Source organism: Argentina anserina, chromosome 5 (genome assembly GCF_933775445.1).
Source record: "Argentina anserina chromosome 5, drPotAnse1.1, whole genome shotgun sequence".
In the NCBI taxonomy this organism is placed as follows: Eukaryota; Viridiplantae; Streptophyta; class Magnoliopsida; order Rosales; family Rosaceae; genus Argentina; species Argentina anserina.
In genome coordinates, this window is record NC_065876.1 from 22,422,922 (window position 1) to 22,495,010 (window position 72,089).

General features: G+C 39.4%; 5 protein-coding genes, 1 long non-coding RNA gene and 1 other non-coding gene across 7 annotated transcripts; 3 read left to right on the plus strand and 4 right to left on the minus strand.

Annotated features, from left to right (window-relative positions):
* Window positions 1-13,990: 13,990 nt before the first annotated feature.
* LOC126794868 (chlorophyll a-b binding protein CP24 10A, chloroplastic) lies at window positions 13,991-15,083 on the plus strand. The gene is made up of 2 exons (XM_050521660.1): window positions 13,991-14,326; window positions 14,437-15,083. Exons 1-2 carry the CDS (start codon window positions 14,103-14,105, stop codon window positions 14,984-14,986), a joined length of 774 nt encoding a protein of 257 aa, XP_050377617.1. The 5' UTR covers window positions 13,991-14,102; the 3' UTR covers window positions 14,987-15,083.
* A 4,947-nt stretch (window positions 15,084-20,030) lies between these two features.
* On the plus strand, window positions 20,031-25,353 carry LOC126793466 (receptor homology region, transmembrane domain- and RING domain-containing protein 2). The gene is made up of 4 exons (XM_050520000.1): window positions 20,031-20,435; window positions 20,621-20,851; window positions 22,407-22,811; window positions 24,346-25,353. Exons 1-4 carry the CDS (start codon window positions 20,306-20,308, stop codon window positions 24,918-24,920), a joined length of 1,341 nt encoding a protein of 446 aa, XP_050375957.1. The 5' UTR covers window positions 20,031-20,305; the 3' UTR covers window positions 24,921-25,353.
* Window positions 25,354-26,170: 817 nt separating this feature from the next.
* On the minus strand, window positions 26,171-30,857 carry LOC126793755 (protein disulfide-isomerase 5-2). The gene is made up of 5 exons (XM_050520373.1): window positions 30,609-30,857; window positions 30,376-30,479; window positions 29,905-30,275; window positions 28,840-29,147; window positions 26,171-26,694 (listed from the first exon to the last, which is right to left on the minus strand). The coding sequence occupies exons 1-5, from the start codon at window positions 30,828-30,830 to the stop codon at window positions 26,386-26,388; spliced, it is 1,314 nt and encodes a 437-aa protein (XP_050376330.1). The 5' UTR covers window positions 30,831-30,857; the 3' UTR covers window positions 26,171-26,385.
* A 1,526-nt stretch (window positions 30,858-32,383) lies between these two features.
* Window positions 32,384-33,753, plus strand: LOC126795747 (glutamate--tRNA ligase, cytoplasmic-like). The gene is given in 4 exon segments (XM_050522514.1): window positions 32,384-32,540; window positions 32,543-32,679; window positions 32,682-33,314; window positions 33,316-33,753. Coding segments are annotated over 4 exon segments (1,365 nt in total).
* A 609-nt stretch (window positions 33,754-34,362) lies between these two features.
* On the minus strand, window positions 34,363-35,428 carry LOC126795939 (uncharacterized). Its single transcript, XR_007672271.1, has 3 exons — window positions 35,348-35,428; window positions 35,019-35,134; window positions 34,363-34,796 (listed from the first exon to the last, which is right to left on the minus strand). It is a non-coding gene; the product is annotated as an uncharacterized LOC126795939 (long non-coding RNA).
* Window positions 35,429-37,081: 1,653 nt separating this feature from the next.
* On the minus strand, window positions 37,082-37,184 carry LOC126796524 (U6 spliceosomal RNA). Its single transcript, XR_007672370.1, has one exon. It is a non-coding gene; the product is annotated as a U6 spliceosomal RNA (small nuclear RNA).
* A 1,072-nt stretch (window positions 37,185-38,256) lies between these two features.
* LOC126793765 (AP-3 complex subunit delta) lies at window positions 38,257-41,304 on the minus strand. The gene has a single exon (XM_050520385.1). It carries the CDS (start codon window positions 41,213-41,215, stop codon window positions 38,345-38,347), a length of 2,871 nt encoding a protein of 956 aa, XP_050376342.1. The 5' UTR covers window positions 41,216-41,304; the 3' UTR covers window positions 38,257-38,344.
* Between the last annotated feature and the right edge of the window lie 30,785 nt (window positions 41,305-72,089).

Consider the following 72,089-nt stretch of genomic DNA (forward strand, 5'->3'; position numbering starts at 1 on the left):
TCACCTTGGATACGTTGTAAGAATGTAATGTTCTCGGTTGAAGCCTTAGTAAAAGAAGAACTTCCTTGAAATTTAGCAAGAGAACAAGCTTTGCAAAACGAGCGATGGGCATCAGAAATTGCCATGGAGGCATTTGAAAGCACGGGAGGCATCACAAGCTCCTGTGAAGGAGGGGATGCCACCACAGACGGCATGAAAGCCGTGGACTTGAAAAATGGATGACCATGTGAATTCTTAAGAATTCTAATCATCATATCATGTCCAGGGTGCCCCAGACGGGCATGCCAAAGCATATAAGAGTCTGAATCACAAAAGTTGCGTTCAACCGCATATGATTCAAAGATCCGAATGGAAGTAAGATACAAACCAGTCCCAAGACTCTTCATCTTCTCTAAGATGCGGTGATGGCCTGCTTTCTCAGAGGTAACACAAAGATATTCCTCTCCATTCTCAACATAAGTATCGAGGTGAAAACCATTGGCACGTATGCCCTTAAAACTTAGCAAGGTGCGGGGAGACTTCGGCGCATAAAGAGCGTCTACGACGTTAAGAGTCGTACCATTAGGCAACATGAAAGAAGTTGTGCCTCTTCCTTGAATGATGGATTTCGAGCCAATCATTGTAGTCATCGAAGAAGTCGAAAACACTAGATCCGTGAACCACTGCCTGTGCCGTAGGACAGTGTGGGTGGTTCCGCAATCAGCTAGACATTCGATTTCACCGCGGGACATCTACAAAATGACAATTAAGAGAGTCAGTGACACGGGAACAATTCTATACAATACGCCCTAGGATATTGTAAGAATGGGAATCAGAACAAAGGTCTATCCCATCAAATGTATCACATGGCAATAGTACTACATTCTTCAACTAAACAGTTGGAAATCTTGGTATTGAAGCAGTGAAATACCAAACAGTAAACTAGGGTGGTAGAAACCATCCAAAAATGGTGTGGAAAACGCACACAAAGAGTACCGGTGAGTGCATATAACGGACTTGGAGAAAACCAGAAAAACGAACCAGAAAACCATGTCAAAAGTACTCAAAATCGGGTGAATTTTGGACGAGGAAAACGTGGCAGCAGGGACTGCTGCAATATGCCGGAAAAATGACGAGAAACGACGGAAAAAAAATCGTCGAAAAAACTCTTTGGAAAACCGGCGGCATCCATTGCCGGAAAACCGGCCGACGGCGGTCGGAACTGGCCGGTATGGAGGCCGGAACTTCAGGTTCGACAAGGGACGCCGACAGAAACCGGGTGGCGGTGCCGGAAACGCCAGAAAATGGCCGGAAGACGGCGAATACGCCGGCAAAACGTGCCGGAAACGCTGGAATAGTGTCCGGGTCCGGCCAAGGGAAAAACGACGTCGTTTTTCGACGTTCTGAGGTTCGTTTTCCAAATTTTAAGTTCCAAATTCACAATGTAGTGCTATTGGGGTCCCATGTAACTCAAAAGCGTCCAATTTAAAAACCACGTGAGTTGCACACGTTGATCATCATGCTAAGTGTCGGGTAAATAAAATTCTCAAAGAGATCATCTTGTAAGCAAGAATTGAGAAATTTTATTGAATGCCAATCTTTAATACATCACACATGAACTTCTAATTCCAAAATCAAAAGACTATTACAAAGTCAATGAAAATAACAATGGCGGTCGGCCATAACAATACTTGAATCATAAAGCTAAAGAAGCTAAAACGACTAATCAAAGTCGGGAGTATCCATGGTAGCAACCGGAGGCCTAGCCTTAGAAGCAAGGGGCTCGGGCTTCATGGAGATATGGTGAGTCTCGATCTTATGGTCCTCATCCACATGATTCGATTCGGGTTGTAGAAACTTCTTGTAGGCGGAGTAAGCCTTGATCATCTCTTTGCTAGCGCGACAATCGTGATTAAAGTGCTTGAAGGAGCCACATTTGAAGCATGGAGACTTGCCATTACCGGAAGTGGAGGCATTAGGAGGCGTCTGGCCTCCTTGGAGTTTGGGACGGGGACGGGCTCCCCTAGAGGGTGCGGCGCCACCACCATCACGGGTCCAAGTATTGGACCGAGGCCGAGATCGGCCTTGTTGCCTCCCACCACGAGAGTTGTTACTTTGGTGCTGATATGGAGCGTTCCTTGATTGATTCTTTTGCTTAGGAGTTTTCCCATAGTTAGATTGTGGCGTAGAAATTCTTTTAGTGCCAACAGGTCTATTGTTGTTGTTGAGAAGAATCTCATAATGTCTCTCCTTCTTAGCTAAGAGTGCCATTAAGTCGGCAAAAGACCGGATCTTCCCTTCCTCTACATGAGTGCGGTACGTATGAGCTTGAACCTCATAGTTGATTGGAAACGTGTCCAATGTCTTATTGAGAAGACCTAGGTCGGTCTTGATGACACCAACGGTGCCAAGATCGGATTGCAAACATAGCATATCCTGATTGAAATCATCCACTCTCTTATAGTCCAATAGACGGATGTTATCCCATCTAACGGTCAATTCAGGAAGAAGCTTATCATGAACGTTGTTGTACCGCAAGCGTAGTTTGTCCCATAATTCTTTAGGATCTTTTGCGTTCAAGTATTGCCTCTTGAGAGTTGCATGGATGTGACGTCTCATGAAGATGAGAGTCTGAGTCTTAGCCATGGGTGGGAAATCAGCAGGAGGGTCGGCAAACATGCCTTCGATCCCTCGGCTCTCGAAAGCGAGTTCCATGTCGGAAACCCAGTGGTGGTATTCCTTTCCTTCTAGATCAAGAAGGCCAAATTCCGGTCGAGATGGCGATGACATCTACAAAACGAATACGGAATCGATTAGATTCAAGTATAATAGGAATTAGAAGGGGTGACGTATATGCTCACAAGAAAAATCGATGCAAGCGGCGATACTCATGATCGCACTCAAAACAGCGGTGCACTCAGGCGACCACACGAAAATCGATTAACTTCCATTTCAAAACAATCGTGACTCCCCCAGGACCGTCACACATAAAACATCGACCAAGAGGGGAAACCCATCCCTCTATAGTCTCATCGGCGTTATAAGAAAGGCCGGAATTTAGACAAGAAGAAGGCTAATAGCGCCCGATATAATATATCTATACATTCAAAAGCGGGAACGTTTATGAAAATTTACCTTTGAAGGTTTGTAGTATACGGAAGTAGCTTCTCTTGAGCGAAGTCCTTGCTTGTGAATTTCACGTCTCTTGCGTGAATATGCGGGATGAGCAATTTTGATGGCTTTGATGCGGGGACTTGCGGGGCAAAAATGATGTTTTTGCGGAGCGAATGCGGAGGAGACACTGCGGTGCTGCGTGCAGGAGCTGCAGGGCTGGCTGCAGGGGCTGGGTCGCGTGCAGGGCTGCAGGCAGGGGCTGCAGGGGCTGCGTGCAGGGGCTGGCTGCAAGGGCTGGGCCGTGTGCAGGGCTGCGGACAGGAGCTGCAGGGGCAGCGTGCAGGGCTGGCTGCGGGGAGGGTTGCGTGCGGGGCTGCATGGGCAGCGTGCAGGGGCTGGCTGCAGGGGCTGCGGGGAGGGGCTGGCTACAGGGGCTGCGGGGAGGGCTGCAGGGGGGGTTGCAGGGGCAGCGATGCGGCGGCTGCAGGGGCGGCGAGCAGGAGGTGCGCCGGTGAGGAGATGCCGGAGCTTGGAATCGACGGCGGCCGGCAGAAGAAAAGAGAGAGAAAAAAAATTAGGGCTCTAAAAGTTCAGGGTTTTAGGGAAAAGTGCGTGATAACGTGATGCAGGATGAAATAATTGTGTATTATTGAATAATATGTTGGCCTATATATAGGCATTTACAAAACCACAATCCCGTAGGATTCGGAGTCATAATCTATTACGGAGATGCTAATCTATCTCCTAATGGGAAACCTATTAGGCTAAGACACACATAAGGGTAGAATAGTAATTCTTCCGGAACATTTTTCTCTTTTTATGTATTGGTTTTGTGGCGATTTGAGAGAGAGAGAAGTGAGGCATGAGAGTGAGATACATACGGATGTGGATGTTGCTCCATCGGTGGTTCACATAAAATCCCCATACTCAGTCGCCACCCTTGGAAAAAAAACCCAGCTATTACATTGGACAAAAACCGCACTTCTTGGCAGGCTGACTTTGTAGTCATTTTCTATCTCCATACTTGCTCGATCGATTCTGGGAAGACTTTAAATGGAATTAAAACTTGACATAAAGACTCAAGATGCACCAAGGCCTTCCCTTTATGTTTGATGGTCAAATAGCTTCGTTCAAGCTCATCTTTCTCCTTAGTAATTCACCAAAGTGCCTAAGAAAATAAGGAATTTTTTTTAGTGGAATTAATTAACTTTATTTTGGCATTAAGTCATGCACGACCACAAGGATTAAATATAAGAGAGAACATGTCACCTCTCATACAAGCTAACCTAAGAAAACAAATAAATGCGCAAAAACGTGTTAATTATACAAACTAAAGTTTGAAATGAAAACGGAAAAACACTAAAGTAAAAATCTAAAACATAGTAACTCCCTCTCATCTACTCTAACGATTTTAGACACTAACACATCGAGCCCAGGACATCAATTTGCGTACTCTCAATGTTAGTAAAATTGAAAGAACAAACACGAATGAGGATCTTTCCTAATGTAGCTAGAAATCTACTCGCCCTCCACCTCCGCTTGGAGGCCGTCAACATTGTCAATGGGGTTGAGTGCATCAGATTTGGGTCCAACAACTCAGCCCCACACCTGAGCCTTCTCGAGGCCAGGCCCAGGCCCAGACACAGGAACCCAAACCCAAAACATGATGCGCAATCTCCTCCGCCTCTTCTTGTCGATGACGTGCACCATCCATGCCTCTGGAGCCCAAGTTCCATTCCGGTGAGACATACCGCGCTCCGACTACCTAACCATGAGCATCGCCGGTTTCGCCTCCACCAGGTCCAAGCTTTCTTTGATCATGGTTGACATATCCCCTGTCAACCAAGCTAATGTGACCCACTTTAGCATCGGAGCCGCTTCAATTGCAATCACAGAGGAGATTAGAAGACCTATCCCAACGCAGATCACAAAGCCATTATTCAACATCGCGGCCATAGCCTCCACATCTAAAGACCTACCATGCCAGAGCTTGTAGAACCTCTCGACAGAGATCTCAGTGCTACTGCTCGAGCCGTCGTAGACTTGCCTTTGTTTGAATTCAAATAATGGATCTTATTTATTGAATTGTCTCAAGGCCGGCGTATACAAGTGTGTTCTTATACTCAAATTATACTTTTATATATTTGAACTGCAGTTACAGCATTACCATTTCAAATGCTCTCAAGTCCTATAAGCTGGAATGCTTACAAACTGCACTAGTAAAATCTCTGGGTAAGTAACAGGGCCGGCTCTTAACATGTGCAAGAGGAGCACACGCACAGGGCCCCCAAATTGTAATACGTTGTTAATTATGTGAAATGATCATGTGTAACAACACCTTGAATGGTTCAATTAACAAATTGATGCGATTGGCTAGATGTCTCATTCCCTTAGTGCAAGGGTTTGACTCACATTACATGTGGTACTTCATATTATATTTATTTATTTATTTTATTATTTTTGGCCTTATTTCCTTTCTCATTTTTTTTCTTTAGTTTGTAGATATTAGATAATTTTGTGACTTTGTTCGACTATGCCTTTTCATCTTTCTTTTTTGTATTTCCTTAATCATTTTTTCTTGATTTATTGGGTAGATATACTACTTATTCTTGATTTTTTCCATATTTTTTCGTCTATTTATTTTTTAATAATATTTTGTTAAAAAGAAAAGGCCATTTTTTTATATATAAAAACCATTGTTGTTAAAGTCTAAATTTATATGGTTAGGCTCAAATTAAATAAAACATAATAAAAAAGTTGTATCAATTTGATTGTATGCAACTTAACTTTGCAATAATATTTCCAATTAACTTTTTAAATAATTTATTTAGGTATATATTTATATAAGACCTTCCGAAAAATTAGGGTCCCGGTTTCAATTCTCGCACAGGGCCTCCTAATACTTTGAGACGGCTCTGAGCTAGCCTAGCTAAAGTCTGAGCTACAATATTTTCAGAACATCGAACAAATAACAAAGGAGCGAACCAAGTGCATACTCCAACGTAAATCATCAATCATAAAACCTAATTCAGAATGATCAAGCGAACTATTTTGCATCGCATCCATCAGTACCTGACAATTAGATTCAATGCAGAGCAAAGTCAAAGTATGGATCCTAGCATACTAGACGTAAACCATTCAATATAGCCATCAACTCCACATGGAGAGGAGAAATCGCAGCCTCTTTGTAAAGGGAGAACGTCCCAAGTTATGACCTGGATGATCACGAAACACACCACCCAAATCCGTAGTACCCTCAGTCAGGTGATACGCCGCATCTACATTCAACCAACTTAACCGTACATCCGTACCTATTTTCGGTTTTTGCCACACAATCCTAGTAAGAGACTGAGCAACATGAGGAGAGGCACAAGCCTGCTTGAATTCATTCCACCATCCCAAAACTCTGGGAATCAAAATGAAAGCAGCCTTGGCGTCATCCTCCCAAACCTTAGAATTACGATTACTTCATATGGGCCATACACTCATAAGAAGTCGGGGGAAAGAAAATCCAAGTAGAACACCCTAAGTGGCCTCTTTAGAAAATCCAAGTTTGAGGAAAAGAAACCCTAGAGTGGAGGAATTTTTGCTTGGATTTTTCAGTAATGGTTATTCCTTTTTCATTACCTACTTATTAGTATTGTTTTAAACAGCGGTCGCCTAGGCGCTAGGCGGCACCCGTGTGTATTGTTTATTGGCTGATCGACCATGCTAGGTGTTTGGGGATTATGCGGCCGCCTAGACGGTCAAACAAAATTTACCTATGAAAAAAATTGAAATCGCAACTTTGAAACAAAGTAGTCGTTCACTCAATTTGGACACTAGCTTAATTATTCTTAGTTTAAACTATTTTGAAAATTGATATTGAACACCTTAAACATAATTTTATTACTTTTTAAAGTCAATATATATATACTTAATTATGTAAATACTCATATAAAATAAATAATTATTCAATAATTCGGATCAGCCTGATTAAATGCTTAGGAGACTGCCTAATCGACTATGGGCTAGGAGGCAGCTGTTTCGAGGACCACCTAGTCTTTTTTCAGACATTGTATATAAGTGATTGATATATGTGTTAGATTAAAAATTTTGTCATAAATTATTCTAGTGAGAAATCTCAAGTAGTTCGGAAAAATGTGATATTTGATTTTTTTATATTTAATTTAGAGGGTATTTCGGCTTTGTTCATTGATGACCCGAAACCAGGTTAATTTTTAAAAAGATGTTTTCGTAAAACATTGAATCAAATTCAACTAGCATAAGCCAATGCGAGCACAAGGCTCATTAACGATCACAAGGATCATGCATACGGGTGACAAGCCACCTCTAAGCAAGCACTAATAAACTAGGCGATACAACGAAAAAATGAAATCCAAAAATTTGAAACTAAAATTCATCAAAAACAACGGACATAACCATAGTTTGGAAATTGAAGACAAAGCTACTGAAAAACAGTGAGATAACCACACAATCCTAAATATTCAACTTAGGATTGTGGGTGGCCTAAGTTGTGCAAGACCCAAGAGACGAGTTGGACTGCACCCAAGCCCAAGCCGTGTCCCAAAAGCCAGTTGTATGGCCTAGCCAAGAAAACACTCAGCCGACCATCATCGCCACCGGTAAGTTTCTGGCGGCCTAACTCGATCCTCCGCCATAGAAAGGGGCATGAAACTAAACAAGATCACTCCTCAACTAGGATCGGCTGCACTCCCTGTGAGAGCCAAAGCACCACTCCCCAACCGGACCCTCGCGTCGAATTCTGCTCAAGCAAGGAAGACCTTGTCCCGAAAACTCAAATTTGCTCCTATTCCTCCCCCAAAATCACTAAGGCTTAGATACGCCAAAACAAGATATAAAGCCGTTGACGTCGAACCATGAATCTGATCTACAACCTCTGTAATACCCTGATTTTTCGGATTTGCGTTGTAAAAATTCTTGTAAGTCATTTAACTTGAGAATTGAATAAATCGCATTGGTCGTTTTCTCGTAGATGTCAAACGAAACACAAACCGACTTCGGAAATTTAAATTTTAAAAACATTATGTTTCCGCAACTCGAGAGTCGACTTTTAGTCTGTTGCTTGTCTCCAAAAACTTCCTTTACAAAAGTTGTAGAGCTCGTCGATACGGGTTCGTGGACGTATCACACACCTTAATCAGACCTCATACATGAAAGTTATTATCGACGGAAGTTGGTTTCTAATTTTGGAAATTGTATAAAAGGAGATTTTTTGGAAAACCCTAGTTTCCAAAACAGGAAACTCTCTCTCTCTCTCCTCCCCCGATTCTCTCTCGTCACCTCACCTCTCTCTTCGACAATCTCCCTCTACAGGGCGCCGTGCACGACACCACCGGTGTCGTAAGAATCGCATAGACACGATGCGTCGACCGGTGGTGACGGCGACACACCCCAGGCGGAACTCCAGCAGCGCCGACAAAGCACAGCGTCGACTCCGTCGATTTCAACGTCGCCGGCGTCGCATGAGCTCGGGGTCACAACTACGAGTCCTCCTCCCTCCTCCTCTTTGACACGATTCCACCAGCGGTGAGGCTCGAATCGAGCTGCAACTGCTCCGATCTCCAAATCCCAATCCGGGATCTTATGGTGGCGATTCCGACGGTTTCCGGCCGGCGTAGGACGAATTGAAGGTATGGTTGTGACCTCCTTCTCATACTCTTCACTTTTTATGTTAGGTGTTTGTTGTTTTGTAGAGTTTTGGTCAAAGGTGGTGGTGGAGCGCGTGCCGCCGTCTGTGGTGGCGCGTGGGAGTAGCAGGTGGTGGCAGGGGACCGGTTAGTGACCGGAGAAGGCGTAGGAAGTCAATACTTTGCGGCGGCGCGTGAACAGTAAAGTTGAACAGTGTTTTTGTAAAAAGTAATTTCTACATGGTAAATTGTGAAAGTAATTTTTGAGCAGTAATTGTAAAAGTAATTTCCGAGTAGTAATTGTAAAAGTAAATTCTGATTAGTAAATCGGTAATAAGTATTTACATGAAAAGTAATACGTGCCCAATATTTACATGAACAGTAATACGTGAACAATATTTACATGAACAGTAATTACGTAAAAATCGTGAATTGCTTAAGAGTAAACAGTGGTACTGATTCGGCATTTGAGGTTTTACATAACGTTTCTAACCACTTTATTATACAACTAGGTGACCGACAAAACGAGTGAAGGATTTGCTTCCGGTATTGTAGAAATTACGCTCAGGAAAATAAGGTGAGTAAATCTCATTATGACGAGTCTACACTTGGCGGTGACTCATATTTACGTTTTATTTAAAAGATCGAACTATGACATGTATATGATATAGTGGGTTGTGTATATGTATAATTGGTAAATATGATACATATATATGGTTTGCTATATTATATAATGTCACGTTCTTATTTCCAAATTAATTTTATTGTGGCAAAAATATTTATTTATTTGAGTAAAAGTCGCTTGGTTGTTGTACATGGTTTTAAGTTTGAGTCTTGTTAAAACGTTTTTCTATCTTCGGACGTGTTGGCAGTATCAGAACCAAGCCTTGGCCGGGTGACAGTTACGATTCAGTTAGAGCTAGGTCTCACGAGTACCCATATTTTTGTGATATTGGGTAACATATGGGTTGCCCAGTATCTAACGGCGTACTGCATGAGATGTAACATAAGAGTACCTGGGTCTCATGAGTACCCGTATTATAAATGTAATTTGGGTAAACAGATGGGTTGCCCAATGTCTCATGAGTACACATATTTTCAGATATTATTGGACATCCAGATTGGCCGTCCTGTGTCTTATGAGTGCATTTATATTTAAATGTCATCTATATTTTCTTTTGTATACTATGTGTGTTATACTGTTGATTTACATATACGAGCTGCAAAGCTTACCGGGTTTTTGTTTACAATCCCGATGCACCTATTCGATGATGTAGGGGATAGTTTTACATGTGTGGAGTAGCAGAATTGGAAGGCAACTTTGAAGATTTTCGAAGTATATTATTTCTATTTGTGGTGAAGATTAAGAGGATTTTACATTCTCATTTGTTATAATACTTGAATTGTAAACTGGTTTTGTAATAATCAAATCGACTGAGACGTACTATGAACTCAGTTACGATACACTGTGACTAATATGATTTTAATATATTTGAGATTGTTTTAGAGTTTTTCATGGCTTCGATTTCGAGTTTATCACTTCAAATTTCGGGATTGTGACAACCTTATTGTCGTACTCCGAACACTTCCACAGTTCACCCACCTCACCCCGACATGGCACACCATCATCGGATATGAAAATCCATGCCTGAGGACGCCTACAGGCCGGCTACGGAGGACCCAAACGGTTCCAATGGTTTCACGAAACCCTAGATTTTGAAAATAAGGCTCTGAAAAAATGGAGCGATATTATAAATCCTGATAACATATATGAACTTTAAAAGACGAACTACCTATGAGATCGCATAGAGAAAACAATTAAATTAAGGCGCCAAATTACAAACCACACTCATACTCCATTATTTTATTCTATATGTTTTACTATTTTGTTGAGTTTTCTAAAAGTCCCTATACATTTTTTCTCTCTCTCTCTCTCATTGGAAAAAATGAATCTCAGGAATTCCCAGCGGCTTGATTGATCAGGCTACTAAATTAAAAGATAACTATCACCAACATTACATCTTATATTAATAAAGGCAGAAGGAAAGCTAGATGGTTAAATTTTTGAAGTACCCATAGTGCCCCTGGTTTATTAAACTTCAGATTTAACTGAGTATGATTTCGAGGGATATGATTGTAATTTTTCAAATAAAGGCAAAACAAAATAAATAAAAAGATGTAACAATTGCTAATTGATATGAAAATATAGATAGTAAGCGGCCCTTCCGCATCCATAACGCGCGGGCATGAAGGTTAGTCTTTGCTAATGTTTGATATTGTTGTGATTTCTCTTCATGAAAATAGTCCGTTATCAGTTTCAAAAAAAAAAAAAAACAACAACAAGAAGATTGCCTTCACATCCTTGATTTGATTTTACTTTGATTATGTTTGGATCTAATCAATAATGACCTTTGACAAACCCAATTTGCCCAGTTTGTATTGTTAGGATATGGGTGCTTCTTCTTCAGAAGAAATCAAAGCTTATTAAACAAAAGAATTTGGGACTATTATCTTGTCCCATTACGTTTCCAGAATTTTCAATTTCAATTATATGTAACCCTTCATGTAATCCCAATCAACCTAGGGCCTTTGTCAAAGCTTAAGCCATTCCAGTTGAAAACAGGGGAAGGAAGTCATACCTTGAGCTCCCTTGCTATTGAATATGTCGAATTGAGTCTTCATAACTTTATGATCTTACAACAACCACGACTCAAAGTAAAACTTCAAGGTTAAGCAAGAGAAGTTTGAAAGAGAGGGAGAGACGAAGATGAAGAATGAGGTACGGTGTGTAAGTGAGGGTGTTTCTGGAAAATGTAAAAATGACTGAAAGAATATATAATAAAATAACTATAATGAGTGTGGTTTGTAATATGGGACTTGGACCCTCTCCTAACCTTTACCTATTCTTTTCACGAGATGAAAACACGTGGCATATAGCAGATCTAATGGCCTACTTCACTCCTCCTACTTGAGAAAGTTGATGAATACCCACTGACAAACTTACTTCTTTCTCAACTGTTTCCTTTCTAGAACAAAGAAAACTTCATCAGCCTCCAAGAATCAAATTACTCTGATGTTATGTTCATCTTTTGAAAGTTCTTAACAAGATTTCTAAATCCAATTAGTTTCATTTCTATCTTTTGTTTAAGAATCTGCCGAATTCAACAAAATCATAAATTATAAGTTAGAGATTAATTTGAGATTGAGTGACAGTTCCCTGTAAGAAGAACTTGTGTTAGTTGGGTGTTTCATCGATAACTTTCATCCTTGTAAATTTTCTTTTCATTAATGTTACTGTTTTATATATTTAAGCAATCACTCACACCCATAAATTATTTTAGTCTTTCACTTTCTATTTTACTTTCAGAAATTGTATTGTACTGGGGTAAAAGAAGAACACGGGAGAGAGAGAGAGAGAGAGAGAGAGAGAGAGAGTTCAATTCTAAACCCAAAGAAAACAGAAGGATAAGTGTGTCGTATTTTTTGGACACTTGTTAGTTACAAAAACTCAGGACAAGGTCAGAGCCGGCCTGAGGGATTCAAGGCCTAGTGCAGAAAAAAGAGAGCCCTTATACAAATATTTTTTTACGGCATTCTGATTTTTAACAATATCTTGTGCTCTTTGATTCACTACATTTTCACTTTGGCTTCGAGAAGAAAGTTTTTTTTTTATTCTAAAGTTTTAGAATAGAACCTCTTTGAAGTCTTATTATTGTTTCTTCTTCTAGTTTCTTTCGTTTTTTAGAACCACCAGATGCTTGTTTCTTAGGAAACCTAAAATTAAAATACAGTAATAGAACAATAGAACTTGGATGGTGAATATTGCATAGCTGACCAAATAGCACATCCACTTCAACTCATTGTATCAAACCAATTAACCAAAGCACACATGACAATAATCCAGTTTTCTCTACAGAAACATAGCAATATATCACAATTCCATAAGTACAATTTCATATATGAATTTCATATACCCAATTTCATATTTTCAATTTTTCATATCATCATATATCAATTTCATATAAGCTTATATGATATGCGTAATTTCATAAAGGAAAAAAAAAGTAAAACAAGGAGATTCGAATATGACCTTGAAAGTTGAAACATTCTTCAATGGCAAAGCCAAAACTCCAAAGCGATCGAACTTACAACATTCTTTAGAAATTGAGAGTGTGAATTTGAGAGAGGATGAAGAATTAATTGTGATCACATTCATCAATTTATAGAAGTAGCGGACAAATAAATTTTGGTTAAAGACTCATTGATTCATGTAATGGGTATTCTTCATAATGAAGAAGGAAGTCGTGAAGATCAAGAATTTACGAGAAAAATGTGAAATTGTGAAGGATTGATTGACTGAAGAATGAAGAAAAAGAAGAGCAGATGCCGAGGAGTAGGAGAATGAGGAGTTGTCGATCAAACAAAAGAGAAAGTGGGTTTTAATTAAGGATTTAATTAATATTACAAACAGAAAAAAAAACTTTGGGCCTTGGGCCTGCTACACTCCCTCAGAGCCGGCCCTAGACGAGGTCAGATAAATAAGAACTTAGTAGAGAATCCATGTCCTGTAATTTGAGGAGTGCAAATTTCACTCCCCTAGATGAAACAATGATCAAGGGCATATTTCATCGTTTAACGTTGTAAAAATTTTCATTTCAAAACAAAGTTGCGGACTTGCGGCCATGCTCGATCAGTTGCTCACCACAAATATTTGGCCACAAATTTGAGAAGGAAAAAACTTGTGTCTAACTTAGTTTGTATGTATGCATCCAAACTCTCTTTCATTGATTTTTTACTGTAATGATCTTTATTGATAAACTAAAGTTGTGAACGGTTAAGATTATGTATTTCAATTTCTTAAGCGTGTAAATGAACGAGAGTTTGGACAAACACATGCATATTATATTGGACACAAGTTTTTTCCATTTGTGAAAGTGAAGCTGGAATACTGGATGATATTCTGTTATTTTGGAAGGACCATACTGATATTTTTGGATTTGGTTTTCCTAATTCTTCAATGCAAGTGAAACTGGTGCCACAAAGAGAGGGACAGACTCATTGATTCCACGTGGTTGGAAGCAATTAATTAAACCAGGATGATGATGTAGCTCTACTATCACTTCCCCATTGGCTCGTAATCTATCCAAATTCCTCACTTGCTCAGATTTCATTATCCTACTTGGCTCTTCTCATCGCCACCCTTTAGATTCTCTCCCTCCAAAACCTCATATATTGCATCATCCCAACCTCAGAATCTCAAACGATATTAACATCACTCTTCTATCCATCTTCTTCTCTAGTCCCTCCTGTCTATCTCCCCCAGCTAGCTAGTCATCTTAGAATCTCAGAGAGTGAGAGATGGCTGCTGCAACTACTGGTGCAATGCTTAATGGCTTGAACTCCACTTTCTTGTGTGGAGGCAAGAGAAGCCAGAGCTTGTTGTCTGCTGGCGCTGCAGCTAGGGTTGGAGGCTCTGTTGTTGCTCCCAAGAGGTTCATTGTTGTCGCTGCTGCCAAGAAGTCTTGGATCCCCGCCGTTAAAGGCGGCGGCAACTTCATCGACCCCGAGTGGCTCGATGGCTCGTAAGTTTCAGTTCCTTATTCAAGCTAGTTTGTTTGCAGTTTCGAGTTATTGCATTTGATGATGAAATGAAAACTCATTCGGTGATTTTGTGACATGATCGCTGTTGCAGGCTTCCAGGTGACTTTGGTTTCGACCCTCTTGGACTAGGAAATGATCCAGCTTTCCTCAAGTGGTACAGAGAGGCTGAGCTGATCCACGGGCGGTGGGCAATGGCAGCTGTGGTGGGCATCTTTGTAGGGCAAGCATGGAGTGGTGTCCCCTGGTTCGAAGCCGGAGCTGACCCTAGTGCAATAGCACCCTTCTCTTTTGGCTCCCTTCTTGGGACTCAACTCTTGCTCATGGGTTGGGTGGAGAGCAAGAGATGGGTGGACTTCTACAACCCGGAGTCGCAGTCTGTGGAGTGGGCTACACCGTGGTCCAAGACTGCCGAGAACTTCACCAATTCCACCGGCGAGCAAGGCTACCCGGGAGGCAAGTTCTTCGACCCCTTGAGCTTCGCCGGCACAATCAAGGACGGAGTTTACATTCCGGACACTGAGAAGTTGGAGAGACTACAATTGGCTGAGATCAAGCATTCAAGGCTTGCTATGTTGGCTATGCTTATTTTCTACTTTGAAGCTGGACAGGGGAAGACACCCCTTGGTGCTCTTGGCTTGTAGAACCGTTGTTATATGTAGATAAATTTAATTTTAGAAACAATGAAGGATTTACAACCTGAGCCCTCATCAATTCCCCACATTATATATGATAATGTTTATTGAGAATGATTTAATCTAATTTCAATACCTTAACGATGTCCGAATTAGATGAAATTTTGTAGAGATGATCTTGAATAACATACCTAAATATTGAATCGCTTATAATGAAAAAATTTGACCGAAAAGTGTATCAAAATTAGAACTTCACTCTGAAACTTCAGAGTGAACCTTCACTTTGGATATAGACTATATATATATATTTATATATCACCTTTAACTGCAACATGCAGTTTGCATCGTCACCATGCAATTTTCTAATCGAGTTCTGCTTAAATTGATTGAGCCTCTCTTTAATAACAGTTGAGATTTCTTATGGTTGGTTGTAACTTGTAACTTGTAAGAAGGTGAACACAAAACACAAACAGCAAAAGCAGCGGCGGTGCCGAGATTTGATTTTAAGGGGGTTCAAATATTAAGACTGAAACATTAAGAAGATAAGTTGAAAAATAAAAGACATTAATAGTGTACTAATTAAAAACTCTCATTCAATAGCTTTAAAAGATTCTAAAATTCAATTTAAGATAAAACATAAATATTTCAATTCAAAACTCAAAAAAATAAAATAAAATACAACATAGATAACTATCTATCAAAACAAAGCTCGTATTTCTTGCATATCTAAAAAATCATCAATTATTAAACTAATGGTAAATTTTTCTGCAATTTCTTTCTCAATATACATTATCACGTTGGTAAGAAAATCATTGTCCATTTAATTATGAAGCTTTGTTTTGACTATACGCATAGCAAAAAATGATATATATAAAGAGTTTGTGACTACTTTAACTCTTAACCCAATTACATAAGGATTATAATTTTATTTTTACTAATATTATATTACTTTTTTTCCTATCTCTAAACTGATTAGTACTTGTATGGGGTCTAGTAAAAAAATAGTGTAATTAATATAGTGTAAAAAGTATAGTAAAAATAACCCTATATAATATTTGAATTGTAAAAATCTGGGGCGGATCCGGGCCCGGATGGGCCTGTAAGTGGCTCCGCCCCTGAGCAGAAGTTATAACAGTTCACGCCTTCACGCAATCACACTTGTAGGCTCGCTGCAGCCTTTGGATATATAGATCAACATTCTCTATCTCATTGTAGGGATGATTTCCACATTCCCCTTTCCAAAAAATTTCACGCTTGCACTGTTTTGGATCAAATGTACCTAACGACGATATGAAAGGGCAGTGTGAATGAAATTCAACATTTTGGTAGTAGCCAATACTTTGGCAAAAAAATTTCCATAATGAAATTGGGAGACATGTTTCCTGAGCACAGAACTTGGTGCCTCATCCAGAGAACAATGCATGAACTATATGCCAGTGCGCGCAGGAGTTCTTTTCTATACATATTGACCACTCAAATCTTTAATCAATGGCTATAACTATAAGCAATATTCTTTCCTAAGCTTATCAAGAACATTGTACAAAACAGGAATAGTTAAAAAATTAGCAAGAACCGTAATAGCAACTAAAGGATTTATAGCATACATTAATGGTTTGATTCACTTATAAAGATAAGAGTACTGAAGTAAAATCAGTTGCATTGCCTGCCACGTACTCGGCATACATGAAGGAGATGAATATAAGGAGAAACTGTAGGTCCAGGGACTGGGGAAGATTCATCAGTTTTAGCAATATCAACTACCAACAAATTTGATGTTATTAAGTATCAATACCATGATATGGGCATTGTATATATTCAAGTTTACCTCCAAGTCTCCAACACATACCTTGCCTTGAAGATTGTATCCCCATTTGTTTCTGCAACTTGTCAATACATAGTCGTTCCCAATTTCCCATCACCAATCCACCAGCAACAACTGATTTCCTGAATGACACAGGTCTGAGGTCAGTGCCAACCAAAAACAAACTGTGACATCTTTGCAGCAGAATCAATCCACCAAACTGTGCCATTGCCTAGATCAAGCAAGAAGTTTCATTATAAATTCTTAGACAAGATGCACATATCAAATGTATATATAGTCAAGTTCTGTAAGATCCATTTTTTAGTTTAAAATACAAATTTTTTCCTTGTTTTGTGACTAGATATGCTATATATGGTCCTCGTGAAAGGAAGGAAGACATCATTTTCATCTCCTCACAGGTCACACATATCAATTTAGATATTAAAGTGGAAGCAATTAACAATTTGAGGTCTTGTTGAGAGTAATAATTTCAGTAAGCTTCATGCTTAAAAGCTATAGAAACATATCTGCTAAATATCCTGCTTCTGAATCATGCCAAGGAAGGGTAAGGACTTAAACAATATAAAATGTTCCTGGGGATCAATTGATATTCAAGGGTAATTCAATCACTCTATCCGCTAACAGGAATGGAAACCTAAACCACAGCCAAGAAAAACAAAATGTCACATGAAGATTTACAAATAAATTGAGTTCCTGAATCTTACTCCTAAGTTATGCCATGAAAATTGGTCTACATTTTATGTAACGGTATACATGTCCCATAAATTGATACCCACTTCTACACTCTTGACACTTGCACTCCCTTTTCGAGCAGACATACGATATGTAAGAGGAGTTGAAGGTGTAAAAAAAGGTTGATCGACAAGGGTAGCATATATGAAAATCGACCAGTTTCAAATTAAATTGCAACGGCGAAGATTTTTAGTTTACAAAATATGAAATGTTCTCAGATCAATGATCATAGGAGCCTGTTAGCGGTACTTCCATGAGAACAAGTACAAAAAAATCTTTAACCCATGGTTGAAACTATTATAGATAGCCACAACTGGAGTCGATCTGCATGCAGTCTAATATAGAGCTAGCTGAGGTGAAGGAGACGGTCATCACTCATCAATATATAATAGCAGCGGGAATTTACTAACATAGTACGTACTACGTAGTAAGGAATTGTTAGGAATTTAAAGCTATAGCAGTTGGGATTGAAGCTTATTAATTTGGAGGAGCCGACTACGTATTCTTATACTTACAGTCGAACAACAATTGAGAAAATGACGAAATATATAAGTCTATACTCTATAAGATCAGCTACCGTTTTTTCAAAGAAACTGAGAGTGCATGCTTAAGTGACTAGCTTCGATGGGTAAAGCTCCTTGAGTTTATCTCAAAGTTCACTAGCTACTAGCCATATCATTGGATTTAGTTGAGCTCCTTGTGTTACCATAATGCATGCTAACTTAGGGGTGTATTCAATTAGGATTCTATAGGATTTTCTTGTATTTGAAGAATCTTTTGAAATCTTGTGGTATTCAATTAAGATTTTAAACAATCCATTGAAATCTCAAGGTATTCAATTAAGATTTCAAAAACTCATATGAATTCTGGTAGTATTCAAAAATCAATCGATTTTGAATGATTTCATTTATTAGTTGATTTTGTTGGATTTTGAAGTATTTTTACACTATATCATGCTTGTTAGAAATCAAGCATCTAAACATGAGATTTTGATGTATTCTCTCTCTCTCTCTCAACAAGATCGAAAATTTTTATGTTCTTATTTTAATCATGTGTTTTATTTTAATTGCTCAAATCAATTTAATGGGTTTTTCTTGTGATTTGGTATAATTGTTGTAGGCAAAAAAGAAATGATGGCTGTTTTTATAATTGTACTAATAGTTGCAATAAAGAATGTCGTTCCGATGAATTTTCTCCTGAAATAGAAAATGATGAAGAACTTGATATGGAAGATGAGAATCTTGAACTACTTTCTCAAAGTCAGCTACAACAAAGAGCAGAGCTAATGGTTGGAAACTATTGCTGAAGCTATGTGGGAAAATAGACCACGGAATAGTGATAATGAAAGTCAAGAAGATAACAATGATATTGAAGGCAATGCGAATGAAAATAATGAGGACAATGCGAATAAGAGGGATCATGAAGACTATGATGACAATGAGGTCGGAATGAATGAGTATACAACCTCTTAATGTACTTTTCTAATTATCTTTGCAATTTTCACTATATAATATTTGGTTGTTTTTGTATTTTTATTACTTTGTAAAATACATTATCATTTTGTAATTTGTTAAAAAAGAAAACCAACTTATTAATTCTCCATGTTCTATATTTTATTATTTAATAATAATATAAAAATCATACATGCACTTGTGAAATTCAAGTAAATCAAGACAAATCTAGTCAATACAATACAATGAAATCTGACAGAATCTATGTAGAGTTGAAATAATCTATGGATTTTCAGAATCCGTTGATTATAATAAATCAATCAGAATAATTTGAAATCAAAGTTGAATACACCCCCCTTAGTAATTTAGCTGGGTGTAAGGAATCAAAGAAGAAACGTGATCGTGGGTCAGTGACTATTGCACCTTGCCATAGCCACCCGAAACAAAAGAAATCTCGAAATTAAGACACAACAACAAGAATACAAATGCACAAACTCTACTAACCACAAGGAGAACTCGTAATTGAGAAAACTACAACGAAAACTTGTAATAAAAAAAAACTACAATGAAAACTTGAACTAAAGTCACTAAACCGCGAACTAAATGTGAGGCTATCACTTCTACCATAAAAGAGATTTCTATCGTGAAAGAATTTACAGATGCAAGAAAATGTGGTATCACGGCGATGCTCTTAAAGTGCTAATGAAGAAATGTGTTTTAAACATATTAATAACAAAAAAAGGTGCTAAGGTATATTATGCCCCTTAAACAACGAAGTTTTTTATTTTTGTTTGAAGATGAATCAACAACGAAGTTAAAGCACACAAAAGATCTTAGATCTTGGGTACACCATAGTTGAAGTGTCACTATTATTGATCAATAGTTGAAGTGAACTCAGACAACCCCACACAAACATGAGCTTATATTCATTATTATCAGTAAATAAAAAAGAGATAATATAGGGATTAGGGAGTAATGTCGGACGAGACAAAAAGCCAAAGGCCAAGAGAGAAAGAGATATACACGAAGACGAAGAAGACGAAGAAGACGAAGAAGTAGATTTGGTATAAAACAGACCAACACCCACTTGACATGTCGTTCGTTATCTCCCTATTTATAAGTAGAAATTACAAGTCCATCAAAGCATCATACCATCCAAAAAGATTCATATGCTCTCAGAATGGAAGCTGATGTATCTATCCATCCATTGTAATTATTGTTTGTTTTGAGGGATATCATATATCATAATATTATATATCATAGTTTGGGTTTCTCTGTCTGTTGAATATTCATCGGAAATTGTTGGGTTTTTGTTTTGGATTGATGGGCACAATGAATCTGGTATTGGTTTTGATGGTGCTTCTCGTTGGAACATTTGGTATGGCGGATGCCAATGTGGTCTTGATTGGGAACAATGTTACCCTCTCTTTCGAGGACATTGAAGCTAGTTTTGGTGAGTTCAGGATTGTTCTTGGGTTTCTTGTTTTGTTGTTAATTTGTGAGTATTTTAAGGAAAGAAGAGGAATTGCTGATTTGGGTTTATGATTGTATAGTTAGTTCAAGTGCTTGAAGGCTGTGTTGTGTTGTGTTTTTTTTTTTGGTGAGTTTGATCTTTATGCATTTCTTGATTTGTTTCAGCTCCGGCAGTCAGGGGTTCTGGGGAGTGTGGACTGTTGTATTTGGCTGAGCCAATTGATGCGTGCTCGACATTGACTAATGAAGCCGGACCGGGCACGAATTACAGCTCCCCTTTTGTGTTGATTATAAGAGGAGGGTGCAGTTTTGAGGAGAAAGTTAGAATAGCTCAAAAGGCTGGGTTCAAAGCTGCAATTGTATATGATAATGAAGAGGATGGCGTCTTGGTTTCAAGTAATGACCTTTCTCTTATGAACTCTTTATGCATTATGTTTTAATATGTGAAGTTTAGTGTATGTGTTGCAATGATTGATTCATGAAGTTAGATTCAGTTGAAGATGTATGCAATGGACAAATCTGTCCATGGATGCTTCTTGATTGCGAGTGTGATTTGTTAGGTGCTTGAGCTTTGTTTGTGTGGGTTTGAAATGTTTCTGCGATATGCTCTCATTTGCCTAGGATGGTAGAAGCTATGTTTAGCTAGTTAACTTGAGCTTAGGAGGTATGACTGATCCCATCGAGATCTCCCAAGATAGTGTTGAATTAAGCAACCAACTTTCTTCAGCCTTCTAGCTCAAATCTGTAAAGCAAAAAGTCGACCCAAAGTGAAAAAATTGTTTTGGTAGGCTCTTGACAGAGATAAACATGGCTGATCTCATGTAAGTTTCTTCACATCAGAACATATTGTGAACATGGGATGATTGGTAAACCATGATATTGTGCATTGCTCACAGCATTATGAACAAAGTTATTCAGGGAGGTTATTCCAAGGGGGTTTTGGTTTCAAAGAAACCTATAGTGAGGAGAAGTTAGGGGAGCTTTCTGCACATGTAGTGTTAGTGGGGCAGGTTTGATTGGTCATATAACGTACCAACAGGAGCATCAAGTTACTGGATGGCTGGGCTATGTTTTGAAGTCCTCCATTAGTTAATTGAGAAGAAAACCTAAATTTGCTGTTCTTCAGCTTTGGTAGTTAACCATTAAGCGCCTGAGATAAGCAAAGGAAAACACCCTTGCTTCCCCATTAAACTCTGCATCATAATCTATTTTGTCCTAACCTGACTAGCTAAACATGCATATTTATCTAAGACATAATTTTTATCTAATACATGCATATTTGTCTAAATGTTTCACCTAGAATTTCGGAGTCAATGCGTGGTTATGTACCCATATTCAATATGTTTCATCCTCCTAGTGGGATGTTACTTTGTTGGTACAGTTCTTTTTATAGACTCTAAAAATAATTATTTTCTTTTACACCTTATTTTGTGCTCCTATGTAATACACTTGGAGGTGCAATAATTTGTCTTCAAAACGGAATTTCATTTGGAGGTGCAAAGTAGAGAATTGAATATTGATTTCAAGGGAATGTTGCAATTGTATCATTTATCTCAGCCTCTCTCTCTCTCTCTCTCTCTCTCTCTGTTATGTTTTTGGTGAGATTCTTAGATGTCTTGTGTTTTTATTAAAGGATTTGTTAATTAGGATGTTTGTGTTTCCTATTGCGATAATGTCTCCTCTCATTTATGCATCTCCATTGAATGTAGAGTTACTGTAGAAGTGTTCAACCTCAAGTGACTGAAAAATGCATATTTGCAGTAGTGGATTGTGAACACTGAACACTGTGCTATAGATCATGCGGAGACCATGTGTGTATTTGCAGTTTCTGTTATACTTCTTTGTTCTGTCTAATATTTTGTTCCCCCAAGTGGTTTAAGTTGCAAGTTCTTTTGATCTATGCATTAACTTCTGTTATTTTTAGAAAGTATAACTAAAAATTATCTTACAGTGGCAGGAAGTTCAACTGGTATAAAAATATATGCAGTTTTTGTTTCAAAGGCTTCTGGTGAAATACTAAAAAAGTACGCTGGACTCACTAACATAGAGGTGTGGCTGATTGCAAGCTTTGAGAACTCTGCATGGTCAATCATGGCAATCTCCTTCATTTCCCTGCTTGCCATGTCTGCAGTATTGGCTACTTGCTTTTTTGTTCGCAGACATCGCATAAGACGAGAAAGGCCTCATGCTTCTCAGGTGCGAGAGTTTCATGGGATGAGCAGTAGATTAGTAAGAGCAATGCCAAGTTTGATTTTTACTGCCGTTTTAGAGGACAACTGTACTTCAGTAACATGCGCAATATGCCTCGAGGACTACAGTGTTGGAGAGAAACTTAGGATTCTGCCATGTCGTCATAGTAAGTTTGCATTGTGCTTTTTCTTTTGTTTTTGTTTTTTTTTTGCGCGTTCATTTTTCAGCCCATATCAAAATTGTTACTTCTTTGTTTAATTTGGTAGCATGGTGTTTTTAGCACTAGCTTTTTGGACAAGATACGTAAAATTCCCTGCCCGGGAATACTGAGATGTAATAGGCTACTTACTAGGCTCATTTAGAGTTTAAGGCCAATCATGATATAGGTGATTATTGCATATTGTGTTCACTCATAAAGTTGGAAAATAGCACGGGCCTGCAAGTTTCCCCATGTTTAGTTAGATAGTTCGTACCATTTCTTAAACCTACCTATCAGAAGGAGAACGAGCTAACTTTCCGCATCAAAGGTGGAATTTAGGTTATGTATAATTTCATGAAGTGAATGGAGGGACATTAAAACAGGAAAACCTGGGATTGGTATGGTGCAGCGACTACTTATGTTAAAAAATATTCTGGTGCAATAAAATGTCTGGCAGTGGTACTTTGTTATTGACTTGAAGTTGTATACTGAATAACTGAAATAAGTAGCATCTACAAGCTTTCCATGAGTAAGTGGGCCATTCAGCCAACTTCACTTTGGTTGTAGTTAGTTTGGCATTTCAGTGTTTTATTTTCCCTTTTTGGCTAGTCTGATTTGTATAGTATCTGATTTGGTGGATCATAGCTATGTCTCTATATTTCCTTTTATAATAATTTGTTGTCGGTGGCAAAGCATGTTTCAAGTGGTATGAATTCTCAACTATTCAAGTCATCTGGGCTTAGATGCTAAGACTGGTTGAATACAAGTTCTCCCCTTTGAGACTTTGTTGCATCTTTTTTAGGTAGACTATAGAGTTCTTGTGGGTCTCTTTGCTTTCAAAATCACTTATCAACCCTCTTGTCTTCTGTTTGTTAATGCTGGTCCTTTTGAATTGTATTTTTGCACGTATGTTTCTTGCAGTATAGTATTATAGGGAGTTTGATTTGTTTCTCTGGTTTTTATCTTTTGTTTTTCCCGTAAGAAATTGATATGATTTAATTGGGCATGCAGATGAAAAGCAAAGAAAATTTGATTGGCATAATTTCTACTCTAGTAATATTCCAATGCTATGTGACTTATAAATTATATTGCTAATAGTAACGGAAATGTAAATCTCCACTTGTGCTTAAAACTCATATCCTTCATATAAAATGATAGAGATTGTAAGACGTTATAAATGTCACGTAGTTGTTGGGAACAAATCTAGCTCTCCCACCATGGTGACCTTGTATTGGTTGCTAGTACTTCAGAGATTATATTCAATGTTGAAAGTCAACTTATGTGTTTAGTGCTAGAGTAGAACCAAAGGGATCCCTCCCCAATCCACCCTTATCCCCCTAGAGTCTAGAGGCCCTAGTCCTTTAATGTGATTGAAATGAGAGATGCTCCCCAACTTGTTTACTTATATCACTTTAACTGTGAGTCTATGAGTATACTGTTTTGATAGTTTATCATTTATTTCAATATCATATCTCAATGTAATTTTCTTTGGGTTTTGCAGAGTTCCATGCTTTCTGTGTGGACTCTTGGCTTACATCATGGAGAACCTTTTGCCCTGTTTGCAAGCGCGATGCAAGAGCCAACACGAGTAATCCACCAGCTTCAGAATCGACACCATTGCTTTCATCTGGCCCACCCTCTGTGGCTTCCTCTGTACTGTCATCTATGAGATCTTCATTGGCATCATCTTCAGCCATTCAGATAGTACCAGCATCATCAAGGTCTCCATCTGTTTCTCATCTACACTCTCTATCTAGCACAACATACATCCAGCAGTCTCTCAGGTCGTCCTTCCGCCAATCCCCTTCTATGAGTGTAAGCCGAAGCTCAGTAGACCTGCGGAATTCCTCATCCCAAAGGTCTCATGCTTCCTATTATATTTCGCCCCACTCTTCATACTACCCGTCTTTATCACCACTGAACTCAAGATATCTATCTGTACCCATTCCAAGCCCGAGCAATGCTTCACCAAACTTCATGAGTTCTTCCAGTCATCAACAGCATCCACTACATTGTAGTGAGTCAGCTGCAACCTTTTCGCCATTTGCTTCTGCTCATTCGCTTCCTGAATGCTGATTCCAAATTGACCATATAGTTGAGTTCATTGGATACATGCCAAGTTATAAAAGGGAGGTAAAGGACGATGTTTTCACCACTTTTGACTTCAGATCACTAGTTGCAATATCACGACTGGGCTCATTCTCATGTAAATGCTTGCTATCTGATCGACTTTGCATCATGTGTCTTCATGCCACCTCACGTGTATATTATAGCATCAGGTTGTCTATAGTTCTGATCTAATAGTGTATATGGGGTTGCATCAGACATCTATCGGATACTGAGGAAGTCAAAGACTGCATTCTGTGCTGAATTGTGATGAATATTTGCGTTTGATTTCGGCATTGGTGAGATATTATTAACCACGAATGTGAGCTGTGTACAAATAAAGCTTATAGAAATGCTAGTTTCTGCTTGAATTTGTCAATGCAAGTTTGTGCTTGTTATCTCTTGACTGGTGTATAAATATTGATCTTTCTTTTGCAAGTAAAACACAAACTATAGTGATAACTCTTTGCTCTAATTTGCACTGTTACGTACTCTTGGAGCATTACTCCAACTACAGCACTGAAATAAACTTAGCTAAATCTGACTAATTGCTTCAATTGCTGCTATTGCATGTCTCTATTATAAATGTAACGGGGTCAGAGATCATGAGAGAAATCATACTGGATAGTTCCAGGGTCGTCTCTTCTGTAGCTCTTTGCTATTTTGTACCATTTACAAGATGTGATACCATTCCGAGCTAAATGCAGATCAGATATTAGTTCAGTTGTATAGTTGTGCACTCAAGTTAATACATTCCAAGCACCAGGCCACTGATAACCTGAGACTGCTAATCAACTTTGATGTCCCTAAATTGGATGCTGAATTGCTGATCAGCATTGCTAGATAACCTCAGTTTTGAAATCCGTTAATCAATCTCCTTTGATGTCTATTGGAAAATAAGTACCGACTGCGAGGATGCTTTTTCCTGTGGCTAGAAGCTTCCATTAGTTGACGCCGGTACAGCCATCCGGCGACCCCAGAAGGCTGGGATGTCTCTGGTTTGCATTCTACTGGTACTTGTTCAATCTACGAACGTTTTGTTGGTCTTACAGAGACATCGTTTCGGTTTGCAAGGACTAAGTTTAATCCTCAGTGTTGGTGTTGGAAATCGTTTGAACACTTCCTTTGGATTTAGCATAAAGGGCATCTTCCAAACACTACAGAACCAGAATCCAGGAGTGCAATAATAACTTCAAACACGAAATATAAGATACTACAAGTTCAAGGAAATTATCTGTAATAGCCTAACTTTCTTGAGCATCTTAATAATAACAAAGAAAAAGTCAAAAATGAATATCAGTGTGAAAAAGAATCTACAAAATCATGGACATTTCACGCTATACTGATTTAGGCACACTTGGAATTAGTTGTAACTTGTAATAGATTAGATTTTAACAGTATCCAATCAGACACGACTAGAAAAACCAGGGCAACTCTAGTCTTCCTTTTCTCCAGCTTCTCTGCTTTCAGCCTCCGAAATAGAACTTGTAGCTCGATCAACCTCATCTCCCCTCCCAACCCTGAGAGGTTCTTCCTCAGTCGCTTTTCTAACAAGAATTATTGTTGCTACCACAAAAACTAGTACATACACAGTCCCAAGCCCAAGAAATGAAGATATAAAGGATGTAAGCGACAAACTTCCACCAACTCTTTCTTTAATCGTTCTTCCTTCCTTGTATCCTTCAAGAAACTGTGAGACTTGAGATGCTTGATCTTCCTCCCCAATGGTTTCTGAGCCATTGACCTATTTGTTATAAAAAAAAAATGCCAACAATCGTTACATTTCTATAAAGCAGAATTGTCATGAACAACCAGTTCACTAGGAGATGCAAGGTAATCATTAAGCAGAAAAAGAAACAGGAATATGACAAATTAGTTTTATTTTGGCCTATGTTACTTAAGCCTTCAATTATCATCAACAATTCACTCTAATCTGTTTCAATTTATCAATATCTCGACAATAAAACACATGACACAGAACACCATCTAAGAAGCAGCGCCTTTGAGAACAAACACCACTGTCAAACCGGGATAAACTGTTTAGTACTGATAAACATGAAAACAACACAACTTCTCCCATATTTCTAGTTATGCTAATACTGACACTAATTGCTATACGTCCCTAAGGATGATGTTTTTCCACTGCCTTTGAGTTCTGTGAAAAAAGAAATAATAGCAAATAGTAATTTTACATAAATTCCAATTTGGTGTTGGACTTGGCAACTTTCAAAGATGGTATATCACTACACTTTTACAAACCAAAGATAGCACAAAATTCTTGTTAATACCAATCAGGTTGGCTGCCAATAACATATCATGAAACTTCAGACCGTAAGTGTTGCTCAGTAATTAAGATCCAGCTTTAAGACAAATGAAAGACGACTTCTTAGTCATTGTGATAATGATATAGCGTAAAAAAAGCATGTAGCAATTTAGTCTGCATGTTGAAGAAGAGTTTGTCTTAACTAAAGCAGTCAGCAGAACTTTGGCTCAAGTATCAAATGGTAGTAGCTCCATCACGTTTCTTGTCCATATCACATTGAGAGGAACTTAACTAGATAAGCAAGTTTATATAAGGAACTTAAGGTCGACCAAGAAAACCCTCAATGATATGTCATATGTGTATTGAGTACCTCAGCAACCAATATGGATTACCAGATGCATCATACTCGGTTCATAGCAGAATGAGAACAGAAAGGATGACAAAGGCTACTTATGCCTTAGCAGCAATTAGGTTGACATATGTGATGTTGCAAGGCAATGTATAAGAACTAACAAACCAGATGGTGGTCTGATCACTAGATTCTTGCCCAATTTATACAAAGAGCATTAGAATTTCATGAAGTGGATTCTCATTTATCTCAATGGAACTTCTGACATATCCTTTGTGTAATTAATTGAATACACAATCACAATGTGAATGGAGATATTGGTTAGTGTTGCACGTATGAGTTTAGAATACATGATCATGTTTATAATAAGATCTACACATATGTATTACATTGTCAATTAAAAGACACTCTTTGCAGCCAACACAGCTTGTAAGAGAGACATGACACAAATTTGAGAATCATAGTAAGGGGAGAAATAGATTCATGCAAGAAAGAAAATATTTCCTGGCTGCCTATTTTTTATGAATACGTGCCACTGTAAGTGGTAAGCCAACATTACAGGATGCAACTATGAAAGAGGAAAAGCATCACTAGACTCTTAGGTGCAATATTTTCTCATTTAATAACTTGATTATCTCGTAGCATCAAAAATCAACTTTTTATGTTTTGGTATGCAAGGGGTCAAAAGACCCCGAAACATTCAAAAATCAAGTTTGACACTTAAAGACCTCACATGGAGTCAGCAATCCTTGCATGAGAGTGGTTGGTGGTTTAGGTTTAAGGAAAAATGGATTCAAGGGTACAAGAAGAGGGACACCACTTGCAGCATAAACTGCAGCGACAAGTACAACCTGCTTGGTAAGATATTACAATGTTCTTGAAAGGTTACCTGAATTTGTTTATCTCTGGATTTATATAAAGTTTCCAGTAGTCACATTTTGTAATGGACTAATATTAGAGGTTGGCTATGTGGTTGTCTTCATCCTGTTTTTAAGAACTAAACAGCTATTATTATAACCTCAACAAAGCACTGATGCTATTTTGCCGTTCCCATTCACTTTGTAGTTTCTTGCTTAATTTTTCATTGTCCATCCATTCTATTCATACATGTAGGGAAATGGTACATTTAGGACTGAATAACCTGCACTCATGTTCTTTCACACAAAGCTAAGATATATTCACAAGATAAGTACCTACGGTATAACGGTATAACGGTATAACCTTTCCGAGATGAATTGAGCATTTAGATATGATAATAAGAAAAGGTGTTAACTTACCCTGAAGTACTCCTCTGTTCGATCCCAAACAACCATTTTTGGTAATTTTGTCTTCTTGTTCGCTCCAAATGTATCAGCAAAATCTTCCCATTGTTTGAGCCCGACGTAACCAAATATGAGGTCTCGATTTGCAGATGCCGCAGATTTCAAAATCTTGATCAAGTTTTTTGACTTCTCATCATCCTCATCCTCAACAATTGTCAAGACAAGTTTCCTTTCATCATCGTCCAATGATTTTAATGTGTCATAGTTGATGGGCATTGCCAATGGTAACAAGCTTTGTTTTATGAAATCCTCCAAAAATTCCTCTGCATATTCAAAACAAAAAGCTAAAGCCACAGCACTTGAAACTAAAAAAAAAAATTATAAACTGATGGAAGAAGTACTGTATGCAATCCAGAGAGATTTGGAGTTCACACACTAAACTCTCAAAAAAATTCAGACAGGTTCTTGAGATTATTTCAGTAGATTAGATTAATAATGCATTTGATAGAGGTTGGCAAACATATAGGAGTCAGGTTTAAGCTTTTAAACTCATGACTACTTATAAAGATTTTTAACCTTTACCAGTGCCAGAAATAGTGAACAACCTCAACAAGTCAAACCAAAAAACTGTGATTAAAACACAGTGAACAATGCAAAAAACACTGACGGATGTGTCCCATACAATTCAGATATAGACAGCTTGCCAATCCATGACAATAGAAATATAGAAAGTTACAGTATGGTAAAAAAATAAAAGTGGAAAACTTCTAAGGTTTTGTATGAGTTTGTACAAGCTAAAAATCGACCAGGAAAACTAATTCAAATATGAACAACAAGTATAAATTTATAGATTGGAATCAGTACAAGTGAACTATAGAAATCATATAACAAGTATTCCCATTTATCTGAATCCACAAAAAATAAGGTTAAATGTTGAAATTGTATAGCATACATATTGGTGATATTCTGTATCGGTTGGATGAAAAGTGATTTAAGTATCAAATCCTTTACCATTTACAGTGATTAGATAATCACACGTTTTAGCACTGAATCAGAAATGATATAGCAAAACTGACCAACCTTCAAAGGGGCCATAAAAGACATGCTGCTCATTATAACTTGGATGAAGTGATACCAGGGCAGGAACCTTGTCAAAATCATACAACATCATCACATCCTCAGACACATCCTTCACGACCGAAAACCAAGCCTTCCTTTTGTACTTCAGCGCCAACTTAGACACCACAGACTCCTCCAATCCAAAGCCGATATATATAGGAAAGAACGTCCCTGCTGCCTCAACAAAATCCGCAACAGCAGAGTCTGAATCAAGCACGGTAACATCCGGAGCCGCAAACTTCTTCAGATAACGAACAAGCAAATCGGCATTCCTTGGCCCCTTATAGTCTTGGGGCACACCATGTATAAACAACTTGAGTGTAGGAAACCCACTACATCAATTAACAACAGCAAAATAAAAAAGGATCAAATTTTTGCAGTGACACATTTCAAGTCTAAAAGAATTAAAATTTCAGGGTTTGTGAACCATACTCGACTCCATATTTATCACGTAGAGAGCTGTACTTGTCAGCATTTACTTTTGCTATCACTATTGGGTTCTTCAGTGCAGCCAGCATCGGCGCGGCGGCATCCAGCTGAATCAGACCAAACAACAATAAGAAATCAACAAATTTCACAATCATTATTGAACTAATAATAATAATAATAATAACAACAAGGGTGATACAATCTGTTGATTCGATGGAAGAAATTCAGAGAGAGACCTGAGGAGCGAGACGCTTGCAGTGGCCGCACCAGGGGGCGTGGAAGTCAACCAAGACCAAGTCCAGAGATGAAATCGCCGATTCGAAGTTGGAGTCGTCCAGCTCCAGCACCGTCCCGTCAGCCACCCAAGTCGTCGACGATGACGACACAACCGGGCCTAATAATAAAGCGGAAGCTGACGCCAGCGCCCAGAACCACACCGTCAAGCCGCCCATGCGCATCGCTCTCTCTCTCTCTCTCTCTCTCACCAAACCAAATACACACAAATTTGTTGTGAAGTTTCCAAGTTTCAGTCTTTTGAGTTCAATTTTGATCGGTACATAGAAGGGTGTATACGTCTTTTCCATCCTGCAGGGTAAAACTTATTTTTCCATTTTCACCTTGGGTAAAAGTTTCAATCTTTTCAAGTAGATCGTGTTTTGTTTTCTTGCTGATGGGTTTTGTTCCATTTCATCTGCTACCATGCTTTCTAAGCTGGAAAGGTTTTGCTTAGTTGGGTAAATTAATTGTATGATTGCCCAGAAAGCATTTCAGCCAGCTGCCAAGTTCCATGATATATAATTGCATGTTTTTCATTATCAGTCAATCCATTCAGTTAGTGACGATCATAATTGCTTATATATAACTTGTGCTAGAGATCACTTCACCTGGTTAGTAAAAGTTGAAGTTAGTAATAAATATGTTGCAGTTGATAATATAACAGGAATTCATGAATATTGGTCTGACAGTGAAATTCAGAAAACATTGATTAAAAGGTGTTGGAAAATATTTGTTCTGCTGGAAGACTGTTAAGTTTGTTTTTCGTGGTTTTTATGTCTGATCACTCTGATGTGATTGCCTGAAAACAACAAGATGAATTAATGTTAAAGTCTTAAGATCAGGTAGATTCTTAACATCTGAACAAGCATAAGGGGCTATATAAGCTAAGCAAGAGATTGTGAGATAGTGAAGAATCATAAAACATCAACAACAACAAAAAACAACAGCAATAAGATAGAATCCATTATGATATATATCTCATATCATATGGTGCAATACTCCATTAGGCTATATATCTCATATGGGGCACTACTCTACTGCTCAACAATCAAAAAACAAGTTCCTTCCTGCAGCAAGATCAGTAATAATTCACATTTTCATAGTTTCTGGCTCATTTACGCATCAAAACACAGATCAGTTCATAAAAATATAGTAACATACTAGTTAAACACCCAAGGTGAAGAATCCATATTACAGTACCACCAACAGAAACCAGCAATACAATTCAATCTGAATTACGATAGTTAAAATCCAAAATGAAACCAGCAATACAATGCAGGTAGCAATCCATCTTTGTAAGTTTCTGGTTTTCTTCGTATTTCAGGCCATTGGGACTGGAGCCATATGAATCACCATAATCATTCAGACACCGAAACTAGAGTTTCATCATAAAAAATAGCATCAAGTAGAGACATATACTCCTCCGGTAGATTGTACTGCTTGCTGAAGACAGAAACCTCGTCTTCACCACATTTGATGCTGACCAGCCCCAACATCTTCACTTTGATCACAGCAGTACCATCTTCTGCAATGAGAATATGATCCCACAAATGCTTTTTAAAGAATGGGGCAATCACATTTGGTAACTCATGATGACTGAACTTAAAGAGGGTTAACCCAAGATTCAGGCACACCATACTCTTTCATTGCCCAAAATTCAGCATACTCATATTTGCAAATCATCACACAAAGACACCCTCCTAGAAGAACCGAAGTACTTATTTTCTTAATTTTCATGGCATCTTCATGGCAATTGAAAGATGTTGAGACTTTGGGTATGAAGTACGAGACAATCACTTTTACTTCAGATTACTTCCCCGAGTTGATGAAAATGGCCGAGAAGCTAATTATCCAAGGAAAAGCCTATGTTGAAGAGACTCCCTGAGAGCAAATGTGGAGGGGGTTGAGTCGAAATCTAGAAACCAGAGCATAGAAGAAAATCTTAAATTGTGGGAGCAGATGATTGCAGGTACAGAGAAGGGTCTGCTCTGTTGCGTATGAGGCAAACTGGATATGCAGGACCCCAATAATAATCACTCAGAGATCCAGTTTACATGCGATGCGATCCAATGCCGCATCATAGGATTGGGACCAAGTACAAGGTCTACCCAACTTATGATTTTGCTTATCCATTTGTTGATTCCATTGAAGGAATAACTCATGCACTTCGGTCTAGTGAGTATCATGATCGCAACGCTCAGTACCGTCAGATTCAAGAGGATATGGGACTGAGAAAAGTTCATTTGTATGAGTTCAGTAGGTTGAACATGGTCTACACACTCCTCAGCAAGCGCAAGCGGTTTGTTCAAAATGACAAGGTTAATGGATGGGATGATCCTCGGTTTCCCACTGTTCAAGGAATTGTGCATAGAGGTCTCAAAGTTGAAGCATTGGTACAGTTCGTTCTTGAGATGGGGGCTTTGAAGAATCTGAATCTTATGGAATGGGACAAACTGTGGACGATTAACAAGAAGATTATTGATCCTGTATGCCCTAGACATACTGCAGTCATTGATGAGGGACGGGTGTTGTTGACGCTCTTTAATGGTCCCGAGAAGCCTTTTGTGCGCATAATACCAAGGCATAAGAAGTATGCAGATGCTGGAGAGAAGTCAGCAACATTCACAAGGAGCATATGGATAGATCGAGCTGATGGAGCAGAGGTCGATATCAGTAGACGAGGAAGTCACACTGATGGACTGGGGGAATGCCATTGTTAAGAAGATTGACAAAGACCAAGATGGAAATATTGTTGCTCTTGCAGGGGTTTTGCATCTTGAAGGATCTGTGAAGACCACCAAATTGAAGCTGACCTGGCTGCCTGAAATAGATGAACTGGTGCAGCTCTCGTTGATGGAGTTTGATTATCTGATAACCAAGAAGAAGCTTGAGGAAGGTGAAGATTTCCTTGATGTGCTTAACCCATGTACCGAAAAGGAGATAGTGGCCCTTGGAGATTCCAACATGCGAAATCTGAAGCGTGGAGATGTATTGCAACTTAAGAGGAAAGGATACTTCAGATGTGATGTTCCCTACCTCCAGCCCTCAAAGCCTATTGTTCTCTTTGCAATCCCTGATGGCAGGCAGCAGGTTGGGCTGAAGTGAAGAATTTCATCAAGACTTTTCAGATTTGGTATCTGATTTGATAGAAGTTATTTCGAATTGATTAGTAGAACTTTTAAACTGGTTTTACCATTCCTAAAAGTATCTTTTACTCTTGTACTCAGAACCATGCTTGGTTGTTTTATATGCTCTTAGATACTATTGAATGTAGTTTCTTTTTCTTTGCTTATAGCCTTTTATTTTTGAATTTTTCATTGTCGTGTTTGGTTTAATTAATCGCATTTTTACCCTACAGTTGGTTTTCTTTCCTTCCATTATAATTCTGGTCCTTCTGCATTTTCATTTTTCTTTTTGAAGACTGCAGCTAGATCCTGTAAACTTTTATCTGATAATATACTGCAGGTTGGAGATAACAGCAGTTCCTCAGGAAATTTCAAGTATGAATAAAGAGTCATGGATTGCAACAGAGTGACAGACACAAAGCAGTGGCAACAACGCCCCCTATCAAGTCATTGAGTAGGATATAGGATGATACTAACTTCTGATAATGAGGAAACTAAACAATTTTTACGAACAAATTAGTTTTGGTTGATAAAACTTATTCATTATTATAGGAAACTAACTTCTTATTCCTCCGCACATGAGAAATTCATTTTATTGATGGGATGTGTTTACTAACCAGGTACACAAACTGTTTACATACAACTCGTCTGTCTCAGTGTTCTTCATCCCATATGACATAGATTCGTGTTTATGGCAACATCATGAAAGCCAATACAAATGCCAGCAAAGCCAGAAGATCGACAAACTGCTTGAAAAAGGAGTACAAAACTAGTAGCAAGGGAAAACTTGAGACATTAGTTAAACTAGTAGAAAGCTTCCTAACTCAACAATCATCTGCCAAACTTTGGGAAATATAGTTTGAACCACCTGAATCACTAATGTCAAACCAGCCAAGAAGAAATGCCAGACAGCTCTGTAGCAGGTAGTGATTGGCTTCCACCACTACCAAAGGCAACTCCTATCCTTCCTGATGTGAGTACAACACTGATCTAGCTCTCATTCAAAACTGGCATCTGGAGAAGCTGAAAAATGCAATTTAACATATGAGACTCATTAAAGAAACCTTCAATTGCTTCAGAGAGATGCACAGCAATAAATTCTTTCCAATAGGATAGCCAGGACTCGGAGAAGGAAAAGCAAGCTAAATTCTTTATATGGGTATATATAATATCAATTGAAAAATTAGTTTGGGATGAGCTGTATGAGATATAAAAAAATTATGAAACTGAAGCTGCTTTACATACATCTCCCTTGCTGTGACGACTATTTATAGCGATCCCATTAATGTCTTGGCAAGCTTAGCAAGCAACATAATACTCATACCAGTTGTGTCCCAGTCAAAACCCAAGCGCATGATTCACTGTAGAAATACAAATTGAAAGTGTTTATGCTTTAGTTCAGTTCTGAGAACAGAATATGAAAAATTATTGCAGTAATAATTCAAAGTCAACAAGCAGAGACACATCTGACACCTTACATAAATTTCAGTCTAAGCTATAGCAATATAATTTAAAAGATGTATCCACAAAAGTAGTGAACTGGATAGAATTTGAGAACTACTAGTTTCGATCACCTGCTGTTGACCAGCGTGTCCCATGAAGACCCAAGCATGGATCACATGAACCTAGCAATAACTCTTGCAGTTCAATTCTTTCCTACATACAAAAATGGTTACCTTTTAGTACAAGTTAAATGTATCACTACGGAAATTAACTCAAACGTTCAAACTTCACACTGTAATATATAAACTAGAGAAAAAGATCACTTACTAATTACTATAGCAATGTGCGCATTGACACCAAGAGAATGCTGCAATATGCAAGTTAGATTTGAGGTCTCTTTGAAGGTATATGAACATTTCTTTTTCTATCACTGCAGAAACTATACAGATAACAGAGGTTAGGGAAAAGATACATTGGTATATCTCAATAACGTGATCTTCTAAGTCTCATTAAATAGCCAATGATCCAATCATAAATCTTTTACCATTCTTATGTTGCCTATGGAAGAACAAAATATAAGATGTATAGAACTATACTTTCTGATCTGAGATTTCTGATACAGTTGAAAGTGTCATTAAGCTAAGGTTGATATGGCAACTTAACCGAGCATCTGCACGTGACTGCGAAGTTCATTCAATTTCAGCCTGATCAACAAAATTCTGCAGATGTCGGAAGTAATTAACAAGGAAGTACTAATCCAATCAACTTGGTTTATGCAGGACAAGTTTTTGTTCGATTTTTACCAGTCTTGCAACAAAGATCTCACACAATCTGAATTTTCACTGAGTGTAATATCAATTTGTGTGTAGGAGAAACAACATGATTGCAATCACTTACTTGTCAGAACAAAAAAAAAGTCTGATCACATAACAAACATCAAAGATACTATGTTCAATACACAAGGACATGTGTAATAAACTAACCTGGCGACTGTTTATAGCTGTTTCACCAACTGATCTTTGAGCTATACAAACAAGGAAATGCATTAATTTCTATTCGGAAAAATAAGAACGTGATATAATCCGTGTGAAGTCAGAGGATCCAACGCCTTACCTTCACAGATGCCAATTAAATGTCTCATGTGCTGATCACTGCTTGCAGAACCAGTTTCTCAATTACAGTACCTTTCTGTGACTCAAACGTATAACTGTGAAGATAGTACCATCTGGAAGCTTTAGATTACTACCAGACTTCAAATTTGAGAGGTCCCATTTTCATTGTAAATTTCACGTCCAGGGTTGAATTTAAAATCTCTCTCTGGAGCACCAGATTAGTACTGGAGCTAAGCCACAATTTCTTCAATGACTCTCACAGATTCTCGAGTACACATGTTTTTCAACAAGCATCACAGCCATACATGTATAATTGCAAACAAACATGGTTTAACGAGCTTCCATTCATTATAAGGTTGTAGACATCAATGACAGCTTCCCTATAATTACTCGCATTGTGCATGTCTTCCCCTGCTAGTTTGTCCATTAGCAAGTATGACAGAAAATTAGTATTTCAATTTAGGTAAAAGATAATAAATGGTGGACGGAAGATGTAATAGCAGTCAAGATATTCGAAGGAAGGCTCAGTTCAAGTAAGCAGAAGAAAGTAGAAGAGGTTTTTCACAGGCATTTCATCAACCAGGTGGTGAACACCAATTTCAATTTGTCAAACGCATTCATACACTGTGAAGGAAAGGGCCACCAACCATTCCAAATAACGAAAAGCAAGCAGAACAGAAGAAAACCGAGAACCCAGAACACAAGGAGAATAAGGTACCTTGGATCAAAAACAAGAGGGGGGAAAAGGGCAAAAAAAATTTGGACCATTTCTCGATTTATGCGTGTCATCCTTGCGCAGGGGCCATGCTAATCTTCTCTGTATCGTTCCAATTTTATCGGATGTCCCCGAAGGGACGAGCTCAATTGCTCGCTTATCATATATGAACAGATTAAGATAGCTCCTGTTTCTCGATGTGGGAGTACGAAATATATATATTTATATATCACGTGTGCCTCACGTGCCCTCCCTGAAGGGCAGTAGTACGAACGAGAGTGATCAAGGTTTAAAACCAACAAAATTAACTGCTTTTAATCAATGTTTCTCCAATAATCTTTATACGAATTTGAAGACCAGTTACAGGGTTTTTATTTCTGGGTCTAGGATGAACTGATGGAATAGTTTTATGAATTAGAAATTGTGCTCGAACTGAGGCAGTCAATTAAGAAGGATGTACATTCATGGATGATAATGCAGAAGTCTTACAATGTTTTCGGACACTGGCACGCACAAGTTTAAGTTTCATTGAACTATTTCAGATTTTGGGTCTAAGTTTCTTAAATTCATCTTTTCCTATCCATGAATCCAGAATACAAGTCTTGAAGATGTTGGAAGAACTGAAATATTAGCCTCTACAGTTGGGATTTTTCTATTTTCTTCCAGTATAATTCTGGTCCTTCTGTATTTTAATTTTTCTTTTTAAATGTCTCAAGTGCTGATCACTGCTTGCAGTAACAGTTTCTTAACTGCAGTACCTTTCTGTGTTCAGGAAAAGACCATAACGTATAACTGGTAAGTAGTATCATCTAGAAGCTTTAGCTTACGATCAGACTCCGACTTTGAGAGGTTCATTGTAAATTTCAAGTCCGGAGTTGATTGTAAAATATCTCTCTGGAGTCTGCTGTCACACCCCTAGAGCACTAGATTAGTATTGAAGCTAAGCTACAATATCTTCAATTACTTTCACAGGTTCTAAAATTACACATGTTTTTCAACAAGCATCACAGCCATACATGTGAACCATCACCAGTAGGGTAATATTGAAAAGGAGACAAATGTAGATGAGTCTGATTGAACCATCACCAGAGAAACTCCAGAATTGAGCTCAAACGGGTGGTCTTTCAAAATATCAAACTCAGAATCTCACATTCTTCAGATTCAAGAAAAGTACAAAAAAAAAAACGACCAGGTATACAGACAAAAACCAAAATGTATAAAACCTACAGCAGAACAAAGCCTAAGAAGTCGACTAAAAGGGTAATAGTTCGTGACAGACAAACAAATCTAAACTTGTAATGCTATAACAGAAAATCTGGAATAACTGGTGTTTGTGAAACCACATTCAATGGCGCATCTGCTCGTTGCCGAGCTTTGTGCCTACCACTACTTTTGGGCTTCACTTTCTGACCATTTTCTGGTCTTTCATCTCCTTTCTTCCCAGGGCTTCTGTGCCTTCTCCCTTTACTATGACTGTGGTGCTTGCTTTTTCTCAAACTCGAGTTTCCTAGATCTTGCTTTTCTACATCACCCGCCTTGATTTCGGTGGCAGACTTAACATTTAGTTTCTCCTTCCCTTTTCTCTTAGTAGATGACTTTGTAGTAGGTTCTGTCTCACTTCCCAGAAGAACATCCCGCACTGTACCAGAAAGCAAATCTTCCTGTGGACGTCGATCAGTTGCAACACGTACTTCATCTCCATCTAGTTTCACCACGACAGGCCTAGGCTTTGCATGGGTTGGCTTTTTCTTTGGAACAAGTAACTGCTCTGTAAGCTTGGCAAGATATTTATCATCATTAGCATTCGCCTGTAACTGAGGGTCATTGGCAAGTGGATAATCACCATCCTTTTTCTCCGCAGGAAGATAATATAAGTCATGCTGCTTACGGTGTTCTACAAGCAGAGATGTGGATTCATTGGATGGCCCTGGCTCTTCATTGCTTTGAAAAGTAGGGATAGAAACACTAGGCATCTCCTCAAAATGAGAACTTCCATGGGCAAAGGAATTTAATGAAGGTAGTTGAACATCACCACAGATTGTTTCCAAGTCCTCAAGATTCTCCACAAGCACTAAACCATCTGGTACAGAAACTCTCTCCTGAGCACATACTGAGACAGGACCTAGATCATTTAAGAAGGCATCATGCATAAATTTAACAATTTTGGATGCTTCTACTTCTTCCCTGTCGGAGCTTTCCTCTTTCTGAACTAGACATTCGGGCATTTGAGGCTTGATCAACTCAATGAAACAAAGTACATTCCGTGCTCTCTCTATTATTTCTACATCATAGCTTCCTGTAAGTGGAACTACAGCCAATTCAACTCTATTTAAAAGGTTTGTGATACACTCATGTGTGAAATCGTCCTTCAATGAAGCAGATGCAAATGCAGGTGCCTGCCCACAAGTAGAAGTTCCCTCCCTGCCAAATTCTACAGAAAAACTTCCAAATAGTCCTTCATCCGGTTTGGCATGCACAGAAGCATCTGATGATGCCAAGTCAGAACACCCTGTGCTATCCTGTTGAGAGAACAATCCTGGGACATCTGGCACCAACTTATCAGGATACGAGGAGGAAGCAGCATTCCCCCTCTGCAAAAGGTAAGAATTCAGACAAAAGATTAAGACCTTGAATGCAGACTGTATATATATTGCTTTTATCAACGGCGGTAAGAGACTTGTACGAGGCTGAAACAGTGCCTCCATCAGTTCAAATGGATTTACCGAGAACTCAACATATTCTCCCGACAACCAAGCAGCAGCCGATAATATCCTGTGTAAGAAAGGATTACCGAGTAATGCCGGATCAATCAGCAAATCACAACTGACTCGAACAAGCTCTGGTCTAACATCCTTGACCCTCAAACCAATATCAATAAGCTGCTTTTCAATTTCTTCTCCCTTCTGGCAATGTGGCATCCTTGACATTTCTCCCAGAAGTGACACATACCAATCAAAGTCAATAATAATCTCGTACACATTTCTACAACATGTCGACAAAATGGAACCCAGTGTCAAATTACAGAACTCTGGATCAGATTTAAGTGCATAGTTAACCAAAACCCTGCAAATCTCAGCCACATTACTCTCAGACACCATTGCCATAACAAGACGCAAAGATTCCAGCTTAATATTAGGATCAACATCACTCAAAGAGTTAATCACAGCCTCCTTATTCTCCACCACCGCCCACAAGTGCTTTGGGGCAACAACCGAAAGCGCTTGCAATCCAAGATACTTCAAATTCGGATCATCATCCACCAACATTTCCCTTATCTTCACAACAGCAAGCCTCACCGCGTGATCATAGTCACTCAAACTGCCCACCACAGTCCTAATGCACTCAAACAACAACGACTTGGCCCCAGTCCTCCTCATATGCTCGCAAATCGGCTCAACAACCCTCTTGGCCAGCCTCGGCTCTAAGGGAGCCAATTTCGCAAATATCTTCAGCACTTTAATCAACACCCAATTGTTCTTGGAATCAACCAGAATCTTATAAAACTCGGGCGCCAGCGGAAGATAAGACCCGGGATCCTTCATAGCCAGCTCACACAACACCCCCACAGCCACAGCCACAAGCTGCGAATCCGAGCTGTCGAGATTCTCAACCAAACGCTTAAAACACACCCCCACCGAATCCGGATACTTGTCGAACACTCTCAAGACCACAATGGTGGCCTTCTTTCTCACCATCATTTTTGCGCTGGCGAGCAATGTGAAACACTGTTGACTCAAATCCCTGGCGAGATCGACGGTGGCGATTCTAGAGAGGCACTCGAGGGCGAGGCTGACCTCGAACTCGTTGGAGCTGGCGAGGTCCTTGCGGAGCTGGTGGGTGATGAGGACGAGGACGGGGGTGGAGTCGTGGAAGGAGTGGGAGGCGGCGTGGTAGGCGACCTTCTTGTGCGAGAAGCGGGTGGAGGAGAGGAGCTCGACGACGTGGAAGGCGGCGAACGACATGTCGTAGAAGTAAAGGGAGGAGAGGTAGGTGAGTTTGAGGAGGGCGGTGGACTTGGTGTCGGGGTCGGTGGACTTGGCCTCGCGGCGGATTTCGTCGAGGGCTTTGGAGAGGAAGGAAGAGGACTCGCCGGTGAGGTGGAGGCGGAGCCCCTTGATTAGGTCATCCAGAGTGCGCTGGAACAGTGAGTCCATCACTGAGAAACCCGCCATTTCGTCGTCGGGGGGATTTGGATCCGATCGGGTTAGAATTCTATGAGATGACGAAGATCATGGGTTTGTTTGAGATCAAAGATTGGGATTGGGATTGGGATCGGGATCTTGGGGGGAAGGAAGGAGGACAATGGTTACTGACAAAAGTCTGTTTCGGGTTTTATGCCGACTATAAAAATTAAAAAAAAATTACAAACAAAAGCCCTCCAGCGTATGAATGATATGATACATCAAATTGGAGAGCTAGAGTTTCAGTGTTACACCATTTTCCTCCTTCCATCTACCAATTTGTGAAAGAGTGACCCATACCCCAATGTGATCAGCAAGGCTGCAACAAATTTCGCTTCTCGTCATAAATTGGTACGTATAACGATGTATTACTCTTCCAACTAGGACTAATTGTGGGTCGTGTCGGGTTTAGTCGTTGGGTTTGTATCGGGTTAAAGTGGCTTGTGTGTCATAATCAATAACTAAATATCGCCGAAAATATCGTTTTTCTCACGGTTCGATATAAATCCTTCTTACCATCATAATTTCGGGGGATATTTTAGAAATATCGCGATATTTCCGAAATTATCCCGAAATACTGGAATTTTCTCCAATTTCTCGCGATATTCTTGTCTTTGACTGTCACATGTGAGCTTAGAATTTGGAAGTAAAAATAGGTCCAATTGTAGTCTGCAGCAATCGAACATTTGATCCCTTCGGAGGGAGTCAAACACCTCAACCATACCCACTATGTAGACTAATGGTTATAACATACATTTATTTATATATATCATTATCTAAAAGCTATTTAAACTATATTTCCGATATTTCTGATATTTCCATCGAAATATCTAATTTTTGGAATGTCAATATTTCCGCCATCACCGATATTTTAGTCCTTGGTCATAACATATAAACTCAAACTCAACTGATATCATAATCTTATTAAAAATTTAAACTCAAACTCAACACATTTATTTAACAAGTAATCCGTAAGTCATTGAATAAATAAATTTTATTATTTTAAATTAGGAAAAATTATAAAAAAGTATCATCTTCTAACTTATATTAGAAAAAAGTCACTAATTATGAATTAATTATAAAAAGGTCATCGCATTTAGGTGAAAATTAGAAAAATGTCAACAAAATTAGAAAAAAATTACTTTAAAAATATTTTCTGGACTGTTTTGCCGTTTCTCATTCTTTTTATTCTTTTTTTTCCATTTTTTTCTAATTTCGGCCATAACTTTCCTGTCCAGCGATAGATTTTGAAGAAATTGGTACCGTTAGAAAGATCTTGCTCCCTTCTTTCATTTGATATACTACCCACTCCGAATCAACTAACCGTACAAGGCGCAACAACCATCGCAAAAGGTTGTTTCCATCGATGGCGATATTCCAAGCAATTCCAGCGAAACCGAAGCTCAAGGTTCCATAATTCTAGTTATTCTCTTCATTTTGAGCATACTTATACCAATCTCATTTGACTTTTAACAAAATTTCGCATATTTCCACATTTTCTCTCGGCATGTCACACATATTGTCACAAAGACTGTCACACTACCTCTTACACTAACTGTCACATATACTGTCACAACCGATATCACACCCACTATCACAGAAGCTATCACACTATCTATTTACAGTAACTGTGACACCCACTGTCACAACCTCTGTCACACTACCTGTCACAACCACTATCACACTACCTATTACACTAACTGTCACACTCACTGTCACACCTACTGTCACACACATTGCCCCTGTCACAACCCCTGTCACACTACCTATCACAACATCTGTCACACTATCTGTCACAACCATTGTCACAACTTCTATTACACTACATGTCACAATCACTATCACATCCCCTATCACAACTCATGTCACAATACCTGTCACAACCTCTGTTACAACCCGTGTCACAATCAATATCACACTACCTGTCACAATCACTATTACACCCCCTGTCACAACTCATGTCACACTACCTGTCACAACTCATGTCACACTACCTGTCACAACCTCTGTCACAACCTGTGTCACAACCAATATCACACTACCTGTCACAACACTTGTCACAACTCACAACCTCTGTCACAACCCTTATCACACTACCTATCACAAACCCTATCACACTATATACATGTCACAACCATTGTCACAGTCACACTTTCTGTCACACCTCATGCCCACTGTCACATTACCTATCACAACTGTTGTCACACTACCTATCACACTTATTGTCACACTACCAATCACACCCGCTGTCAAATTGTTTTATGTGACTATGTTGTGACAAGATGAAGAAGAAGAATGACTAGAAATAACGAACCTTAATTTGTATACTGTTATGTGATCTTCAACTTCTCAAATCGACTCTTATGATCCAAAGTTTGACATTAATGTGGTGTCACACCTGCTGTCACACAATCTATCACACTAGTTTTATGTCTGTCACACTAATATTGTTTTGTGACAGTCGATCTGACTACTATTGTGGGCGATATTGTAACTAAAATAGCTTCATTAACAAAACTAATAGTCACATATCAATATAGTGGATAACATTTACAAAATCACGTAAATTGAAACTTGAAAATAGAGAATCGAAGAAACGAAAGAAAAAAAATTGACTTTTGGCACCCATGGCCATCTTTGCTCTGCAATCAGCTTTGTTTTCTCCATCGTCGTCACAGCCACAGCTTCCCCATTATCTCTGATCGGCGTTACATCAGCCGCCCTTGTTCCAAGCACTCCACAGCGTCGTCGTCGTCCTCTCTTCAATTCCAACCTCTCATCGGTCGGAACCAGACATCTTCAAGCCAATGATCGCACCGGCCATGGCCACAAGATCCAGATCTCTTATTCATGTCGGTCTTCACTCCTCTGCTCTCAAATCCAGATCGGACCTCCAATTCAATATGTAGACCAAATCCCACACTTGATTCGACCGAGCTCCTCTGACTATGACCGCGCCTCTCTGACGTCGATAGCTTCCATTCACCTCCGATCTCTACCGATCGCACTCTCAAAGGAGGGTGGAAAAAAGGCAGTCCAGATCTGATCTGTTTTTAATTTGACTCGATTCTTGCATCGTCGTGGTGACTCTCATTGATCCCCGCCAGCTTTGTTTCACGGCCTTGATTCCGTCTTCACCAAAAAGAGCCACCGACAAGGCTCAGAGAGGAAAACAGATAAATTAGAGAGAGAGGTTTCGATTTGAAAGAGTTAGTGGCACGCCGTAATATTTTTGATTTTTATGGGCAACGCTTTAAGAAAATCAGGATTCTGACTTTTTTCTAATTTTCATATCTTACTTGACTTTTTTCAAAATACATGCATCAATTGTGACTTTTTTATAAGAAACCCTTTAAATTAAATAACCAATTCAATTTGAAAGAATGTGCTCCAGATGACATTTGGAGAAATCCCAATTGATATTTTATTGAATGGAATATGTTTTTTTTTTTAAATAAGAGAATACATGAAGTCCTCATCTTTCAAATGTGAGGTCCCACTCTTACATTAAATATTTTCACGAAAGTTAATTTTGATCTTAACTTCACACTACTCATGTCTCTTTTCTACAATTATTTATATCTAATAATTTTATTTATTTATTTTACCTTTTACCTTACACCGTTTACGTTTATTTGTGAGAAACTGATGACAAAATGATAGATCTGTCAGTTTGTAATTTGGTAGTACTCTCATGCTCGCTTAATAGTGGTAGAAGAGTACGCACACCTGTAAAGAACCAATTCTTCACAACACAATTGAAACAAGATTCAAACAAAAGAATTCATAGTATTACCTATTTTTTAGTTTAAAACGAGTAAATACTTACAAAATCGTTAAATACAAATAATTTTACTTTCATAAATAGGGGCTTAAATGTGTATTTTATATAGAATTTTTCTCGACTATTTGTTAAACATGTCATGCGAGTTGATTTTGTGTTGCGAGTTTCTTTAGGGTTGACCCTTTCATTAAATGTTTCACAAAGTAAGTTCTAGCATTCTTTAGTTCATTGCAATTCTATGGCATATGAATTGATCAAAATAGATGTAATGAGGTCATATAGCCAAGAAATGATAGATTAAAATCTTCAAAGAAAGGCACATATATGGCTCGAAACTCACATAGGTTACATGAATTCAAACAAGTAGGGAACATGCTCATTTTGTACCTAAGTTTCAAAATCCTCATCTACTACATGTTCGTATAAAATCTACACATTGATTAACCATCAAATAGCAATTAAGTTCAATTTCCAATCTTGTGATCATCTTTCAACCAATAATTCAAAGATCAACTCATCCTAGACAGTTAAAGGCATACCTAAGACTCAAAACAAAACAAAACAAAAAATACAAACAAATTTTTTTTTATGACTCTAACATGTAAACCTTCCCCCACACTCGAATCATGCATTGTCCTCAATGAATGTCAAAATAAATAATGCAATGAAAGACAAAAGCATAGTGGAAGCAAACAAAGACACAAAAATAAAAACATGAGAAAAAGATGAGAAATGCTCCCCCATGGCGCGGTCCAACAGCTTGCATTCCATGCTTCATAACGTTTGAAAATAATCTCCGAACAGTAAGACAACAGTGGGAATTGAAAGCTGATATTCTAGCTTTCCAAGCATATGAAGTACGTTTGCTAACTCCAAATGAGGAGAAAGTTATGCCCCTGCAAATTTGTCACGTAAAACAGGTTCATAGAATAAAAAACTGGAATGACCTTTACCTCTTTGTACCTGATTTCCGTTGACTTAAACAGCCGGAATGGACAAGTGGCCTGAATGAAAGTTGAAGATAACACAACCAGCTTTCAATCCATATATGGCACGACTGCCCAGTTAGGCCGGAAGTGCTCCCTATTGTTCCGTTTCCGGACTGTAACTGCACGCGTTCTGAATTTCTGACACGACCTTGCTGCCTTCCAATTGCAACTGGGAGTGATGTTGACCTCTAAATCTAGTTCTGTAAAAAGATACAGAAACTAGACTCAAATACCTTTGTTTCCATATAAAGTACATATTCCAACTCCCTTTGAGCTAGGAGATACAGTCTGCCGAAGTCGACGGACTGTTTCTGCCAGATTCTGTTGAACGAAAATTTTTGGATCTTCTTCACGTTTTCTCGAAAACTAATTGACACAAACACAAAACACATCAAAAAGAAAAAAAATAAATAAAAACAATAAATAGAAAAGAAAACAAATTGGGTTGCCTCCCAACAAGCGCTTAAGTTTAAAGTCTAATAGCTTAGACCGAGTTTTCATTTCAATCATTTTGTAGGTGACACATTATGGGGTTTCTCCTCCGCCATTTTGTTGTCCAACCTTGTAGTATATTCTCGAGCTCATTGTTGGTCACTTCACTATAAATCTGTAGAATCTCAATTAAAATCATTAGTGAAAGTGAGAACTTACCAAACATAACATAGGACGTGAGGTCCTTAAGAGATTATGTTCCTCTAGCCATATGATATTCCGTGGAATTTAAAATGCAAAATGAATGAGATGCAAAATGAATGCAATGAGAATAAATAATGAAGATGCAATGCAAAAGTTAGAGAATAACAATTAGGAAGTCATTGGTATATACAAGTCACACACATGTCAAAAGTCATTAAATTATAATAAGCACATGTTAAGGGAAAAAAAACTAGCTTAACAACTAATCCAACAAATTGTCAAATCTTATGTTTAAGTTCGTTTTAATTTCTCAACTTAAAAACCTAAGAAAGTACACACAATTATAATTATTATATGTTACAACAAAATAAGATAAGGATTCACAAGTTAGTTCTTTAAGTTTACAAAGTTCACACAATTCACAAGTTCTTTTTGCTATTTCAATGATTGAATGAACGACTGATTCTAAGTTGTAAACTGAGGTGGACGTGCAGCCTAAGTATGAATGTCTAGACACAAGATCAAGTCTTTGTTTCAGAAGACCGTATAGCTCAATTAGAGATAGTGAACATGGTAGGACTCATTTGTTGAACTACGGAGAGCGAACTCCCTATCGACTCCATCACCGAGATGTATGTCAGTCAATAGTTCTCTGAGATCCAATTTTGGTCCCATGCACCAGGGTAATAAAAGAGCATGCCTCTTACTCAGCTGGACTTAAACTTGGATGTTAGACAATTCTCCAAGTGTTAATAAAAGCCGCCCTCAACCTCATGCAAAAACTTTGGAAGAAAACATGAGGGGTTGAGGCTAATATTAACAAAAGGGACTTTACCTATTCCGTTCGATTTACAACCTACAACAATCATTCATTAATCATAAAAAATAACAACCTAAGATAAAATTAGTATATATTAGAACAAAGTAAGAAAACAAAATATACAAATTTACAATATGAACAGTGAATTCGAAATTAAAAGATTGGGATCCATAATGATGGATCCCCGGCAACGGCGCCATTTGATCGGTTCGATTACTCGAGATCAATATTAACCCTGTAAGCATCGTTAGTAGTATAAAGCAAGAGGGTATCGTTCACAAACCGGGGATCCAACCAGGGTAAAGAATCACAAACATTTAACCACGAATTCATAAGAGATATAAAGATTTGATATAGGATTGTATCAAGAACATAAAAATAAATCCTAAACTAATATATACATGTGATCAACCAACCAACACAGAAAACATCCTAAACAAATCGTCACAAGTAGCTTCAAAATCATAATCTCATCCTATGCAAACACCGAGCCTTAGCGGACAAGTATTGAGTGAACAAACAACAACCTAATGCCGAACTAGGTTACTTAGTGCATCCTTAACTCGAAACATGGCCTGGTAATCCTATCTTAGCGCTTAGAAATTACAAGATAACATGTCATTCTCAATCTTACCACTTCATTGATTCATCTCTTATCTAATTACTTAGCGCATCTTAGATAACAAACGGATCATGGTTAATTCCTAGTGATTACTAACAAGTCAAGCATGTCACTTACTTTAACAAGTTAACAAAAACACTTAAGAATCCTATATGCAAAACTAACTTAGCGCCTTGAATCACATATAGTTAACGCACAAGAAAGAGAATCATTAAATCATTGAATTATAAACTCACGACATCTACTATGAAATCATAGAAAACAAAATCAGAACTACTTTATAACATCTTGCAAAATCATAAACTACATAAGAGTATTCCACAAATTCGGAACTAGCCAAAAACATAAACACAACATCACACAAAGAATCCAAACCGAAAACATAAGTGAAGAAGTAACGAGTTACACTTTGTAAATCTCCTTAGCGGTATCAAAACAAGGCAGCACGGCTTCAACTTGAATGGTAATCCTAGGCGTAGCGCTTTGGATCGAATGGAATGAAGGGAAGATGGTGTTTTCGCCTTGAATGGCTTTGAGGATGATGAGTAGTGTTTAAGGCAGAGCTTTGGCAAGTCTTGTGAGCAAGGTTGATGATCTTTTTCTGTGGAATTGAGGTGCTATATATAGAGGAAGAAACCCAAGGGATGATGGCCACAAAGTCCACAAAGTTGAAACCAAATTGGTTGAGGTTTCCTAGATTCGGCAGATCTGACCTTTGTCCCTTGTTGTGGCCATAACTTTCTCTAGAAAATAGATATGGAGATGATTCCAACTGATAATTTCAACTAGACTTCCGTCGCTTTTCATCCATATATCATGCACTTTCTCAATCATTCTGAGCTGTCCAGGGGAGCTCGTCAAAGTTGGATGATCTGCAGTGCCAGAATTCTGATTTCTATAAGGATTGCATATCTTTTGCATTAATTGCATATCTTCTTCCTCCTTTAATGCTGATTTCTTTTGCACAAATTTCTTCCTTTGAATTAGGGAGGCATCAAAAGTCTTAATTTTTGCAGCCATGTTTGATTTTTCTTAGCTCTCCTCATTAAATTTGCTGCATGCCTTCTTTGACTTTCTTGCCTCTTCTCATTTAATTTGCTGCATGCCTTCTTTGACATTCTTTGGTGCAGGGATTTATGGAGATTCTGATCATATTTGTGCTCTATATGCAGGACAAACAAGGTCCCAAGTTTCCCTCATAACCCTTGGATCAAAAGCAAATCAATGGCTGAGATAATTCCGCCGAGCTCACCTGACCTCCGAGTAATGATTTGGTCATATCTCCCTGTAGGAATAAGATATTGATTTGATTCCAAATCCTACAGAAACTAGACTCAAAATCCTTTTTATCCATATAAGGTACATCTTCTAACGCAATCGGAGCTATCCAGGGGAGCGCGTCGAAGTTGGACTACAAATCTTGACAGCATTTTCATTCTTGCATGGATTGGGCTTTTAAGTGTATATTCTTCTCTTTCCTTGTGGAACTAGGATTGCTTTCCTTCTCCAACATGGATTTGTATTTCCTAATAAGAATAAGTATATTAGAAACAAAGAAATACGAAAGGATGAATCCTACTCGAACAAGGAATCATATCTCAACAAGGATTATTAACACTTAGCATGATTTCATCATCAATTTACTTATAATTGATATAAGCTCTACCTAGACACTTATTCATACAAAAGAAACTAAAACATACTAAATAAGAGGTAACAAAGAGTAAGAAAAGGGCATAATCACATTAAGAACGTCACACTTTGTGCTCCTATCAATAACCTACCGATGACCCACTTTTAAATCGTGTGGGTTCAACCCACTTTATTTCGTGTGGGTTTCTAATTGTGCTTAAATAAATCGATTTCTCATTTCATTACAGGGATACAAAGATACATAAAACCAAAAATTACTACAGGTGCTAACACATCTACAACACCAACTTTAATTCTTATCGATCACTAATCACTGTGGTTGTCAGCTTAAACCTATAAGACTGTAAAAAGGTGAGCTCAACCTACAGCTCAATAGGAAGATATTTCTCTCAAACAAAAGATAATCAAAACAATTAACATATAATATTGGTAAATGCATGTTCTACTCTAGTTAATCCACGTTGAAGAATACACTGAGCTTACATGTCGCATACCATGTATTGATAAAGAAGGTGATTGAGGGTACTCAACCATGTTTAAGATATGTGCTAAAATTTCTGTGAAGACACCAACTACAAATACACAACCAAAACGTACAGGTTTTAGCAAAAAGACGACTGGATCTAAAACTGATATGCAATATTACTAACGCAGACCTTGAACTTCCGAAATTCATAACTTAACATAGAAAAATTCATTAAAAATAATTCCAACTCTGAGATGATATTTAACATGTGTACTACAACTTTGATAAAGACAATAACACCAAAATATGAACAAAAATGTACAGTTTTGTTTTCTTTTTTTAAATAAGCTGACTGGGTTTATACCAAAATAACATATATGTAGAATTTCTTAACTTTAAAAAATCATAACTTAATCTAAAAAGTTCCTTTTAAAGAAATAATGATCATTGGCATGTCTACTACAATATATCTGAAGATACTGACTCCAAATAACCAACAAAATTATACCAAATTCAAGTTAACATAAAAGTGAATATAAAATGCAGAAAACTGATTTGTAGAATACATATCTAACTTTGAAATTCATAACTTCATCTAGAAAGCTCCTTTTTATGGCATTCCAATTCTCAAATGATACATAACATGTAAGCTATTAGGGCTCGTCAACGGACCGGGCCATAGTAAATTGAAATAAGTGCCGGGCCGGGCTCGGTATTTTCACAAATATGAAGATCCAAGTTCGCCCACCTAAAGCGGGCCTTGCGGGCTTGAAACAATAAAATAATTATTAGACAACATTCTAAAAAAAATGTCACAAATAAATTCTAGTTTCGAAATATTATTGATCGACACCACTAGATGTGATCGATATATATATTTAGGGACCCTGTAAAAATTTCATCCGTTTTGAACATGGTTTGACCGTCTGTACCTACGGTCAACAAAAAAAGAGGTGTTTTAATATAATAAAACATCATTGACCGGGGCTTTCCTGAATGGGTTTTCTCGTTGCGACCATGCACGATCGGTGACAAAGATTAGTTGATTTCAAATATGTAACCACAGTACATAGCAAAAACCAAGATTCATCTTTAAATCTTATTAATATGGACCTATAAGCAACAATCTCATTAGTATGAAATAGTTTCATACCAACTGCAATTTCATACCTTGCTAAACTTGAAATTATAGGGGGAACAATCTCAGCAGTTTCAGTGGTATGAGTGGTTCAATGTCAATAGCATTTTGAACTTGAAGAACATGACCGTAAAAGGCAACAACTTAAGTAGTATCTCTGTCTCCTCTAAAGTTTCATTGCATTCAAAAACTTTGTATCTCAGTAACACCAAATTCTTGGGTCATATATATTCCTTTACTTTTAAGGAATCATGAAATAATATGAGATAATGGATACTTTCTAACAACAAACAATAGGGCATGTATCATTTAATTCTTAAAACAACGACAACATATCTAGAGATACAAAACCAACTCAATGGTGTGTACCATGTAGTTCCACCATTTAACTCTCGAGACAACCAGACATGCACAACATAACAAGATCCACACAACTAGCTCTCTGGTGTTTTCACCATTTGGATTCTCGGGACATGGACAACATAATCGAAATACACAACTAGTTGTATGGTGTTTTCACCTTTTAATTCTTTGGGACAGAGACATCATATCTGGAAAAACACAACCATCTCTATGGTGTTTCCACCATTTGGATTCTCGAGACAAGGACAACATAACCAAAAAAGAAAAACCAGTTGTATGGTGTTTTCACCTTTTAATTCTTTGGGCAAGGACACCATATCTGGAAAACACAACCAGCTCTATGGTGTTTTAACCATTTGGATTCTCAGGACAGGGATAACATAACCGAAATACATAACCAGCTGTATGATGTTTTCACCTTTTAATTATTTGGGCCAGGGACAACATAACCGGTAATATATAACCAGCTCTATGGTGTTTACACCATTTGATTCTCGGGACAGAGACTGAACAACAAAAACACACGAATCAGCTGTATGGTGTTTTCACCTTTTAAATCTTAGGGACATGGAAAAACACAATTAGCTCTATGGTGTTTCTACCAATTATCACTTGGGATAGAGAAAACATATCCGCAAAACACCAATGTTACATCATCATCTAATACAAAAGACAACCAATCCCTCTGAAATGCTCGATTTATGCCTTAACATCACAAACACAATCAAAAGTGGTTCCTCAACCCCAAAAGTGATTGAACACCCAACTTTCAATTGCAATCTCATGCATACCTAGAAATTTTATTCATTGGGATTATATCACAAATTGAACTGAACCCTATCAAATGGTAAGCCACCAATGTGATAATGAAACAAGCTTACTTTTTGAGTTGCGGGGCTTGAGACACTTTTGGGGATTTCGCTCTCAGAACCATCATCTGAAACCCAAACGATTTGTTGTTCCTAGATCCATCTGAAATTGAATTAAGTAAGAACGATATCAAGCCCAAGTATCAAAATGGGAAAGGGAAGCAAGATCGAATTCAACTGATAAAGAGATAACCCAAGTGAGAAGAATCAAACATATAAAGAGAGAGACCCCATCTCTACTAGAATTTCAATAAACAAAGCTTTTACGCCCAATATTTTCCCAACAAAACCCCAATTATGCATGGGTGGGTTTCTCTTCTCTGGAGAGCCGTTTGAGTTTAGAGAGAGAGAGTGAGAGAGAGAGAGAGAGAGAGAGAGAGAAGTTCGGTTCCAACATTTTGGTTTCAAATTGGTTTTATTAATATTTTTTCAAAATAGTGTAATGAATAGAGTAAAGGAATATGTCACTAAACAAATAAAAAGAGTTAGCGACGTGTCATTGATTAGTGAGATGGTAAATCGACGGCCCATATGTTCGCTAGGGTTTTCTACACTTCAATATACGACGAATCGAAAATCAAAATCCCCCCATCCCTTTTAGCTTTTTGCTTGATGGATGAGAATCATGAATGGCAACTCTCCGATCCAGACCTGAAATTTTCACACAGAATCTCAATCTCCAATGGTGTTGATGGTATCTTCCTCTTGTCTCGTCTTCAGTGTCTTCAAATTCATCCCTTTTGATCTATCAATGTAGTTATTATTCTTATGAAAAGATCTCTTAGAGGCTTAGCATGTTCCAAAAACAATTACATAAACATTGATTCACACATCATGGATTCAAGGATGCTTTGTGCAGTGGTCCTTACGAGGAAGATAATTTCACAGTTGGTGCCTGATTTTTCTGATCATGGCCTTGTATGCGAATTGAATGAGGTAACATTTATTTGATCATAATCAGATAATCTCTCCATAACCCACAGTACCATAATATGGAGTTGTGAGCTAATCATCTTAATTTGTGCATGTAAGAGGGAGTGAGCCTTTCAATCGCTTTAGACAGTAAGCTTCCGGAGTATGTTGTCTTCCAAAGGGCTGTGCAGGCTCATATGGTGTAGAGGCAGAATTGGTAATCCACATCAGATTGTTTTCTAATTCCTTATCTTCAAAATGCTTCATATATGGCTCTTGAATGGAAAGCAGAGTCTAACTCAATCCATTTTGTTAGCGTGATTAGAGGGAGTAATAGTAATCTAAGTTGATTATATATATAGAACAAATCAACTGTAAGAAATTAATTCAATCAATATACATTTCATCTTGGTATCAGACTAAGAAAAAACGGCTCTGTTTTTCTGGGTTTCTTTTTTTTTCCGGTAGACGTTTTTGGAGCTCCTACTGCTCCTTTCTTTCCTGCCGGCCGCCTTCTCCACCCCCGGCGCCGCTCTCTACCGCTCTCTCCTCAAATCCACTCACCGATGTCGGCGAAACAGTCGTCAACTCCAACCCCTCCAGCTCCTTGGTGGTGTCGTCCTCGCTGCTCCGAGCGAACACAATCACTGAAGTAGGCGACACTGTCGACTTCAGCTCCTTCGAAAATGTCACCGGCTGGACCACAAGTTGAAGTTTCTAGCCTTACTGTTCGTGCTAGCTCTCCGGTACCACCCCTTCAGCAGGCCACTCCAGCTCCACTTCATCAGCGAGGACCGCCACCAGGCTTCGGGAATCAGCCCCGCCCTCCTTGCTCTTATTGTCATGATACTAACCATGCTCGGGCAACCTGTTGGAAGCTGTATCCATACCTTAGGCCTAACCGGCCTAATTATCGTCCCAAGGCGAAAGCATCCATTCAATTCGTCCACGAACTAGATATCTATGGTCTGGTTGGACATGATCATCAGACAATAGGAGGAGCAATACCTACTGCATCCATAGCTGTTCGTGGTAAAATTGGTATGGCTTTAAATATTTCTAACTTTGTTGGTTTTGATACATGAATTATTGATTCTGGTGCGTCTGATCATATAACTTATGACAAATCTTATTTTACCGTATTGTCTCCTCCACCAGTACCCTATGTTACTAATACTAATGGTGAGGCATTTCCCGTATTAGGGAAATGGTCAGTTCGTATTACTCCCACAATAGAGCTTCATAATGTGCTTTATGTACCTGCTTTATCTCATCATTTGATATCTGTTCCCCAATTGAATACTTACGCTAAGTGTTCTGTGACATGTTTTCCTATGTATGTGATATTTTAGGATCTTCTCACCGGGGAGTTAATTGGTCGGGGGGTATCTGAGGGGCCGGTTGTTTCATCTGGATCAGACATATGCCGGGGAGAAACCAGGGCCACAGTCTCAGACCGCTTTAATCTCCACTTCTGACAAGCTAAGTGAACTTTGGTTATGACATCGTTGCTTAGGGCATCCATCTTTTAGTGTTATGAAAAAATCTATGCCTATTTTGTTTATTAATGTGGATGAGTCACTTTTACGTTGTGAGACGTGTTTTGGGAAAAAGTCATCGATCTACCTATTCCCCTAGTAATTCTAATAAACGTCTTCTTCCTTTTGAATTAATTCATTCTGATGTTTGGGGACCCTCCAAAGAGTCTACTGTGTCAGGGATGCGGTATTATGTGTCATTTATTGATGATTGCACCCGTCTTTTGTGGATTGTTCCCCTCAAAACTAAAGATGAGGTTTTTCCGGCTTTTCAAGCCTTCTATACCACTGTTCAAACCCAATATAATGCCACAATTAGAGTTCTTCGTTCTGATAATTGGGGGGGGGGGAATATGTGAATCATGTTTTTCAAGAGTTCTTTAACATGCACGAAATTGTTCATCAAACAACATGTCCTTACACACCTGAGCAAAATGGAGTTTCTGAAAGGAAAAATCATCATTTACTTGATATGGCTCAGTGTATTCTTTTTAGTGCCCATATGCCTAAGTACCTTTGGGGTGATGTTGTCATCACTTCTGCCCACCTCATTAATCGTCTTCTTTCTCGTGTCCTTCAGGGAAAAGTTCCCTATAAGGTGGTTGCATCTCATGTCTCATTACCCTCTTTTCATAATCTTCATGCCCGTGTTTTCGGTTGTGTTGCTTTTGTCCATCTCTCCAAACATCAGCGGTCTAAATTGGATGCCCGGAGAGTTAAATGTGTGTTTGTTGAGTATGGAGGACATCAGAAAGGGTACCAGATCATCCACCTACCAGGAAGTACTATGTCACTATTGATGTTACTTTCTTTAAGGACATGAGCTATTTTGCCTCTTCCGCTACTGCTTTTCAGGAGGAGAATTCATATTTTGAAGAGCTGTATCCTGGAGAGGGGGAGACAAGTAAGCCAGTAGATATGGTGACAAGCTCAATTGAGATTGCCAATGTGTCAGCTACACAGGCACCACCGGATGATTCAGACGGTGGAGTCACTCCATAGATTCAGGTACCAGAAGATGACAACACAACTGCCTATCATGTCTCCCGTACTACTGTTTCTACACCTGACCAATGCTCCCCTGGTACGGAAGATCACTGATATGGGGTTAGTCATCCTATTAGGGCTAATACTAGTGAGGCTAATAGTAGACAATATATCTTGCCAAATAGGTCTACTCGGGGTCAGCGCACAAAAAAATATGAACCTACCCTTCAGGCTAAAACTAAGTATCATGTGGAAAATTTTATGTCTACCAAAAGGTTGTCTAAGTCATATGAATCATTTGTGAATCAAATATCTACCGTATATGTACCTAAAAAAGTGCAGGATGCATTGGGAGATCCAAAATGGAGGGAAGCAATAGAGTAAGAGATGGAAGCATTACAAAAGAACAATACTTGGGAGCTTGTATCTCTACCACATGGCAAGAAGACTGTGGGATGTCGTTGGGTGTTTACAGTGAAGCATAATCCAGATGGGTCAGTGAGCCGGTATAAAGCACGTTTAGTAGAAAAAGGGTTCATCTAGACATATGGCATAGACTATGATGAGACATTTGCACCTGTTGCAAAGATATATTCGGGTATTGCTCTCTTTTGCTGCTAGCTTAAACTGGCCACTCAGACAGTTTGATGTTAAGAATGCATTCCTTCATGGAGAACTTACAGAGGAAGTGTACATGGATCTTCCACCTGGATATGTGACCGCTTCTCCGAGTAACTTTTTATGCACATTGAGAAAGTCTTTGTATGGTCTTAAACAGTTATCTCGTGCTTGGTTTGGAAGATTCTCACAATTCATGAGGAAAATTGGCTATAGACAGAGTAATTTAGACCACACATTATTTCTCAGACATCAACAAAGGAATGTAACAGCTCTAATTATATATGTTGATCATATGGTAGTTACCGGGAATGATACTGTTGAGGTGGATAGATTACAGAAACAGCTAGCCACAGAGTTTGAGATGAAGGACCTAGGTACACTCAAGTACTTCTTGGGCATTGAGGTAGCCCGGGGAAGTGATGGTATCTATCTGTGTCAGAGGAAGTACATCCTTGATCTACTAATAGAGACATGTATGTTGAATTGCACTCCCATTGATACTTCTATTGAGCAGAATCATCGGTTAGCAGAGTATCCAGATCAAGTGCCTGCTGAAAAATCTCGTTATCAAAGGCTAGTTGGACGCCTGATTTATTTATCACATACCAGACCAGATGTTGCTTATGTAGTAAGTGTAGTGAGTCAGTTCATGCATAATCCTAGTGTGGACCACATGGATGCTGTTGTAAGAATTTTAAGGTACTTGAAGTCAGCTCCAGGGAGAGGAATAATGTTCTTTAATCACAATAATATCTTTGCGGTTTGTGGCTTCACAGATGCAGACTAGACTGGAAATATTACAGATCAGAGATCCATATCAGGGTACTTTACCTTTGTTTGGGTAATCTTGTTACATGGAAGAGTAAGAAACAAAAACTGGTAGCTCGATCTAGTGCTAAGGCAGAATACAGAGGTATGGCTTAGGGAGTGTGCGAATTATTATGGCTTAGAAATTTGCTACAAGATTTGGGCATTAAGCCTGAGTGTGCTATGCAGCTATACTGTGACAACAAGGAGGCTATTGATATTTCACATAATCTTGTGCAACATAATCGTACAAAACATGTGGAGGTTGATCGTCACTTTATAAAAGAAAAGCTAGATGCGAAGATCATCAGTTTTCCTTTTGTTCATACAGAAGAGCAACTTTCCGATATGCTCACAAAAAAAGTGTCTAAGAAGGCTTTTTATGACTCACTTAGCAAGTTGGGCATGGTTGAGGTGTATGCGCCAACTTCAGGGGGAGTGTTAGCGTGATTAGAGGAGGAAATCACGGGCGTGATTTTTTCCGTAATTTGTGAGAATAATAGTAATCTAAGTTGATTATATATATAGAACAAATCAAGTGTAAAAAATGAATTCAATCAATATACATTTCATCTCATTTATGTCTTTAACCCTTATATATATTTTCACTTTTTAAGTTTGTTTTTGTTATAACATTTTTTTTATGATTGCAGGAAAAGAGAATACTGTCGGGTGAATTCATCCTATCCATCTCATTCTTTGGAGAGGTGGGGCATTGTAATATCATACATTTTCAGATTCTTTCTGGAATTTTATTAAAGCAAAGTTCTCTCTATTGTTGTGTTGATAGCAGTTAGATTTTAGAAACCAGTGTTGCTTTGATCATTCTCTTTTATTTTATCCATTGTCTAGCCGGAAGAATTGAGTCAACGCCACCGTGAGTTTGTTGAGCTATACAAGTGTCGTGTAAGTAATCTTGCTCATCATTTTCCTGGATTTTTTCTAGAAGTTGAATTTTTATTTATATCTTTTGGCAGGCAATTTACATTTGATTTTTCAAATTATGATGTGCCTGCAGGTGGAAAAGTTGCCCTGTCCTCATACATCATATTATGTAAGTGATGTTATTATTGTTTTTTCTTTATTGCCCGGCCTGCCCTTTCTTTTAGCTCATCTTCCCACTTCTCAAGCTGGGGTGTGGTTAATTGATTTTCAACTTGATTTCCGATGTGTGTAGGATCATTGTCTTCGAATTCTTGTTGCGGCACCTCCACTAATATGTGAACAAATGGGCCATATCGTGCATAGGTACATTTTTTATGATGTTGAGTTTGAGGCTGTATTCATTGAGGATCAGGAACTCTATGATAACTCCAAGGCTGACCCGGAAACACCAGCACCAAATGAAGATATGTGCAAGCATAAAATCTCACGAGTTGTTTATTAAAATCTCTTGTGTTCTGGGATTAGTAAAATGCCACAAGATGGGAATAACTCTGGTTGATTAATAGCTCAAATTAATTGCAGCATTTGCTAGCTTGAATTAGGATACCATATATAATGATGTATTTTCTTCTAAAAACAACGCAAGTTGTTACGCTCGATGGTCTTCATTACTCTTCCCGTACTCCCTTTCATCTTCAGTTGCATAATGCATGTATACACTGTCAACTTACATAACAATAGCGTAATGACTTAATCTTGGTTTCTCTCTTGTAATGATACACTTATATAATGGTCATCCTCACGTTATTTGCCTCAAATGACGGAGAGATATGTTACGGAGAAGTTTTTCTGTGCTCTAGATTCTGGTGTGGTTACTATATTTTGGTGCATGCCCCTGATGTCTTGGACTTTGTCCCTCCCCTAACATATAATCGATGTCAGTAAACTCAGCAACCGGGGAGGAATTGGCTTCATAATTTGTAAATGCCAGTGTTAATGACCGAATTGCATGCTTATGCTGAGTACCATGTCTGGAGAAGATGCGACGTGTTGGGAAACTATGGAAAAACTCGTACGTGCATTGAGTTTTGACACATTGCATGCCTTGCAACTTTGCGAGTCAGTTGGGAGAAAAGGTGAGAGATGCAAGAGGATACTGAAATGTTAGGCCTTTTTCGTCTACAATTTGAATCTTCATTTATGCATCCAGTTTTTATGGTCGTGTAAATTTGTATAAAACTCAGAATTCATGTATACGATCCAACCTGATTTTAGGGTTATGCTTGATTAAATGAAATGATGATTTTCGTTTACTATAGGCTACTACCTTGCACCTAGCTCGATGGTTGTAATAACCCCAATTTTACGAACAATATTAGTTTGATTCGAATTCCATAAAATGTCGAATTTTAATTAGAATGAATGCGTTTGGTTGCGATGTTATTAAACGAGAACGTTTAATAAGAAAACGTTACGATTTCCGAACGAATTTATCGACTTTTATTTCGTCGCTCGGTTGTGAAAACTTTCTTCACGGAAGTTGTAGAGCTCGTCGATACGAGTTTGTGGATATGTGACGCGTTCGAATCGGACGTCGGAGGTAAAAGTTATTAACGTCGGAAGTTAGTTTCCGATTTGGAAACTAGTATAAATAGGTAATTATAGGATTAGGGTTTCCTTAATCAGAAACCCTCATCTCACTTCTCTCTCTCTCAACCCGCCGCTCTCCCTTCTCTCTCACTCTCTCGACTTTTTCTTCCTCTCCCTCACCGATCGCTCTCCCTCTCCCTCACCGATCGCTCTCCCTCTCCCTCACCGATCGCTCTCTTCCTCTCCCTCTCACTGATCACTCTTCCATCCCCCTCGATCCGAACTCTATCTCTCTCTCTCTCCCTCGCACCCTCCCTCTCCTCACCAACGGCAACTGTGCTCTCCGCCAGTCCCTGCTACCACCTCAAGCACGCCGTGCCTCTGTCCGCCGCCAAGGAGCCACGACGAAGAGGGAGCACGAAGCTCTTCACCGATCCAAGAGTCCCCGACGGTTTTGGACTCCGAGCTAGGTAAGGAGACGTTAGATTCATGGTTGTGTTGTTTTTGTGGTGTTTTTGGATGGATTGGGAGATTAGGGATTCGAATTGGAGAGATTGGGGAAGGAAATCGGGTGAAGGAGGGTGGGAGATACCGCCGCCTAGGGGCGGCGCGTGAGGAGGCTAGGATTGGCCTAGGTGTAATCGGAGACCGTAGGAAGGTAGAGGAGGAGGAGGGGGAGAGTTTGGGCACGGCGGTGGCGCAACACGCGCCGTGGTGGCGTCGGCGAGTGAGCCCCACGCGCCGCCTGCCGGCGGGTGGCGCGTGTGCCCCACGCGCCGCCACCTGCGGCGGTGTAAATAGTTTCGACAAGAAGGGTATTTTGGTAATTTACTGTGTAATGGTAAATGTAAAAGTAAATTTTATTTACTACGGTAAATGTAATTAATTTTTACCTTCGGTAAATGTAATTATAAATTACTTTCAGTAAATGTAAAAAGTAATTTGTAAAAGGGTAATTTAGTAAATTTTATTTACTGAGTTGTATTACATTTAAATCGTACGTATACGTACAGAAATACGTATTAATATTTATACGTACAGAAATACGTATTAATATTTATACGTACAGAAATACGTATTAATATTTATACGTACAGAAATACGTATTAATATTTATACGTACAGAAATACGTATTAATATTTATACGTAACAGAAATACGTATTAATATTTATACGTACAGAAATACGTATTAATATTTATACGTACAGAAATACGTATTAATATTATTACGTACAGAAATACGTATATAGTATTTATACGTACAGAAGTACGTATTAATTGAGGATTGCACAGTAACCGTGAATAGTGAACCGTGAACAGTAATTTCGTAAAACCGAAAATTGCTGAACAGTAACCGTTTATTACTGTTTTGGCATTTAAAGGTTTACGAAACGATTCTAAATTCTTTTCTTATTCTTTTTAAGGTGATCGCTAAATCGAGGAAATGGTTTATTATCGGAAATTGAGGAATTACGCTCAAGTCAATAAGGTGAGTAAAATCTCACTGAATTACGAATCTACCCTCGTGGTGATTCAACATTTTTGCAAGTGTGTTTATTTAATGAATTACAACATGTATATAACTTAGTGGACTACGTATATATAGTATAATGGTAATATATATATATATATATATATATATATATAGTTCATTAAATTACATACTGTTATTAATTCATTAAAAATAGTCATTTCGGTGACAGAAAAATTGTGCATGTGTGATTTTAATGGTACGATATGATGTGAGATTATCGTACGTAATTTTTCAGGTGTTTATGAAATATGACATGTATATGATATAGTGGACTATGTATATATTGTATAAATGGTAAATAAATACGAATATATATAGTTTGCTATATAATATACTGTTATGATTTTTATTATGGATATATTGTGAAAGTTTTAAAACGTACAATATGATGAGTGATTATTGTACATGAATTTATCACGGAAAATGTGAAATATTGTGATTTGTCTTCGGACGTGATGTGTGGTACAATATGATGTGAGATTATTGTACATGTGAGGCAAGTCGGAACCTAGCCTTTGGCCGGGCGAAAGTTACGATACAGTTAGAGCTCTAGTCTGTCTGCCATAGTACTGCATGGAGGTAACGGGTGGTTATCTGCTCATGGGTACTCAGCTTGTTTTGGATGTTGGGTGGCGGGTGGTTACCCAACATCAGCGGTATACTAAGTGAGGGGTAACGGATGTGTACCAGCGCTCATTAGTTACCATTTTGTGAAAGTATTAGAGTAACCAGATGGGTTGCTCGTTTTCTCATGATTTTCATTATACTGTGTTGATGTGGAGTTGTGTCTTTTATGAGACGAGAGTTATTTTAATATTTTACTCATACGAGCTGTAAAGCTTACCGGGTTTGTGTTGCAATCCCGGTGCACCAATTTCAATGGTGTAGGGGATACTTCCGCAGGTGCTGAGTAGTGGTGATTGAGTGACGACTCCGAAGACTCGAAGTCGATCGCATCCAGTCGTGGTGAGGTTCCAGCGTGGATTCTGTGTGTGATTTGGTGTGATTTTATTTGTGAGGTTGTTGTGAGGATTATACAATTCCATTTGTTATATGTTGAATTATCATTTGGGTTTGTAATAATCGGCTTGACTGAGTCATATTTTAAACTCAGATGTGATCCGCTGTTACGCTTTAATGATTTCGATTTATTTGAGATTATTTGGTGTTTAACGACTTTAGAATTTTGAGTTTTTAAGCTCGAAATTTTGGGGTCGTTACAGTTGGTATCAGAGCCTAAATGCGTATTTGGCGATTATCAATACCATCCAGGAGCGATGATCCGACTGCAGGCGGGCTCCCATCACATGCTCCTCGGTATTGATATGTCGTCGGGTACGCGAGAGTGTTAGGAGCCATACCTCACGGTTTGGTCCTCTAGGGAGTATTGTGATGATACTTCGATGATTCATCTGTTTTGGAATGTCAAGTTATAATCTTTGGATCTGTTTTGGCTGAGTTCGAGATTTCTTGAGTATTGACTAAGTGTATTGTTTTTGAAGGTGATGAACGGTGACAAGGGCCGAGGACGGGCGAGAGGCCGAGGTCGAGGTAGGACCACAGGCCGAGTCCGCAACGTGGAGAACCTTTATGAGGGGGCTGCTCCACAGGTAGAGCAGGTAGGCCGAGGTCGAGGTAGGGCCACAGGTCGAGTCCGCAACGTGGAGAACCTCTATGAGGAGGCTGCTCCGCAGGAGGAGCAGGATGAGCCAGCTCCTGCGGTTAGAGATGACGGTCGAGTGTTGAAGCTGATCAAGGATATTAGTGCACTGTCAGCTCCGACATTTCATGGGGGACTAGATCACATGGTAGCTGACCATTGGATCGAGGGTATGGAGGCTTATTTTGAGTTGATGGAGTGCACAGAGATTGAGAAGAGAAAGATAGCTACATTCTTTCTCAAGGGTGATGCTCTAGATTGGTGGAAGAGCATGAGACAGACTGTGGATGTGTCTACATTCACATGGGGAGATTTCACCACCATATTCCAAGAGAAGTATTTTCCAGCCTCAGTACAGGAGGACTTAGAGTTGGAGTTTCTGGCATTGGTGCAGGGAGACATGACCATTAGAGAGTATGATGCTCGATTCTCGCAACTGTATCGGTATGTCAGGCCTATGGGTGCGACTGCTTTAGCTCAGAAGTATCTACGTGGGCTGAAACAAGAGTACAAGACCATGATATCAGTCCTTTGCCTGACTTCACGGGAGCAGATATTTGAGAGTGCTATGAGTTTGGAGCAAGCAGAGAAGACTCGAGCAGGTGATGTGGGGAACAGAGATGCGAAGGGGAAAGGCAAGGCAGTCTATACAGGCAGCGAGCACTCAGGACCGAAGGATAGGTCATGGAAGAGGCCAAGACCCCACTATCAGGCCCCGACAAGGGTACCACCCTTAGCTATCAGGGCAGCACCAGTCAGACCATTAGCAGCAGTGAGGTGTTATGGCTGCAATGAGATGGGACATTACGCCTCAGCATGTCCGAAACAGAAGAGAGGAGGGTGCCACCGGTGCGGGCAGGTGGGGCACATAGCTCGAGATTGTACCCGACCACTTCCGGGTAGACAGGAACGGCCACAGAGACAGCTACCAGCAGGCCAAGCTAGAGTGTTCGCAGTGGGTCAGCGAGACACAGGAGTGGAAGGTACATTATCACTTTTTGACTACCTTGCTAGAGTGTTGTTTGATACGGGAGCATCGCATTCATTCATTGCTAGTTCGGTAGTGGAGATGCTAGGATTGATTCCTACACCTCTCGGGGACGCCTTATGTGTCACTTCACCCCTTGGAGTGTCACTTGAGTTAGAGACAATCTGCAAAGCTTGTCCTATATTGATTGGGAGTAGAGAGTTCTCTGCTTCGTTGATTGTGATTCCGGACCACACTTATGATGTGATCTTGGGGATTGATTGGTTGAGACCACAGCATGCTGTGATTGATTGTTTCGACATGGTAGTGTCCTTTCATAGACCTGGAGAGCCAGTGTTTCGTTATCGTTGCCTCAAGTCCGACAACGCCATGAGATCAGGAGTTTTGGCACATGTGGAGTCAGTGGATCAGGAAGTGACTATCACAGACATTGTGGTAGTATCGGAGTTTGGTGAAGTGTTCCAAGAGATACCGGGGCTACCTCCTCGAAGAGTGGTAGATTTCTGCATTGATGTAGTACCCGGTACAGCACCTGTGTCAAAGGCGCCATATAGAATGGGGCAGAATGAACTTAAGGAGCTGAAGGTGCAGATCGATGAGCTATTAGACCAAGGGTTCATTAGACCTAGTGTTTCACCTTGGGGAGCACCTGTTTTGTTCGTGAAGAAGAAAGATGGTTCTCTGCGGTTATGTGTGGACTACAGAGAACTGAACAAGGTGACCATCAAGAATAGGTATCCATTACCTAGGATTGATGACTTGTTCGATCAGCTCAAGGGTGCCACAGTGTTCTCTAAGATTGATTTGAGATCCGGTTATCATCAACTCAGAGTGAAGGAAGAAGATATATCGAAGACAGCCTTCAGGACCCGGTATGGACATTATGAGTTTGTCGTCATGCCATTTGGTCTAACGAATGCACCAGCTGTCTTTATGAGTTTGATGAACCAAGTATTTAGCCCGTACTTGGATGAGTTTGTTGTGGTGTTTGTGGATGACATTCTGATATACTCCAAGACACAAGAAGAACATGTGGTGCATCTGAGAACAGTGTTGCAGACCTTGAAAGAGGCGAGACTGTATGCCAAGCTAGAGAAGTGTGAGTTCTGGAAAGAAGAGGTCAAATTCCTTGGTCATGTTGTCTCAAAAGATGGAGTACTAGTGGACCCAGCAAAGGTAGAGGCAGTGAAGAATTGGAGTCGTCCAAAGAACCCTACAGAGATACGTAGTTTCCTCGGGTTGGCAGGTTACTACAGGAGGTTTATCGAGGGGTTTTCTAGTATCGCATCTTCATTGACCAAGTTGACTAAGAAAGATACTCCGTTTGTGTGGACGGATGCATGTGAGGAAGCATTCAACAAACTAAAGACTAGACTGACCACAGCTCCAGTGTTGACGATTCCCTCTAATGGTGGTGGCTATGTCATTTACAGTGATGCTTCACTCCAGGGTTTGGGTTGTGTGTTGATGCAGCATGGAGGAGTCGTTGCATATGGCTCGAGACAGTTGAAGATTCATGAGAAGAATTATCCGACACACGACCTAGAGCTTGCGGCAGTTGTATTTGCCCTGAAGATTTGGAGACATTACTTGTATGGTGAGAAATTTCAACTCTTTTCGGATCATAAGAGTTTGAAGTACTTGTTCTCACAGAAGGAGCTGAATATGAGGCAGAGGAGGTGGATGGAACTCCTCAAGGACTATGACTTCACATTAGAGTACCACCCGGGGAAGGCAAATGTGGTGGCGGATGCCTTGAGCAGAAAACCGAGAGGCGTGGTAGCTTCGCTTATGGTCCAGGAATGGTTCATGTTAGAAGCTGCATCCGAGTTTGATTTGGTACCATCGGGAGGAGAACCAAGGGTCTTTCTTGGTAGTGTCACAGTGCAACCCACATTGATCACGAGGATCATACAGGGTCAGGCGCAGGATAGACACTCACGAGCTAAGTTGGCGGATCTTGTAGTTGATACGCTTGATGAGTGTCCTTCAGAGTGGAGAGTTGGACCCGATGGAGGGTTGAGGTTTGGGGCAAGGTTGTGTGTCCCAGATTGTGATGATCTTCGGGAGGAGGTTCTTCGTACGGCACATCGTTCACGCTATACCGTCCATCCAGGGAACACCAAGATGTACAAGGATCTATGCAGACAATTCTGGTGGAACGGTATGAAGAAAGACGTAGCAGAGTTTGTATCGAAGTGCCTTACATGTCAGCAAGTGAAAGCAGAACATCAACGACCAGCTGGCATGTTGAAACCACTGACTATTCCTCTTTGGAAGTGGGAGCAGATATCTATGGATTTTGTGACCGGGTTGCCTAGATCGAAGAAGGGTCACGATGCCATATGGGTGATTGTCGATCGATTGACAAAGTCAGCTCATTTTCTCCCAGTGTCGATGAAGTACTCCGTGGACGTGCTTGGGAAACTATATGTGGATGAGGTAGTGAGACTTCATGGTGCTCCAGTCTCTATTGTTTCCGATAGAGATGCACGTTTCACTTCGAAGTTCTGGGGTGGTTTGCAGAAGGCGATGGGCACTACCTTGGATATGAGTACAGCTTTCCACCCTCAGACGGATGGACAGACAGAGAGGGTGAATCAGGTGATGGAAGACATGTTGAGAGCATGTGTGTTGGACTTCAAGGGTAGCTGGGAAGATCATTTGAGATTGATTGAGTTTGCCTACAACAACAGCTACCATTCTAGCATCGGCATGGCACCTTATGAGGCACTTTATGGTAGACCATGTCGATCTCCGATCTGTTGGGCCGAAGTTGGTGATGAGGCACTGATGGGTCCAGAGGTGGTTCAGGAAACCACGGAGAAGATCTCGATCATTCGAGATAGAATCCGGACCGCTCAGAGTAGACAGAAGAGCTATGCAGACTTGAAGAGGAGACATGTGGAATTTGAGGTCGGTGATCATGTGTTCTTGAAAGTTTCACCTATGAGAGGTGTAGTGAGATTCGGCAAGAAAGGAAAGTTGGCACCGAGGTACGTTGGGCCCTTTGAGATACTTGAGAAGGTGGGCGAACTAGCTTATCGACTAGCCTTGCCTACTAGCATGTCAGGTGTACACAACGTCTTCCACATTTCCATGCTGAGGAAGTATGTACCAGATGAGTCACATGTGATTGATCATAGCACCATTGAGGTGAAGGAAAATGCTACATTTGTTGTCGAACCGGTTCGTATTTTGGATAGATCTACAAAGAAGCTTCGGAGGAAAGACGTGGAGCTAGTCAAGGTATTGTGGAGTCACCATGATGAGGGTGATGCATCTTGGGAGCTAGAGTCAGATATGATGACCAGATATCCACAGTTGTTTGTTGAGTGAGCTTGAATTTCGGGACGAAATTCCTTTAAGGGGGGTAGATTGTAATAACCCCAATTTTACGAACAATATTAGTTTGATTCGAATTCCATAAAATGTCGAATTTTAATTAGAATGAATGCGTTTGGTTGCGATGTTATTAAACGAGAACGTTTAATAAGAAAACGTTACGATTTCCGAACGAATTTATCGACTTTTATTTCGTCGCTCGGTTGTGAAAACTTTCTTCACGGAAGTTGTAGAGCTCGTCGATACGAGTTTGTGGATATGTGACGCGTTCGAATCGGACGTCGGAGGTAAAAGTTATTAACGTCGGAAGTTAGTTTCCGATTTGGAAACTAGTATAAATAGGTAATTATAGGATTAGGGTTTCCTTAATCAGAAACCCTCATCTCACTTCTCTCTCTCTCAACCCGCCGCTCTCCCTTCTCTCTCACTCTCTCGACTTTTTCTTCCTCTCCCTCACCGATCGCTCTCCCTCTCCCTCACCGATCGCTCTCCCTCTCCCTCACCGATCGCTCTCTTCCTCTCCCTCTCACTGATCACTCTTCCATCCCCCTCGATCCGAACTCTATCTCTCTCTCTCTCCCTCGCACCCTCCCTCTCCTCACCAACGGCAACTGTGCTCTCCGCCAGTCCCTGCTACCACCTCAAGCACGCCGTGCCTCTGTCCGCCGCCAAGGAGCCACGACGAAGAGGGAGCACGAAGCTCTTCACCGATCCAAGAGTCCCCGACGGTTTTGGACTCCGAGCTAGGTAAGGAGACGTTAGATTCATGGTTGTGTTGTTTTTGTGGTGTTTTTGGATGGATTGGGAGATTAGGGATTCGAATTGGAGAGATTGGGGAAGGAAATCGGGTGAAGGAGGGTGGGAGATACCGCCGCCTAGGGGCGGCGCGTGAGGAGGCTAGGATTGGCCTAGGTGTAATCGGAGACCGTAGGAAGGTAGAGGAGGAGGAGGGGGAGAGTTTGGGCACGGCGGTGGCGCAACACGCGCCGTGGTGGCGTCGGCGAGTGAGCCCCACGCGCCGCCTGCCGGCGGGTGGCGCGTGTGCCCCACGCGCCGCCACCTGCGGCGGTGTAAATAGTTTCGACAAGAAGGGTATTTTGGTAATTTACTGTGTAATGGTAAATGTAAAAGTAAATTTTATTTACTACGGTAAATGTAATTAATTTTTACCTTCGGTAAATGTAATTATAAATTACTTTCAGTAAATGTAAAAAGTAATTTGTAAAAGGGTAATTTAGTAAATTTTATTTACTGAGTTGTATTACATTTAAATCGTACGTATACGTACAGAAATACGTATTAATATTTATACGTACAGAAATACGTATTAATATTTATACGTACAGAAATACGTATTAATATTTATACGTACAGAAATACGTATTAATATTTATACGTACAGAAATACGTATTAATATTTATACGTAACAGAAATACGTATTAATATTTATACGTACAGAAATACGTATTAATATTTATACGTACAGAAATACGTATTAATATTATTACGTACAGAAATACGTATATAGTATTTATACGTACAGAAGTACGTATTAATTGAGGATTGCACAGTAACCGTGAATAGTGAACCGTGAACAGTAATTTCGTAAAACCGAAAATTGCTGAACAGTAACCGTTTATTACTGTTTTGGCATTTAAAGGTTTACGAAACGATTCTAAATTCTTTTCTTATTCTTTTTAAGGTGATCGCTAAATCGAGGAAAGGGTTTATTATCGGAAATTGAGGAATTACGCTCAAGTCAATAAGGTGAGTAAAATCTCACTGAATTACGAATCTACCCTCGTGGTGATTCAACATTTTTGCAAGTGTGTTTATTTAATGAATTACAACATGTATATAACTTAGTGGACTACGTATATATAGTATAATGGTAATATATATATATATATATATATAGTTCATTAAATTACATACTGTTATTAATTCATTAAAAATAGTCATTTCGGTGACAGAAAAATTGTGCATGTGTGATTTTAATGGTACGATATGATGTGAGATTATCGTACGTAATTTTTCAGGTGTTTATGAAATATGACATGTATATGATATAGTGGACTATGTATATATTGTATAAATGGTAAATAAATACGAATATATATAGTTTGCTATATAATATACTGTTATGATTTTTATTATGGATATATTGTGAAAGTTTTAAAACGTACAATATGATGAGTGATTATTGTACATGAATTTATCACGGAAAATGTGAAATATTGTGATTTGTCTTCGGACGTGATGTGTGGTACAATATGATGTGAGATTATTGTACATGTGAGGCAAGTCGGAACCTAGCCTTTGGCCGGGCGAAAGTTACGATACAGTTAGAGCTCTAGTCTGTCTGCCATAGTACTGCATGGAGGTAACGGGTGGTTATCTGCTCATGGGTACTCAGCTTGTTTTGGATGTTGGGTGGCGGGTGGTTACCCAACATCAGCGGTATACTAAGTGAGGGGTAACGGATGTGTACCAGCGCTCATTAGTTACCATTTTGTGAAAGTATTAGAGTAACCAGATGGGTTGCTCGTTTTCTCATGATTTTCATTATACTGTGTTGATGTGGAGTTGTGTCTTTTATGAGACGAGAGTTATTTTAATATTTTACTCATACGAGCTGTAAAGCTTACCGGGTTTGTGTTGCAATCCCGGTGCACCAATTTCAATGGTGTAGGGGATACTTCCGCAGGTGCTGAGTAGTGGTGATTGAGTGACGACTCCGAAGACTCGAAGTCGATCGCATCCAGTCGTGGTGAGGTTCCAGCGTGGATTCTGTGTGTGATTTGGTGTGATTTTATTTGTGAGGTTGTTGTGAGGATTATACAATTCCATTTGTTATATGTTGAATTATCATTTGGGTTTGTAATAATCGGCTTGACTGAGTCATATTTTAAACTCAGATGTGATCCGCTGTTACGCTTTAATGATTTCGATTTATTTGAGATTATTTGGTGTTTAACGACTTTAGAATTTTGAGTTTTTAAGCTCGAAATTTTGGGGTCGTTACAGTTGGTATCAGAGCCTAAATGCGTATTTGGCGATTATCAATACCATCCAGGAGCGATGATCCGACTGCAGGCGGGCTCCCATCACATGCTCCTCGGTATTGATATGTCGTCGGGTACGCGAGAGTGTTAGGAGCCATACCTCACGGTTTGGTCCTCTAGGGAGTATTGTGATGATACTTCGATGATTCATCTGTTTTGGAATGTCAAGTTATAATCTTTGGATCTGTTTTGGCTGAGTTCGAGATTTCTTGAGTATTGACTAAGTGTATTGTTTTTGAAGGTGATGAACGGTGACAAGGGCCGAGGACGGGCGAGAGGCCGAGGTCGAGGTAGGACCACAGGCCGAGTCCGCAACGTGGAGAACCTTTATGAGGGGGCTGCTCCACAGGTAGAGCAGGTAGGCCGAGGTCGAGGTAGGGCCACAGGTCGAGTCCGCAACGTGGAGAACCTCTATGAGGAGGCTGCTCCGCAGGAGGAGCAGGATGAGCCAGCTCTTGCGGTTAGAGATGACGGTCGAGTGTTGAAGCTGATCAAGGATATTAGTGCACTGTCAGCTCCGACATTTCATGGGGGACTAGATCACATGGTAGCTGACCATTGGATCGAGGGTATGGAGGCTTATTTTGAGTTGATGGAGTGCACAGAGATTGAGAAGAGAAAGATAGCTACATTCTTTCTCAAGGGTGATGCTCTAGATTGGTGGAAGAGCATGAGACAGACTGTGGATGTGTCTACATTCACATGGGGAGATTTCACCACCATATTCCAAGAGAAGTATTTTCCAGCCTCAGTACAGGAGGACTTAGAGTTGGAGTTTCTGGCATTGGTGCAGGGAGACATGACCATTAGAGAGTATGATGCTCGATTCTCGCAACTGTATCGGTATGTCAGGCCTATGGGTGCGACTGCTTTAGCTCAGAAGTATCTACGTGGGCTGAAACAAGAGTACAAGACCATGATATCAGTCCTTTGCCTGACTTCACGGGAGCAGATATTTGAGAGTGCTATGAGTTTGGAGCAAGCAGAGAAGACTCGAGCAGGTGATGTGGGGAACAGAGATGCGAAGGGGAAAGGCAAGGCAGTCTATACAGGCAGCGAGCACTCAGGACCGAAGGATAGGTCATGGAAGAGGCCAAGACCCCACTATCAGGCCCCGACAAGGGTACCACCCTTAGCTATCAGGGCAGCACCAGTCAGACCATTAGCAGCAGTGAGGTGTTATGGCTGCAATGAGATGGGACATTACGCCTCAGCATGTCCGAAACAGAAGAGAGGAGGGTGCCACCGGTGCGGGCAGGTGGGGCACATAGCTCGAGATTGTACCCGACCACTTCCGGGTAGACAGGAACGGCCACAGAGACAGCTACCAGCAGGCCAAGCTAGAGTGTTCGCAGTGGGTCAGCGAGACACAGGAGTGGAAGGTACATTATCACTTTTTGACTACCTTGCTAGAGTGTTGTTTGATACGGGAGCATCGCATTCATTCATTGCTAGTTCGGTAGTGGAGATGCTAGGATTGATTCCTACACCTCTCGGGGACGCCTTATGTGTCACTTCACCCCTTGGAGTGTCACTTGAGTTAGAGACAATCTGCAAAGCTTGTCCTATATTGATTGGGAGTAGAGAGTT

Excerpts from the sequence above, each read along its gene's own strand:
- LOC126793466 (XM_050520000.1), top strand. The coding sequence starts at position 20,306 with ATGGGCACAATGAATCTGGTATTGGTTTTGATGGTGCTTCTCGTTGGA. Across the intron at positions 20,436-20,620 it reads GGACATTGAAGCTAGTTTTG|CTCCGGCAGTCAGGGGTTCT; the intron begins GTGAGTTCAGGA and ends GATTTGTTTCAG. Across the intron at positions 22,812-24,345 it reads GATTCTGCCATGTCGTCATA|AGTTCCATGCTTTCTGTGTG; the intron begins GTAAGTTTGCAT and ends TGGGTTTTGCAG.
- LOC126793765 (XM_050520385.1), bottom strand. The coding sequence starts at position 41,215 with ATGGCGGGTTTCTCAGTGATGGACTCACTGTTCCAGCGCACTCTGGAT.
- LOC126794868 (XM_050521660.1), top strand. The coding sequence starts at position 14,103 with ATGGCTGCTGCAACTACTGGTGCAATGCTTAATGGCTTGAACTCCACT. Across the intron at positions 14,327-14,436 it reads CCCGAGTGGCTCGATGGCTC|GCTTCCAGGTGACTTTGGTT; the intron begins GTAAGTTTCAGT and ends TCGCTGTTGCAG.
- LOC126793755 (XM_050520373.1), bottom strand. The coding sequence starts at position 30,830 with ATGCGCATGGGCGGCTTGACGGTGTGGTTCTGGGCGCTGGCGTCAGCT. Across the intron at positions 29,148-29,904 it reads CTTTTATGGCCCCTTTGAAG|AGGAATTTTTGGAGGATTTC; the intron begins GTTGGTCAGTTT and ends TTGAATATGCAG. Across the intron at positions 26,695-28,839 it reads GAACAGAGGAGTACTTCAGG|GTCAATGGCTCAGAAACCAT; the intron begins GTAAGTTAACAC and ends TATAACAAATAG.